This window comes from Rhodamnia argentea, chromosome 7 (genome assembly GCF_020921035.1).
Source record: "Rhodamnia argentea isolate NSW1041297 chromosome 7, ASM2092103v1, whole genome shotgun sequence".
NCBI lineage: Eukaryota > Viridiplantae > Streptophyta > Magnoliopsida > Myrtales > Myrtaceae > Rhodamnia > Rhodamnia argentea.
Window position 1 is genome coordinate 18,785,513 of NC_063156.1, and position 71,665 is coordinate 18,857,177.

The window sequence follows — 71,665 nt, forward strand, 5'->3', positions numbered from 1 at the left end:
AATTAATATTTTGTAAATGGGCTATCAAAGGGTTCAGAATGGAAAAACTCAAAAGTATACTGGTGTTAAATGGGTTCATAATTTACCCGTACTCAACCCATATTTATGACTTTTTTCTTGCTCTCTATGAGAGAATAATGGATTCCTCCGACATATCCAAGTTCGGAGAAGTCTTTGTGGGCCCGTAATATGGGCTTGACATTTTATTTATTAAAAATTTCAAGACAGCTACTTTTTTCCCTCAGTATTTTTTATTTATTTTAATCTTGTAAGTTCCGTCTATTATTTGTCGGAGTACATGTTTCCTTGGTTGCAGTTGGTATTAGGTAATATTCTAATTTTAGTTCTTGTTAGTGCAATCTATGATCAGCATAAATCAAATTCAATATCTTACATTTTGTTTTATTAAAATTTCAATTCATGCGCGTTATTTGTTGCAGTGATTTTATGAATTCACTACCAAGTACTAATTTTTTTTATCTCATTTTTATTGTAAATGGAGACAAATTGAAAATTCTATGTGATGTTGAAAGCCAATTCTTTAGCATTTTATGGTTAGCAATTTTATTTAAATAACATATACACATAAAGAGCTTAAGGTGGTTAACTAGGTGGATACGGATTTTTATAGGTTATAAATATGAAAATATTCTATTAATATGAGTTGAGTATATATAGGTCGCTAAATTTGTATTGCATATAAATAGGTTAAAATGAGTTAAATTGATCAATTTAGATCAAACCATTTTCTAACCAACTCAATCCACCCATTTGACAACTTTATTAACAGTAATTAATACAGATGGAATTTTTAGCCAAGTGGAGCCTGTAGAACTAATTGTTGTTGTAACCACTGAGTTCGACAAGGTGCCTGCTCAATCTCTTAACAAGCATGGATGGAATAGTAGTTTTGCTTATCTGTGGTAGAGGAGATTATGCTTGATTAACATGGTAGAGCGGCTAATGGACGGGTGGAGTTGGCAGTTTTTGTTGCGACTCTAGGGTGTGGCATACCCAAAGAAAGGCCAAAAGACTAAGTTCACGAATCCGAACACGTAAAACACGAATTTCCTAACCATGGTTGGAGCCGCTTCAAGAAAGGGTTCAAAGTTTAGGATTCTTCAAGGAAAAAATGGGGAAGTTATTCTCAGTCCCTTAATAGCTCATGAATTTTGAGGCGTTGTTGTTTCAATCCCTCAAAAGAGGTAAATCAGATATGCTAATTCATTTTCCTGTCAAACAACAGGTAAAAGAGTTGCAAAAGATCATATGAGCAAGAATGGAAGGAAAAATAAAAATAAAAAAGAACACCAGCACCGATATTTGCAATCAACCGTTTGAAATGGAAGCATCAGACTTCGTTCGACAAGATCCGGAGTCACTGCTTTCCTTATCTTTTCTCCAATGAGTGGTCATTTTCGAAAGAGCTTGACCACTTCAAGAAGCTCACCGTCGAGGATGGAAGGGTCGGCACATTATGCAGCATCATTATTGTACTCGTGTGACCTTTTGAGCTATCAATAAAAAGTTTGTAGGTTGGTCCATCTTTCCTATCCTCGCGAGGAAATTTCTCATAACGGAAGAAGAGTTCGACAAAATTAGTTGCAAAATAAACATAAAAGCACTTGAATTTTCGGTTTTAGTGATTAGAGTAAGCTTTAGCCCACCCCTTTCTTTTTTATTGTCTTCTTTCCCCTCTCATGTGTAGTGAACAAAAACAAACGTGGTCACATGTCTTGTCCAATTCTTCGTAGAAAAGCCCATTTCAGCACAATTGACCCACCCCACAAGCAAGAGACCGAATAGAAGTGACACCCTGCTATCAATGTCTCGTGTGTATTGTTTTTTTTTCGACCCATGTTTGCATCCATCCAAATCAGGACGGGACGGATTGTCTCCAATCCCTCGGCGGTCATTCGTGAGTTTCTCTCGTTGCCAATACATAACTTTGGGAAACGGATACTAATTATGTCGTAAGTTTTATCGAGCATTCACTTTGATGTTTTAACCCCCCGTGAATTTTGCATAGGGAGCTTCGTATCTTTCGGCTTTTTTGGAGAAAGCTGCATGTGGGTAGCATTAGTATGAAATGGGCTCGCCGGCTACATGACCACCACTCACTCACTCAGCCACCTTCATAGGTGGGTGGCTCAGAACGCGAGTACTATGAACCCACATTAGCCACATTAGAATTTGGCTTTGCGGGGGGTAGATGTGAGAAAGGTACTGTTCATATTAATGGAACTATAGTGCTGAGGAGGAAAATAATTGAGCTTCGGCCCCCAAAAAAAAAAGCAGTGAAAATGACAAAAAGGGGGTGGATCATGCGAACACATGACATGCATAATGATCGCTGAGAGGAACGCATGGGAACCAACTGCGCCACTAGAAAATTTGTAGCAATCCGTTCTTTCATCATTAAAGCACGAACCCCCCCACCCGGTCCTTTTTGTCATTTGGTACTGAAAAAGTCCACTCTTGTAAAGCATATAATCCAGTCCATTTACGCTAGCTATTTTTTTCCCTTTTTTTTTTCATTTTCAGAATATTTAGTTACTTTTATTTGAAAAAGACAAAAAAAAAAAAAACAACTGTAACTTGTCTATGGTTCGTTCGAGTTAACGTCTATTTTAACTTTGTTACCTTTCGCAAATCGTGCATTGGATATGTGTATTCCTTTCTATATCTAACGAAGCCACTTGATGGAAAGTATAACTTTTGATATGATGTAAGCAATCAATTAAGCTTGTTTTATGCTCCATTTATGTAGTTTGTATTTCTTCTTTTCTGTCCCTTTTTATTTTTATTTTGTTTTCTTATTTATTTGTTTTTTTTTAGCCTTTTTGTGTCCTTGAGAAGAGTAACCTCCACTTGACTTGGAAGACTCAAGCACTAACGCTATGTTCGTGAGGAGGGAAGAGAATGGGTTTTAGGAATTCAATCATGTTTGTATGGAGGGAAGAGAAGGAAGGAAAGGATTTAGAATGCTTAGGAGAGATTGATCCCGTCAAATTTTATGTACATTATAAAATATTCCCTCATGATTATTCGAATCCTTTTTTTTTTTTACTAATTACTTCATCCAATTTGAGTGTAAGGAAGTAAAGCATAATTTTGAGTTTTTTTTTTATTTGCATTTCTAATTTTCCCCCTAGAGGTCACTTTTGGTGGTTGAAAAGATACATGACCAGAAGTCAAAATGACATGCCAACTCCTTTCCTAGGGATTTTTCAAGCTGGACAGCACAACATGTGTACTACATTAGCATGACAACTTGTTGCTCGACCGGTAGGGAAACTAAAAATCTTGATTTTAACACTATCAAATCAATAATCAAGCAACAGGAGCATACTAACAAGATAGAAGTTTGAACTTTCAAAAGACGGGTCCACGACATAAAGATGAAGCATTCTTTTCGACCGAAGAAGACCAGACATGTGCTTAATGAGCGAGAAAGGCGGGACAAAACAGTGGAGTTAGTATAACTTTGAAAGTCGGTAAAGCCAACAAATAAGGAAGGCTAATTTTAAGAACATTAATATTGATGATTTTTTGTGCTAAAAAAAACCTATTTGGAAAATATGTTTCATAATTGTTCGCCTTTCGTGAGATAAATGGAACCTAAATCAAACATAAAAACAACTTCGCATTCATTAGAAACCACAAAAGGAAAATCACTCATGCAAAGTTAAGACAAGATGATGCCTAGGGCATGTGCCGAGTACTTAAATAGTTAAATATTCAAAAGCAACGCTCTAATGAAAAAAAAAAGTACGCTGCAGATAACGTGGAAACCGCATTGAAGGTGGGATATGCACCTCCCAAAACAAAAGAAGAAGAAAGAAAATGAAGCAGGGAGAGAAATAAATAATAGATTTCTCTATGTTTTGCTAATTATTATTGTGTCCGTTTGAAAAAATATTTTGGCTAGAAGTACTTACTTCAAAAGTTATCAAGCCGATGATAAAAATTGCTAAAATTAACGCTATTATTCATATCGAGAAAATTGCAATGGCATTGAGACTACAATTGCAACTAAATATGACCCCTCATTTTATTTTTGGATTGGACTTTACACGTTACCCATAAATCAATTATTGATACCATTGATCCAATATATTTAATCAGCTCCATGGGTGGCATATTTGCCACCGTTAAGGATACTTATGTTCTGTAAAAGAAGAACCTTTTCCACCTGAATCCCACTAAGCTAACTTAAGAGCTTGATTATGTCGAATAATTAGTGCGATGATCTCTAAAAAGAAAAAATCAATTTGTGGGCAGATTTCAACAACTACTCACAAGAAAGAAATAATCATTACGTGATTGATTAGGGTGGGGACACACGCAAGTTGTCCATTTGTGGTGACACTATACTTGATTTGTCATTAGCCACTTTTCAAGATCTTATCTCATTGATCTTGAAATGAGATGGCCATGTTTCGAACACCTTTTAGTTAATTGGAATTATGCTGCGATCAGAATGATTGTACGGTTCTTATATGTGTGATATAAAGCTGGTGAACCGACCACTTGGAAAGAAACCCTAGAAAATTCGAGTAAATGGAAGACACGAAATATGATGTTGTTGCCAGCCACTAGACTCTACATTCGAGCATGGCTCGTACTTAGGAACAAACAGATTACGGTTTTTTCTATGTAACATGAATCACGAGCAGTCTTCTACTTCCATGAGAATTAGAGGACCCACGATCTCCACTTCTTTGTAGCCAGTGAAAATTTTGAGCCCCCAGCAAAATAAATAAATGAAAAACCAAGGTATTGTTTTGTGCCAAAGTCGAAGGAAAAAAGATATTAGTTGTTTGGAAAAAAGGATTACTAGGTTATATTTTTTTATAAGGAAAATTATCAAAAAAAAATCATAAACCTATTGCAATTGTGTCAATTCGGTCCTAAACACTTTTTAGCCAATTCAGTCTCAAACTTTTTGCATTTGTGTCAATTTAATGTATCTAACCAATTTTGACCAACTAGTGTTGACATAGAAAATTTTAATAATATTTTAATATTTTTTTGAATTATTTTTTTTTTTTTTTTCCTTCTTCTTCCCCAAGCTGAGGAAGAAGTAGAAGAGAGGGTCGGCGAGGGCTAAGACCTCGCCCTAGCCATATCCGGCAAGACTCGGCCTCGCCCAATGCCAGCAAGGCGAGACCTCGCTAGCATCGGAAGTAGAAGAAAAAGAAAGAAAACAAGGGAAAAAATTGATTAAAAATAATGAATTTAGAATAATATTATTAAAAATTCACATCGGTCCCGGCAGGTCAAAGTTAGCTAGATGGACTAAATTGACACAAATGCAAAGGATTTATGACTGAATTGACACAAATACAAAAGGTTTAGAATTGAATAAGAGCAAAAAGAAAATGTTAAGGAATGAATTGGCATATTTCAATAGGTTTAGGGCTTTTTTGGTAATTTTTTATTTTTTTATAGTGTGCCAAAAATTTAAAAGAAAAGGATAGGATGTTCTTTGATCAAACAGAACCCAGGGAAAAGATCAGAGCTCCATCTTTGTATGTTTTGTACAGCTTACGGCGATTTCGATTAAACAAAGGGCAAATTGCAAGATCCGTAAGATTAATCAAAGTTAAAAAGTTTAAAAACAAAAGTCGCCACAAATAGATCCAACTTTCAGAACAAAGGCAAGTACAAAAACTGTTTAAGGTTACATGTTTGATTGAGCCACGCAACATAGAGTTTATGAGACACCCACATCAATAAGGTGAACATACACAGACCCCCACAAATTTTCATTTGATAAGAGAATTCCAATTTCATTTACTAGATATGGTATAAAATCAAAAAAGCTCAAACAATTTTGAGAAACCAAACGAGTCACTTGGCATATAATCTAGATCACATATCGAATTTCTATGAGATCGATGCAAGACAAGTGCTATAATTTTCGTACGGCGCTCACTTGAGTGTCTTAAATTTTTTTCGATCATTTTAGTGTCATAACTTATAAAAAAATAATTCATTTGAATGCCATAACTTTCAATCAATCACTATATTCACCCAAGTGCCGAAAATCCGACGTGACATAGCACTTATGGTAAACATTTTTAAAAGTTATGGCACTCAAGTGATTGATTAAAAAGTTTTGTATCACTTCGGTGATCGGAAAAAAAATTATGGCACTTAAATAAGCCGAACATAAATTATGTCACTCAAATAAACGAAAAATGGTTATGACACTCAAGTGAACGCTATACGAAAATTATGGCACTTGTGGCGCCTTATCCCGAATTTCTATTCATGCACATGAGAAAATTACTCAACAAATTCAAACCTTATAATACAAATATCAATTCGGTTCTAAATTTTTCATTTTTATCTGTCTTAAATTTTTGCACGAAATTTCAACGGTGCACTACCGATCAATTTTCGTCGTCCTACAAGCGAGGTTAAAACTAATTGATTAATTATATGGTTTGACTATTTTAATTGCAGTCAAATAAACCAAAAAAAAAAAAAAAACAGGGCATTTGACTATGAAAGTCCACACACTGGGAGTCTCACATTAAAATGTGTGCCCCTAAAGAAGGTGGTCCCGAGTCTAGTGGCCGAAGCCATGGCTTTTCATGCACATCATCCAATGAATTGCGAGAAACATAAACCTCCCTTCACACTTTTGGTATAACATTTTCACATGACTAATAAGTGCACTCCAATTTTAATTAAATTAGTCGAAATTTCCTGCTAATTAATTATAGCCACCACTGTGGAAGATTGTATTTCGGGTCAAGCGCAATCATGTGTAGCAAATATAATAATTCCTGCATGCTAACTGTAACTACAAAATGCAGGACCATCCTGGTCAGGCTTTTTGACTATAGAAAAAGAAAGAACGTTCCAATTAAAGAACGTGCCTAATATACTCTTAAATTCGACGTCCAATTTTTCAAACCATGAGACTAAGTTACTTCGTTTTATTGATTTTCTGTCTATTATTCTAATTATTGAATATGGTCCCCTCAAAACATCTTAGAAATCTGAATTTGGGCCTTTGGTTTTGCTTAACAAAAATGGGGGGGAGAGTGGAAGGAATGAAAATTTGGATAGAAATTTTAGAAACTTTCAAAATTTTCCCGGAAAGAAATAAAGGGGATAATTTGAGTTCGAGACATTTTCTTGTCCATTTTCCATTTCCTCTCTTCTTAACTAAGTGTGTTGCCCAATCAAGGGATTCTATAGTTTCTCGAGAGACCGTTCATTATTCAAAAGAAGGTGCATCTTGTCGCATGTTCTGCACAAAATGTCATAACTTACAAATACTTCAAAAGTCTTCCATAAACAACCGAGATTTATTCTCTTACAATCCAAGGATCGGATCCTCAGAGATTTGTACAAGTGCCCGACTGGCCCTTCCTGTATTAGATAGGAACATGCAAGAAAATTTTTGGTAAAAACTAACTACCTTTTTGCGTGAAGACTTGACGATTTTGAACTCTAAAGAGCACAGACCCACTTACAATATAATTTCCCGCTAAAATGGAGAAGACACTGTCTTTCACCTAATGCCTGAATCTTCCCTAGGAGACAAGGCTATGTCCACAGTGTTCTTGGTGATGGGCCCTCGAAATCATTTGGGCAATAGCCAAGATCCTAGGACGATGTTCAATAATCAAATGGGGGTTACCTTTATATTAAAAAGATGTGTATGTGAACATTAGAAAATTTAAACTTTGGGAGTGCTCAACCACTGTCACACGTGTCTATCTGTCAGGATGACAACTCAGCCATCTCAGCGGTGCGCTCAGCCATGCTCTCAGCGCCATCTTTACCCAAAATCTTACCTTATAATTAAAGATTGCATAATTGGGATTACTTTATAGCACAATAATGCACACTTCTCCACGAGAAAGACAATCGAATGGCATAATGAGTGTTAACGTGCTCCGCTTTTTCGACAAGTATTTGAGTGGCATTTGAGTGTTTGGCTTTGGATTTTCTACCCCCTTCCAATTGCCATTGATGACATGGGGAGATCCGATTAGCAACTATCATTGATAGCATTGTTAATCAGCATTGAGTTCCTTAATTAGTCACACTTGTCATCGAACTCCATGAAATACCACAGGCCGCAAAAAAGCATAAAACAAGAAAAACACAAACACTTGTTTCGGGTAGAAATTGGAACCTACCCGTCATAACCAATTTCTCAATTTTTGAAATTTGGAGCATACCCCACATATTTTGAAATCTAGAATCTACTCTGTTTCAACCGGTTCGGTCCTCCGGTTCCTGATTATATTTTAGAATCATGCTTACCCAAAGAGAGAGAATGAGAAATTGATTATTATCCTAAAATATGATTATTATCATTTTTGAATGTCGCGATGCGGTGTGAGAGAGACCCTTTTCTCGACCTCTTTAGAGGCGCTTTGGCTTCCCCACAAAATTTGGCAGACCACCTGCCGAGAACCAAACACATTGACTAGGGTTTCAATGTCCTTTCATAATTGGACCAATGCGACCTCTCACTTTAAACCTACTCTTCAACAAACTTTGCTTCATGTTTTGCTTCACTCGATTCATATTCCTTGGCTAAACTTTAAAATATATCAAGGGTTTCCTAGAGTTGTCAAAAATAGTACCATGTCCTCTATGATAGAGACCCACTTTTCGTATGTTGGGTTGATTGGTCCTCATTAAAAAATAAATTAGAAGGAAATAAATCTTTTATATCCTCAGGAAAAAAAAAAAAAAAAAAAAGAGGCGGGGGGGACTCCTTTATCATAAGTTCCATGCAAGCCCGGACCCATTTTAATTCTACTTTTTCTTTGTTGGGCAAATTGTCGCTTTGTTAAGGAATATTTATTCTTCTTTCAAAGTGGCATCCTTTGAGGAAGATAGATATGCTTATGTTAGTACAAGATAATTTAGTTTGAGCAATCGCTCAGTGATAAGCGTGTCCGTTTTACTCGTTTGAATTGTTATAGTCAGTAATCTCTAGAGGTTATTGGCCATAGCACAAACGCAAAAAATAACACGACAACCGGTTGGTGCATGTTACGAAGGTAAAAAGTGCATCAGAAGCCCTAAACTTTGTGCATGCAATGGCATCAAATCCTAAAACTTTTTAATTGTTTCAATGCTAAACTATTTTAATAAAATGCAGTCAAATTCTTTCAATGAACGATACCTAAAATGGCCTACATGCCCCTTGAAAAACAGCTTATATCACATCCTAAAATTGCACTTTTCAACATAAATTTTAATTGAACCAATTGAAAATTTTTAGGATATGATTGCACATTTGGACAAAAGGTTTATGATTTCATTAAACTAAATGAAAGGTGGGCGATTCGATCGCATTCCCTACGGTGCGTTGGAATACGAAGAAATCCAATACCATTTCGTGGTGCCTATTGCAAAATTTCTGGCTACGCTGACCCTACGCATTTGGAACTTTAAGATATTCTGTCTGTGTTTGAAAATCAAGTTCTCGCTTTCCAATGCGCTAGCGAGCACAGTGCCAAAATTTTAGTCAAGGAAGTGGGTGAATGTCCCCAACCCATGTTGCTCCCTGTCCTTGATTAGGTGAGTCGAGGCCAAGAGGGGAAAAAAAATGCAAGCTTAAAAATTAAACCATGTTATTTTCCTTCCCTTCTATTTGCTACCCTTGTAATCTACAAGATCATAGCCTAATCATCCGTTTGATAACTCAATTTCGTCCCTCGATCGAGGTTCGCAAGAACAGATCTTTGACATCGCTGATCGTACAGGATTCATACGCCCCCCCGCACATGAAACCACGCGAAAAATCAACGGCTACGATGAGCCTGATCCGCATCTGGACAAGAATTTCCTTGGGGGGCTAGTATCGGAAAAGAGGACCGTCCTACATTGGTTTTTACCATTAATAATCTTTTACGTATATGTACGGAACCAAACTAGCCCGAGTCAGAAATGGCTTTCTCCGTTGGTTTTTACCTATTCCCTCATTTGCAAGAGAAGTTAAAAAGCTTTGTCACCTTCATTATTGCATAGGTTTACCATTGGATCGTCCGGAGTCCGCACACGTGGTTTCCTTTCCTTCTCTGTTTCGCAACCTGCGTACTCATAATTATGCTCCAAATTCAGAGTACGCGTTCTTTTCTTCTTCTTTTTTTCGATTTATTCCATCTTGTTTTCCAATTAGAAATACTTCCACGTTAAGCGAAAATCTTCCCTCTTCATTAAGTGAAAATAACACTTTCGTTTATTTCATGAAAAATAAGTAATTTAACAGCTATTTTCTTAAAAATAATTGCTTATATCTTTTGAAATAATTAGTTCATGAAAATACTTTCATTATCAATAAATATTCATATCTACGTATTTTAATTGATGATGAATTTTTTTATTACGATGCAAGCGACCATGTTTAAAAAAATATTATTCAAAATTATTCATTTTTTTCGTGAAACAACACCCCCAATGAATGAACCCTTGTGCCTCATATATACTCGTGCTCTATTTTATATCCGAGCTTCTATACACTTGAGAATAAAATGATTTCTCGGGCCCGTAGATGGCCGATGAACTCTCAAATGCAAGGTTAATTGGGTACTATAGGCGGGTCAACCATCGACTCAGCATGAATCGAATGCAGACTGCTTTCTTTTTCAGAACAATCTTGGACTTTAAATCGTATGTTATTAAACAATCCACATATTGAGGCCGAGATATATATATATATATATATGCAATTTCCCTCACATCTTTCTTGAGGAAGTGAACAAAGTCCTTAGTCCATGACGACTCCATACTCTTTTGTTGGGGTTTTTCTTTAATACGGTCTTCCCTGTGCTGTGCGGATGCCCTGCCACTTCCCTATATGGCGTGAGCGAAGGCAGCTCTCTCTGTCCTCTCATTCAGATTTCAGAGTCTTGCTTTTATATTTTATATTTTATATTTTATATTTTATTTTTGCCTTACCTTTTATTTTGGTTTTTTCTAATAACCCCACCAACCCAAAACAAAAACAAAAAAATGTTTAAGTAGGATTAGTTAACTGGAGCTTTGGCAGTGAAGCACGCTGACTTGAATAGATCAAAAGACCTTTTTGTAATCAATGAAAGTAGAGGAGATTGGTTGCACCTAACTAAGAGTTACCTAATTTGCTGTCACTTTCGACGAGAGAATCTTAATTAGAGGAATCTCAAGATTTGTCGACGATTTGCTGACAATTTCCAGTTGAACGCATTCGGTCAAGACTTAATTTTTAATTATTTTCAGGTTAGATACCAGGGGTCCAATAAAGTCAAATTATGAAAGTTGCGAGAATTGGAAGAAAAGATTAGTGAGGAAATACCAAAAACTGGGCGTCGTTTTCATCTCATGAACCAAAAAAAAAAAAAAAAAACATGCATACATGCATTTTCCATATTGATATTTACATAACAAAGTCCAGCTAAAATGATGCAAAGATTTTTTAAAGACTCTCTGGCCTCACACCACCCGCGCAACCAAACTCTTAACATTGATTTGCCGCCACCCTCCCCTGTTGCCGGCCACCGCAATCGACATCTAGGATAGCCCATCCCCGTATTCTATGTGTCCTCTGCAACTTGAGTCTCTTTATATCTGTGGTCCGAAACACACACACACACTCTCTCTCTCTCTCTCACACACACCACCCCTCAAATCGAGGTTGCAATTCCATGCTTGGCCTCAACCCGAGGTCCCCCAAGCATTGCGACCTTTATCCAAGGTCACCTTGGCCATCGGTAGGATCGTCAATTGGGTAGATCGGGTCGGGTAAAATATGATTTAATCCCAATTGATTCATTTAACTCGTTTTGACACATTTATATGCAATGGATAAATTTAGTGACTCGTATCCCTATCCAACCCAACCCATCCCATATTATTAAATACTTCATATTCGATCCAATCTATAGAAATCTGTATCCACCTAGTTAATATATCTTAAGCTCTTCATTTGTATATGTTATTTAAACTAAATCGCTATCTCGACTATAAGATGGTAAAGAATTGGCTTTCGACATTGCATAGAATCTTCAACTTTTATATCGATTCACAATGAAGGATAAGATAAAGTTAGCAGTAGGCAATAAATTTGTAAAATCACAGCAACAACTAACGTGCGGGAATTGAAATTTTAATTCACTCGACGGATTCAAGCAGTCCGCCCACGGGGGGGTGGTGGGTGGGGCTGGGGGGTGGGGGTTTGTTTCAATAACTAAGATAATAATATTACCTAATAATAACTATATCAAATGCAACCAAGGAAATATATGTTCCAATAACTAATTGACGGAACTTACAAGATTAATAAATGAAAAACAATGGAGAAAAAAGAAGCCATCTTGATATTCCTAACAAGGTGAAATCATCCTTATATTGCGAGCCCAACAAGACTTCTATGTTAGAACAGTCCAGTTGTTATTTTTTCACAGAAGGTGAAGAAAGAGTTGCAAAGGTATGGTTTTTTTTTTGGTAAAGAGTTGTAAAGGTATGCTGTGTTTGGTTAAACTGTGAATTTATGTAATATCCATATATATTTTTAAATTTGTCATACTAAATTCATTTATGACTAATTTATTAAATATAACTAAGTCATATGATGACTCAATCCTTTAAACATGATTTTTTTTTAATCAAAGGTGCTTCGAATATAATTAAATAACCCATTTTGATATGTCTAGTCATTGACATTCTCAAACCGAGTTCCCAAGTGTGGCGGTGCTTCCATTCCATGTGCAAGACCGAGAGACGATTGAGGAGAAGATGGAGCTACAGCAACAAACTTGGATAGGGTGGCTTTGTGGTGGTGCCAGAGCAATTTGGGCAAGAAGAGAACTCACAGAATCGAAAAGTATGAAAATGCTCTTACTACTAAATCAATCTCAAAACAGGTAACACGAGACATCTTATGAAAGACATACGTATTAAGTCGAGTCACTGGAGGTTCATACAAGTCGAGATATTTTGCTTATGGAAAATTTAAACTTTCGTCATACAAGATGGGAGTTGAACAACTTGTGGAGCGACTCTAATGATGGTACGAACGCGGATCGCTCACCATTCCTTGAGCTTGTGACCCGTTTCTCTCCTATCGAAATAGTTGGAGTGCGGCTGCATATGTGTGCACTTATTTAGAAAGAAGTTCGTGTAACTGCCCGAACGGAAAATAGAAATTTAATGTGTCCGTGACACTTGTGGCGCACGATCGGATTCTTAAATTGTCTTAAAACTCGAACAGATCTCGATCTGTAGCTGTTAGCTTTTTCTCTTTGTCTTTTTTTTTTTTTTTTTTGTGTGGACAAATGTGCAAGATTTTGTGGAAATTAAGGTTGGAAAGTTGAACCGGCTAATGGACAGAGCTACAGCAGTTATTCAATGGACACAGGTTGTCCCCCTGGCGGTTTCTGACAACCCATTTACCGAAGCCACCGTTCACACCATTTTTCGAACGGGAGGAGTCAACGGTGTCACCGGTCAACGCCCACAATGAATGCATTGGGCTCTGATAAAATGAAAATGTTCGACGCGATTGCGAACGACGTGTGGTGAACGTCAAAACTGTCGCAGTTTCTGATCGAAATGTGCACGCATAATTTTGTTTTTTGGGAGCATTTATTAAGAAAATAATTAAAAACAGAATTTACAGCTCGTGTTCTTTACAGTAATTGCTTTGGAAGAAAAGAAATTATTCTTGATTAAGCATACTTGTTGATCCGTCCCTGTTGGAAACTTGCTGTGTGTATAATTACATTTTGCTTTTAAAAAGTTTTTGTTTAAGAGTGTCCTTAGGCATTTATTAAGTAACTGAATAAGAAAATTTATTTTGACTGAAACCCTTACTTAGACGCGTGACATCAACAAGAAAAATTATCCAAAAAATTGATTATGCAAATTGATAAAACGAAGATAGTACACTGAAAATTATGATTTTTCCTTATTTGAATACATAATGGGTGACCTAAAGCTACTCTTGAATAGAAGTGAGGCTTGTTAAGGAGCTTTTTGCGCACTCGCTAAGCTCAATTTGTTCTAATGATTCTAATTTTCAAAATGCTGATTACACTTTTCACAAGAATCTCAATATTAAATGCACAATTGTGATGTTTTCCTTTTTCTTTTTTGGTCAAATCTGTGATGTTTTCTTTATTAGCTACTTAACAAGTGTCCATGAGACACTCGCAAAAAACTCTTTGATGAAAATAATAAAAGAAAATCTAATCACTGAAGTACTAATCATAATGCGAGATAATTAGTGTTGTAGAATTAGCCGCAAGTGTGTGTGTATATATATATAAGGTTAGAACATATATCCTTTAATTTGTTTTTATTTTTTATTTTTCAAGAGATGCTACTAAAGTTCTTTTTAAAGATTGGTGATTCCGTGATTATCAGGAGGCACTATGCATTTATAAACTTTCAATGTCGAATTGAAATGTAACAATCTTAGCCACTCAGTAGACGTCAGTTTGAGATGGTTTTCATTTTTTACTGTTGATCCAGCGGTGAAAAACTCGGGATAGGGACGTAGTTTTACCCAATAAATTGATATTTTTATATTGAGAAAATGTAGAAGGTCAAGGGCCGCAAAGGTCCTCGCACTCAATCAATGAATCCTGCCAAACTCTAAGGTTCCAACAGTGGAAGCCAAAGGAAGGAAAAAAGAAAAAAAAAGAAAAAAAAAGAAAAAAAAAAAACAGCTCCAAAGTTCACACTGGGAGCTTAATGTATTCCCAATAATGAAAGAGAAAACTTAGATGTGCTGTGAGAAAGATATCAGTTAGTTACAAAAGCAATTGACACTTCATACATCCTATACACTTTCTTTTACCATGGATGGAAAGACTGAGTGCTTTTTACATTACACTTGTACAATTGACACTTAACCCACTTCACCTTAATATTGTTGGGACATCTCATCCAACATCAAGGTAACTTTAGTGGTGTGTCGATTGAGACGGGCAACACCATGTGAGAAACACCTCGGACCTCCAAAAGCTAAAATGAAAATAAGCAAATATTTTTGTTTATGCATACGTATATATGCATAAATATGCAATATTATTGGCATATTTTCATCGGCTTTAATTTGGGTTGACTAACGTCAAATTGGGTTGACCACAAGTTTTAACAAAAATGAATAGTACTTGATAAAAGCCTGTCGAATAGAGTCAATTAAACAATATATGCGACAAAAATGTTTTATTTATCTATTCTCTCATTTTTAGGGGTGAACGGTTTCAGATTCGGTACAGTTCCACTTGGAACCTAGATCCCATCCATGCATATTCTGAAACCAAGAACCGAGTTTTACTCAGGTTCCATTTATATTTTTAATTAAACGATTGTAGTAAATCATTACCTTTGATGATGATCATTTGTTGTTACAATCTACTAACCACAAATCATATTTAGTTATATGAATAAATATGAAACATTAACAAAGTAAAAGTCTTAGTCGTAAATATCGCTAGAAATGAAAATTCAAACTAGTGATTTCAAATTACACATTCATCATCGGACGACATGGAATACCGTAAGATCGCACGAAAACATATACAAAGAAAAATACAAAAACTTGTTATAGGTTCCAAGTTCTACGTTCCACTTATCCGGAACTTACTCGTCTGAGCGGGTTCTCCGGATTTTGGAATGTGGAACCTAACCCGCATACCTTAGATATTGGTAGATTAGGTTTATACTAAATGCATAATTGTCATTGTATTGTGTTAGTCCTAAACCTTATGTATATATTGTAAATTACTTCATCAATGCAACCTAAGTTTGCCCAAACTCTACATGGTATCATAGCGGTGATCCTTGGAGGCCGTCTCTCATGTCTTCTCTTTCTCTTTGGCCTTCTTGCTCGCACTCATCTACTCGCTGCGATATAGGAAAGAGGCCGCGATATTGATGCCCACCTACGTCGGAGCGGCTTCGATCGAGCACTAGGATTTCTTTCGGTTGCTAGCCCCGAATCCTCCGGATCTACGAAGTTTGCTCCGGATCCGCAAGTCACCATGGCAACCGGGACTCCAAACTCTTCAGCCATCGTTCTCGCACATGAGCGGCCGGATAGCCCTTATTTTATGCATCATTCTGATAACCCTGGATCTAATCTCGTCGGCATGCTCCTCACGGGTGAGAATTACAACAATTGGTGTTGTGCCATGGAGATTGCCCTTTCCGCCAAGAACAAGATGGTATTTGTTACTAGAGAATAAAAAAACCAGTTGCAATCGATCCCGCCTATGCATCCTGGATTTGTGCGAACAATATGGTTATATCCTGGATTCTTAATTCCATTCATACAGATTTGGTGCTAACGGTTCTCTACACGTAGTCGGTTATTGATGTTTGGGCCGATCTTCGCAAACGTTTTTCGCTATCGAATGGTCCTAGGATTTTTTATCTCGAGCAAATGATTTGTACCCTTGCTCAACGTGACGATGTTGTAACCAAGTACTACAACAACTTGCGAAGCTGCTGGGATGAATTGAATAATTTGGATCTATTACCACAATGCTCTTGTTTGGCTCATTCTACCATCACCACACAACAAGAGAATCGGCGCATGTTTCAATTTCTCATGGGTCTCAATTCGAGGTACGCTAATGTTGTCGATCGGATTTTACTAATGAATCTGTTCCCTAGTGTTGCACGTGCATATGCACTAGTTCTTCAAGATGAGTCGCATCACCACATCCAATCAGACCACCCATTGTTCGATTAGACCAGTACTTTGCTTAGCACTCACGGCAACCATGCTCCGCGGCCATATATGAATTTCTCATCCCATGGACTGCTTGACTCTCTTGGCACTCCCGCTCCGTCCGCTAACCTAGTTAAACAGACAAACATGTCTCGTGGCTAATAAAGATGCGCCAACTGTGGCATCCTCAAACATACACGAGATATGTGTTATCGACTTCATGGCTTTCCTCCCAATCAAAAGTAGCACCGTGGACATCCATCTACCTCGTTTCGGCCTGCGAACAATAAGTCTAGCCGGACTTCCAATGTGACACCTCCTCCGTTCACAAATGATCAATATAAGCAAGCGATGCGTTTGCTACTAGAGGTAAACATCCCGAAAGCCAACCTCTCGGGTAATGTTCTTGGCTTATCTTGGAATTCATTTAATTTCGATACTTGGGTTATTGACACTGGTGCTACAAACTATATCACATTTGAACCGCGTCACTTTACAAACCCGACACACTATCCCTCTCCACATCCCACCGTTAGAATTCCGAATGATGTTGATGTCCTCGTAACATCACATGGTTCGGCCTCCCTTACCCTAACTATCTCCCTTGATAATGTCCTTTACGCTCCCTCTTTCAAATACGACTTATTATCAATCTCCAAGCTCACTCAAACCTTAAACTGCTCGGTCACTTTTTTTCCTAACTATTGTCTTTTTCGGGACCTCTTGACGAAGAAGATCATTGGTCGGGGCCATGAGCGTGGTGGTCTTTATTACCTAGAGATTCCTACCGGATCTGCCGTTCTTTTCGCTGCAACCTCTTCACCTCATCTTTGGTATGCCCGCTTAGTACATCCATCTGAGTTAGTTTTATCTACTTTGCAACAAACTTTATGTTTTAGTCCAGCAAAACAATTAAACCTATGTGATGCTTGTCATTTATCCAAGCAAACGCGTCTGTCTTTTGAGTTTAGCACGATTACTTTTTTACATCCTTTTCAGCTTATTCATGTTGACATTTGGGGACCGTATTATCATTTTACACATAAGATGTGTCGTTATCTTTTATCTATTATTGATGACTATTCGCACTATACTTGAATTTTTTTGCTTACTTTTAAGTCTGATGCAATTGATTCTCTAATTCGCTTCTTTGCTTTTGTGGAAACTCAATTTCAAACTAAAGTACAAAATGTTCAATCTGATAACGGGACCGAATTCCTTTCCTCTCGCTTACAAGAGTTTTTTTGCGCCTACGGTGTTCACCACCAGTACGATTGCCCTCATACTCCTCAACGAAATAGAATTGTTAAGCGTAAGCATCGTCACTTGCTCAATGTTGCTCGAGCATTGCATTTTCATTCTGGCATGCCTCTTCATTTTTGGGGGGATTGTATCTTAAGCGCTACTCATCTCATTAATAGACTACCTAATCCTCTTCTGCACAATAAAACCCCGTATGACCTTCTCTATGGCAAACCACCTTCCTATTCTCATCTTCGTGTCTCTAGCTCATTATGTTACGCTTCTACCGGTCATCTTCACTTCGAGAAATTTGGCCCTCGATCTCGCCGATGTGTTCTAATCGGTTATCCCACAAACCACAAAGGTTACCGTCTCTTTGACCTCCAAGACCAAACAACTTTTACCGGTCGCAACGTCATTTTCTATGGATAAGATTTTCCTTTCCGTCAAACCATGGAACATACCATAATAAAAAAGACTCCGGTAATTCCATTACCCATACCTGACCTTGGTGGAACATCCATCCCGGTACTTATATTGACCTCACCTTCTCGGCCTCCTGCGCCCACGGCCGCACCATTACCCACCGAACCCGAAACCGTGCCTTGGCCATCTCGGTAACGCCATCCACCCGGATATCTTCGAGACTACCACCACATTATTGTGGCCTCCGATCAATCCTCTTCGAACTCTAAGATAACTAAATCAGGTACTCTTTATCCCTTATCCAAAGGTTTATCATACTCGCGATTTTCACCCACTCACCGCACTTTTTTAGCCTCCATATCCTCCGAGCGGGAGGAACCCGAAACTTATGACGCTGCGTGTCAATCTCCCAAGTGGCGGGAGGCAATGTCTTTTGAGATACAGGCCCTTGAACATAATGATACTTGGGAAATTGTTTCTCTTCCTCCTGGAAAACACCCCATCGGATGTAAATGGGTTTACCGAATCAAATATAGCTCTAATGGCACCATCGAGCGCTACAAGGCTCGGCTCGTTGCAAAGGGTTATACTCAAACAGAGGGCATTGATTACCATGGCACCTTTGCGCCCGTTGCTAAAATGGTAACTGTTTGCACTTTATTAGCTCTTGCTTCAATTCGTCATTGGCCTCTTTACCAATTAGATGTGAACAATGCTTTTCTGCATGGTGATCTTGACGAAGAGGTTTACATGGGGTTTCCACCGGGTTTTCATACTAAGGGGGAGAATTTAGTCTGTCGTCTCAAGAAATCACTCTATGGCCTTAAACAAGCATCAAGGCAATGGTTTGCTAAATTCTCTTATGTGCTGCTTGATGTTGGTTTTCAACGGTCCAAGGCGGACTATTCACTTTTTACATTGGTTCGTGGCTCTCTCTTGACCATTGTCCTTGTTTATGTTGATGATTTGGTGATTACATGTGATGATGAAGTTATGATTCAACTTCTCGGGTGATTTCTTGACACACAATTTCGCATTAAGGACTTAGGTACTCTCAACTACTTCTTGGGCATTTGAAGTTTCTCGTTTCAAGTCTGGGATTTTCTTGTCACAAAGGAAATACGCTCTTGACATTTTGTCTAAAGTTGGTCTTCTTGGAGGACATCCCGTTGATACTCCGATGGAACCCAATATACAATTTTCGGACTCCTCTCCAGCGCTTAAGGATCCAGGTTCATATCGATGACTTATTGGTAGATTATTATATCTTACAGTAACTCGTCCAAATTTACTCTTTGCGGTGCTACATCTTAGTTAATTTATGCACTCTCCTCATGAAGACCATTGGAATGCGGCCCTTCGCATTGTGCAGTATCTCAAGCATGATCCTAACACTAGTTTTTTCTTCCCTTCTGATTCTACTCTCAAATTTAATGGTTATATAGATTCTGATTGGGCATCTTGTTCTACATCCCGATAATATGTTTCTAGCTACCGCATGTTTCTTGGTTCTTGTCCCATTTCATAGTGTTCTAAGAAACAAACCACTGTTGCCCGTTCCTCGGCAGAAGCTGAATATTGTGCTATGACGTCTCCCGCATGCGAAATCACATGGCTTTACATGCTTTTCTCGGATCGCCACGTCAACACCGCTCACGCCGATCTTTTATGTGATAATAAAGCGGCCATCCATATCGCCACTAATCTTGTCTTCCACGAACGCACCAAACACATCGAGATTGATTGTCACTTGGTTCGTGAAAAAATTCAAGATAGTACTTTGCATACTCTTCATGTTCCTGGTCACTTCCAACTCGCGGACTTGTTTACGAAACCGCTCACATGTGATTTATTTTGTACTTTTAAGAACAAGTTGTTGACATGTTTACATTCACCAACTTGAGTGAGAGTATTGGTAGATTAGGTTTATACTAAAGGGCGTAATTGTCATTGTATTGTGTTAGCCCTAAACCCTATGCATATATTGTAAATTACTTTAGCAATACAAGTTAAGTTTGCCCAAACTCTACATTAGAACCTAGAATTGGATCTGTTCTCAATTGTTCTAATTTCGGGTTTCAGGTTCTATCTTGAACCATGCTCATCCCTACTCATTATTGTAATGACTGCATTTTTCTGTTAGTTAGTGTTAAATAAGACATGTAACGTGGGTTGACATGGCTTATGTAAGTATGGGTGACGTGACATATTGGATGAACATTCTATGGTATTAACTTTTTTTTTTCTCAACACGTTACTTTATTCTTACGTTTTACCTACCCTAATGTAACTATTTTGCTATTTCTTAAAGGAAAACATATTTGTTTATGACGATGATCTAAATAGTAAAAAGGCTATGTCTTGCCTTTAGAGGACTTTAGGAAGTTTCGACTATTTTCCTAATTATACTCTGTAATAAATGTCTCTATACTATTATCATTTCTAACCTAAAACTTCTATTCGAACACATATTGCAATAAAATTATCGTTATAAAATAATTCCACACCACATTCATCTTATAATATTTGTGGTATCTAACCAAACCTAAGCCCAACAACTAATCATGTTCTATGATGAGATTTGTTCATTTTTACGGTCATATATATTTTGGGGTAAGTATTACTGCAATTTTAAAAAATACTTTAAATTATGAATATTGGTACGAGGTACGATTAACTTGGGTTATTGAGATTATCAACGGCGAGCACAAATTTCGTTTCATTGCCTCATTCTCACTTTCTTTCGATAAAAAGACAAAATTCGAAGGACATAAGATGAATTTATCGTTATACAGACATGATAAATTATTATTCTTAGCAGTCAAACTCACTTGCAATCATATTGTTTGTTCATAATACTTGAGAAGCATATTAACTGTTTTATATTTCGGATGAAAATACCAGCACAGTGCTGATAGAACTAGAAACAGGTCGGCAATAAACTGCTCCACCTGCCAATCCCCAAAAGTCAAGAACAACGGTGGAAAAAAAGGGCTGTTTAGGGATTTTCTTTTTCCTTTTTCTTTTCCTCCACAGAGCAACTGATTGAGTGAAGGTCGCCGGATTTGACGGAGACAGACAGACAGAAAGACGACTATCCATGTATGTGCACGCAGCCAGCCAAGAATTTTCATCAGCAAGCCTTAACTCCCCAACCAAACCACAGCTGATTGATCATTTATCAACTTCTGTCCCGAACCCACAAATTGAAAAGAAGAAGAAGAAGATGAGATCATCAAAAAAAATTTTTTTTCCTTTTTCTGGAAAACCCAGTAAGGAAAAATCATTTTGTTTTCCTATTTTTGGGTTTTTTTTTTTCCCACTTCGAATTTGTAGCCAGTTAATGAAAAAAGAGTCTGCCAACTGCCATAGTCAAAAACCCATCTCCAAGTTTTCAGACACAGGATTGCTTGTCGGGGTCTCTCTCTTCCTCGGCTCCTGCTCATCTCACCACCCGTCACTTTCTGTGTTTTTTTTTTTTACGGAAGAAGCAAAAGACCTCGGAGTGAAAATTAAAGAAACCCCAGAGAGCAAAAAGGAGAGGGGGAGAGAGAGAGAGAGGAGGCAGAAAAAAACAAGCACACCTGATCTAAAATAAAAAAGAAAGCCAGGTCGATCGAGCGGAGTCGCCAGTCAATAAACAAAAGAAGAGGAGAAGGAGGAGGAGGAGAAGGGGGAGTGTTTGCTTTGTCTGTTCAGAAAAGAAGCGATTTTTTCTTTCTTTTTTTTTTCTTTCCTTATTGGGTTTTGCAAATGTCACAAGATTCTTCTCCTCAGGAGGAGATAAAGGCCGCGATTGAGCAGTGGCGATGGTCAGAAATGCAAGGCCTTGAGCTCCTCTCTGCCTCCTCTCCTTCTCACTCTCCCCTCTCCCAACACCCTCCGACAGACCCCAGTTCGACACTCGAATCGGCTTCCACCCGACAGGGCGTGCCTAAGAAGGCCGAAGAAATGGATGCCGCCGATACGACTACTAGCAGTACCGGCGATGGTGCTGGTGCTAGCGCTAGCGCTAGTGCCGCCACTGTTACTGCTTCTTCTGCGTCGTTATCATCTGAGCACAGAAAGGGTGGCGGCGGCAGCAGTATCGGCGGTGGGAACAGCGAGGAGAAGCCGAAAGATGTTCCTGCAGTTGGGTTCGGCGAGCTGTTCAGATTCGCGGATGGGTTGGATTATGTGCTGATGGGGATTGGGTCTCTGGGTGCGCTCGTACATGGGTGTTCTCTGCCTCTCTTCTTGAGGTTCTTCGCCGATCTCGTCAATTCCTTCGGGTCCAATGCCCACGACATGGATAAGATGATGCAGGAAGTCTTGAAGGTAATGCCCTCAAAACGAAATATAAAAAAATAAAAAAGAAACATAGGACTTTCAGTTTCACACCTATTATCTGCAAATCGTCACAGTCACTGATCTTCTTGTGCTTGTGAAAACACTCGGCAGTACGCATTTTACTTTCTGGTGGTGGGTGCTGCAATATGGGCTTCTTCATGGGCAGGTTTTGACTCTCTCTCTCTCTCTCTCTCTCTCCACCGTTATGGTTTCTTCTCTTACATGGGCTTTCTTGAAATGGGATTCTTGAACTGGAGATGATGTAATTTATGGTTGCAGAGATATCATGCTGGATGTGGACAGGGGAGAGGCAATCGACGAAGATGAGGATCAAGTATCTGGAAGCTGCCCTCAACCAGGACATACCGTACTTCGACACGGAGGTTCGCACCTCCGACGTCGTCTATGCCATCAACACCGATGCCGTCCTCGTCCAGGACGCCATTAGCGAGAAGGTCTGAGGCCCACAACAGCAACACGTTCTCCATTCTTCTTGTTGCGCATGAAATTCATTCCCTCATCTTCTTGTTTCGGTATCTTGTGCTGCAGCTGGGGAATTTCCTACATTACATGGGGACGTTCGCGTCCGGCTTTGTGGTGGGATTCACGGCCGTGTGGCAGCTGGCCCTGGTCACTCTCGCCGTGGTCCCTCTAATCGCCATCATTGGCGGGATCCACGCCACTACTCTGGCCAAGCTCTCCGCCAAGAGCCAAGATGCTCTCTCGCAAGCTGGGAATACTGTCGAACAGGTAGAGATCATTCCTTCTCCCCCCCTCTCCCTCCTGTTTGGTTTTTGGTTCTTAAGCCTCGCTGATTTTGATGGTGGCTGAGGATGTTAACAGACGGTGGTACAAATACGAGTCGTTTCGGCTTTCGTGGGGGAGTCGAGAGCACTCCAAGCGTATTCCTCTGCTCTGAGGATAGCGCAGAGGATCGGCTATCGAACCGGGTTTGCCAAAGGAATGGGTTTGGGCGCCACCTACTTCGTCGTCTTCTGCTGCTACGCCCTCCTTCTCTGGTACGGTGGTTACCTCGTCCGCCACCACTTCACCAACGGCGGCCTTGCCATATCCACCATGTTCGCTGTCATGATCGGCGGCCTGTAAGTGTCCCTGGCTCTGTTATCTAGGAAGAAATGTCTTTCGGGTCTCTTGCTGATTCTTTGTTTATTTGGGCAGTGCATTGGGGCAATCGTTGCCAAGCATGGGGGCATTTGCGAAGGCTAGGGTTGCTGCTGCAAAGATTTTCCAAATAATCGACCACAAGCCGAGCATCGACAGGAATGGTGAGTCGGGTTTGGAGCTTGACTCGGTGACGGGACTGGTAGAGCTGAAGAAGGTGGATTTCTCATACCCTTCGAGAGCTGATGTTCGGATCCTCAATGACTTCTCTCTCACCGTGCCTGCTGGGAAGACAATAGCTTTGGTTGGCAGCAGCGGGTCTGGGAAAAGCACAGTTGTTTCACTGATTGAGAGATTTTATGATCCCACTTCCGGTAATTTCTTGAAAACCTTAACGGATTGCATTTCTAGTGAAAAAATTTAATCACTGAAGATGTTTGATGGTTGATGTGTAATCCCATTGAAGATGGTTTCTGTTCTCAGCGTGAGTTGATTTATGCATGGTTAAAGAGAGTAATGTCAAGGTGTTATGCTCTGTCGAAAAGAAAAGAAACTGTTTTGGTGTTAATCAAGGTGAGTGAATGTGTTTCAGGGCAAGTAATGCTAGATGGGCATGACATAAAGACACTGAAGTTGAGATGGCTGAGGGAGCAAATAGGGCTTGTGAGCCAAGAACCGGCTCTTTTCGCGACCACCATCAAAGAGAACATCTTGTTAGGCCGGCCCAACGCAAGCCTGGTCGAGATCGAAGAAGCGGCCAGAGTTGCCAATGCGCATTCTTTCATCGTCAAGCTCCCAGATGGCTTCGATACACAGGTTAGCAAATTATGCAGTATATCAATTGGTTCTGTTGCACTCTCTTTCTATGCTGTATTGGGAAGCCTTTGCTTTCCTCTTTCCTGTTTGAAAGTTTAGTGTGCAAATTGCTTTATAAGATCATGATTTCTTTAATTAATCTGCCTCTTAATCAAGAGACTGTGGGGGTCGTCATATTGATGATGTTGGTGATTTATAGGCATTTGATAATCTGTCTTCATGTCAGTTTAGGGAGGTGGAGGAGCTGGTGAAGTTGATCATTCCTAAAGCAAGCACTTAATCATGGATTTTGACTGGGAAGGGTCCACTTTCTTTGGTGGACTTCTTAGAGAGAACTCATAATTGCTCAATTTTAAATTTACCCATTCATTTGGTCAACATCCAGGACCCATGATTTCATTTCATTTTAAAATAGAGGTCGGTCTTGTTATGCAATTATAAAGAAGGTAACATGCTTCAGTCAACAGTGCATGTGCAGATATAGACAAAAGGTCTTTATAGATTAGGCAGGAACTGAGTATTAAAGAAACGATTGAGGATGGAAAACAATGAGAATAGAAGAGATAATTCCAGGAAGAGTGCAGTGGGAAACCAGGACAAAAAGCACATGAAGGGCACGTACAAAGATGAACAACTTCACATGAATTGGTGCATAGCGAGGTGTATTCGTTCTATAAGGACGGTTACGTTTTGAGAGGGGGAAAAAGAGGAGAATTTTGCCCTACCAGCAGGGATAAAATATTGAATGACCTTGGTAGTGAAGATGAAGTAATTTTTTTGGACGAAAAAAGGGAGCAATAAAGCAGAGAGAAATAGGGGTCAAAGTGTAGAGTCAAGCGAAGTAAAATGCGGAATAGGTTTCGACTATAGAAATGGGCTGAATGATGCTAAATTACTCTCAATGGAATTGCAATAGCAAAGCATTCTAGGACTGATTGCAAAGTATGGAGTATCGCGAATTATACAACCAAGTCCGAGAGGAAAAAGATAAAATGATAAGTTAAGAGGGGGGTTGCCATAAACTGTAACATAAAGACTGAATGTTAGTTGATATCGCATATCTTATCTGGTTGGTTCCAGATGGACACATTATCACTTGAATGTGGTTTCTGTACTTCCTGTTCTTAGGAATTTTGTTCTGAAAATAAAGAGACAAGATTACCAAAAACTGAGTAGTAATCTCTTAAATGACAGGTTGGGGAGAGAGGGCTACAGCTCTCAGGAGGGCAGAAGCAGAGGATAGCCATAGCAAGAGCGATGCTGAAAAACCCAGCAATATTACTCCTAGATGAGGCTACAAGTGCATTGGACTCGGAGTCAGAGAAGCTTGTGCAGGAAGCCCTTGATAGGTTCATGATTGGAAGGACGACCCTTGTGATTGCCCATCGCCTCTCCACCATTCGCAAGGCTGACCTTGTAGCTGTACTTCAGCAAGGAAGTGTCACTGAACTCGGAACCCATGATGAGCTCTTTGCGAAAGGAGAAAACGGAGTTTATGCCAAACTTATCCGAATGCAGGAGATGGCACATGAAACCGCCCTCAACAATGCAAGAAAGAGCAGTGCAAGGTAAATTTCACTTCTAGTAGTTGTAGTAGTCCTCCAATCATTCCCTTAAAACTTCTGTTCTTAGAGTGTTGCCTCTTGAGAACTTAAAGATGTCTTTTCAGACCATCAAACATAATTTTTCTGTTGCAGGCCCTCCAGTGCAAGAAACTCCGTGAGCTCCCCCATTATTGCACGGAATTCATCATATGGAAGATCACCATATTCTCGTCGCCTATCGGACTTCTCAACCTCTGATTTCAGTCTTTCTCTTGATGCGTCTTACCCAAATTATAGGCTTGAGAAGCTTGCTTTTAAGGAGCAAGCCAGTTCCTTTTGGCGTCTTGCTAAAATGAATTCCCCTGAATGGGTTTATGCTTTAGTTGGGTCCATAGGCTCTGTCGTCTGCGGCTCTCTCAGTGCCTTCTTTGCTTATGTTCTAAGTGCTGTCATGAGTGTCTACTACAACCCGGACCATGCTTATATGATTAGGGAGATCGCAAAGTACTGCTATCTACTGATTGGTCTTTCATCGGCTGCGCTTCTCTTCAACACCCTGCAACATTTCTTTTGGGATATTGTTGGGGAGAACCTCACTAAACGGGTGAGGGAGAAAATGCTGGCAGCGGTGCTAAAGAATGAAATGGCATGGTTTGATCAGGAGGAAAATGAGAGTGCAAGGATTGCAGCAAGGCTTTCTCTTGATGCCAATAATGTCAGGTCGGCGATTGGAGACCGTATATCAGTGATTGTGCAGAACACAGCCCTCATGCTTGTTGCCTGCACTGCAGGATTTGTCCTGCAGTGGCGCCTTGCACTCGTCCTCATTGCTGTCTTTCCAGTGGTCGTTGCAGCTACTGTTTTGCAGGTTAGTGTTTTCCTAATCGATGTCATTAGTGAATTTTGGTATGTCTAGTGGCATGCTCTGAGAATGTGCCTCAGTACCCTTAAATTTTTGCAATTATTCCCCCTTATTTTTTCCTGTTTCTTCACTTCTGACAGAAAATGTTCATGAACGGCTTTTCCGGAGACCTTGAAGCTTCCCATGCTAAGGCCACACAACTAGCTGGCGAAGCCATAGCCAATGTAAGGACAGTCGCGGCCTTCAATTCTGAAGCGCAAATTGTGGGTCTTTTCTCCTTCAACCTTCAAACTCCGCTTCGGCGCTGTTTCTGGAAGGGACAGATCGCTGGAAGTGGATATGGGGTGGCCCAGTTTGCACTCTATGCTTCATATGCTCTTGGCCTTTGGTATGCTTCATGGCTTGTGAAACATGGGATCTCTGATTTTTCCAAGACGATCCGTGTCTTCATGGTCCTTATGGTCTCTGCCAATGGAGCTGCAGAAACATTAACTCTTGCTCCTGACTTCATCAAGGGTGGTCGAGCCATGAGATCGGTATTTGAACTGCTTGACCGGAAAACTGAGATTGAACCTGATGATCCAGATGCCACGCCAGTCCCGGATCATCTCCGCGGGGAAGTCGAGTTCAAGCATGTGGATTTCTCCTATCCATCCCGTCCTGATGTGCCTATCTTCCGTGACTTGACTTTCCGGGCCCGTGCGGGAAAGACCCTTGCGCTCGTAGGCCCTAGTGGATGTGGCAAGAGCTCGGTCATTGCACTGATCGAGAGGTTCTATGAGCCAAGCTCTGGGCGGGTCATGATTGATGGCAAGGACATTCGGAAGTACAATCTCAAGTCCCTAAGGCGGCACATTGCGATGGTTCCTCAGGAGCCATGCCTATTTGCTACCACCATATACGAGAACATTGCATATGGGCATGAATCAGCCAATGAGGCCGAGATTGTGGAGGCTGCGACCCTAGCCAATGCCCACAAGTTCATATCAGGGCTTCCTGAAGGGTACAAGACGTTCGTCGGTGAGAGAGGAGTCCAACTCTCCGGAGGACAGAAGCAGAGGATAGCCATTGCTCGAGCGCTCGTGGGAAAAGCGGACATATTGCTGCTCGATGAGGCGACCAGCGCGCTTGATGCCGAGTCAGAGAGATCTGTCCAGGAGGCTTTGGACCGTGCTTGTGCTGGGAGGACGACCATCGTGGTGGCCCACCGGCTGTCGACCATCAGGAACGCCCATGTCATTGCGGTGATCGATGATGGGAAAGTGGCAGAGCAAGGTTCGCATTCGCATCTTCTGAAAAACTATCCGGATGGGTGCTATGCAAGGATGATACAGCTACAGAGATTCACTCACAGTGAGGTGATTGGAATGACGTCTGGCTCGAACTCTTCGAGGCCGAAGGAAGACGGGGAAAGAGAGGGCTGATGAGTTTTGATACCCAAGGGGAATTTCTTTATACCCCACCATATGTTTTTGGAACTCTTTTTTGTTTTTTGGGGTTGATCACGTATAGTATAGGGATGTGTATTATTATCTAGTTGTTCTCAGCTATATAATGTTTTCTCACCAAAATCTGAAACATGCTCTCTATAAATGACCATGTGTGAGCTTCTTCAAGCTTCTTTGGATCAAAAGTAGCCAAACTTGCAATTTGCACAACAAGAAGGAAGTCAATGGACACATTAAGATAATCTGAGAACGGGAAGTCGCCATTTTTCTTGATTCTCGGCATGACCTTGCTCTAGTTTTATCGTTGAAGGCGGTTCCCTTTGGCCCAATCGTGCAAATTCTTTCCTGTGAACAGAATGACACAAACACATTGCGATCTGCACATATGGAAGATCGAAGTAGGTGTAAATTCCGGATCCTATCTGAACAAGATCGCCCAGCATGCAATTACCGACGACGAACTCGAATGATGGGGCCTCGTGGGGAGCAGAATAATTGAGGTGGTTGCACATGTGTGTCCGTGGATAGTCTTGACGACAAAGATGGCGACACTGAAAGTGAGAGGGAACAACAAAGGAATGAGGACAAGGAAGGGGCTCACACAAAGGGAGAGTCCATGCACACTACACATCACAACACGGCCAGTGGCATTGTGTTTAAGCCTGTGGTGGACAAAGCGTGAGAGAGAGATGGAGAAAAGAACCAAGAGAAAATGACAGGTTAAGAAGAACTTAAGATGATGGCATTGCTGTGGTCCCTTTATTGTTTTCTTGCTCTTTTCTTCTTTTCCTTTATGATTCACTTGGCTTTCTGAGAGCTGAGAATTATGAGGTTTCAGTTGGGGGAGGGGGGGGAGGGGAAATTTCTTGCCCGAACCGGGGTTTCATCAGCTAAAATTGTCGCATGGACCTTAATCCGATGTGACTAAATGCATTGCAACCGTTGATTTTGTGGAACTCACTTGTGCAGCCGAAAAAACCCAATGATTGAGAGTTATTTGGTCCGTTCGATTGAACGTGGCATCATAATAAAAACAGCGGTATAGACAAAGAATGTATGAAACAATATAAATCGATTGTCATCCTCGTAACATTTTCTTTTTTGGCTACTCACTGAGATTATGTGATTTGTGGTAGGGAAAAGAGTATCATTTTCCCTTTTTGCGGGTGCGATCCAGGACCCGCAATGTAAAGCTGCTAAGGAAGCAATGCTCTTTTTTTTTTTAACTATGTTCCACCACGCCTGTTGTGACATTCATCAGGCGTGGTCGGACCAGTCCTTTCGTTTTCAATGAGCAACTGAGAAGAAAAAGCAAAAATTCCTACTGACGATGGAAGGATGGCATTTATTGTTTGGCCCATATGTCTTGTGATCCAATACCATCTGAAATAATCATTATATGAAACCGTCATGCGGCCCACGTGATCAACGGTCTAGATAACTCTGTAATATTTTTTTTTTTATACCAACATTATGCGATTAACGGGTTGTGATGGTTGGTAAAATCCTATGTAGGGAAGCCCGGTCGTGGCAGGAATATATGCACGTAGACTATGATGTTCCATTAATAATGGTTTGGATAGATTGCGGATCTACGGGCGCTGGATGAAAGCCGCATATCTAAATCCCGTATCACGTGCTTTGAACGTGACGGTTACTTTTCCTTTTCCATTTTAATGACCATCTTGTCCAAGGGTAAGGACCATTTGTCCCCCACAATAGCTAAAAACCACATCTTTTGTTGTGCAGTAGCCAATGCACCGTCCAATCCTTTCTCTCTTCTTTTTTCAGACATGGTTCGACTCTCTCTTCTTGTCGATGATGAGTCGTTGATGGTGCAGAGCTCGCTCTGAAACATGGTCTTGAGCTCCATCGGAGTCGAGCTCGTGCATGAAGGAAATAAATAGGCGGGAGAGGATATGGATCCGAGTGGAAATGACTTGCCCGTAGCAATGGAGTGGAGGAGGTCGCAGTGTTCGGCGGCATTGACTTCGATGCAACGAAGAAGACCGAGGGAGGGGGAGAAAGAAATTAGGATTTAGTACATATCTTTTGGAGTTCTTGTGGTACTAGAAAATAAAGATTTCTGACTAAATGACGGGCGTAATACGACCTAATTATTAGAAAATTTTGGAAGTGACGGATACTAAAGATTACAAAGAGATCATTCCAATTCAGATTGTATACGTTTCCTGACTAGCTAGCGGGAGCACTAAGATATCCTAATGGTGCTTTCATTCTACCTCTACTAGTCATTTGCATCATCAAATTCTTTTAATAAGGACCAAATAAGATGCCGATTGTGACAAATATAAAAGAGGAGGTGGCTTATGTACTGCAAAACACGAAAGGATGAGAAATTCGAATAGAAGAGCAAAGATCGAATCGAGCGATCTCACTGCGTTAAAAATTAGAGGAGCCGCTATATTAATTTAGAGATGTTCTAGCTGATCACAAAAGGATGTAAAGCAGAATAGAAATCGAATATCAATACCACCACATAAAAATATCGAATCAGAACTTTCTGTTAAATCAGCACTTCCTATCTCTCCCCGGCAAGCCCAATAAATGATTAAGATCGACACTGATAGAATCAAGAAGGCTCAGAGAGTTAAAAAATTTTCGGACTTAAAAGAATTGTGGACAGCCCTCGAACCTAATCCCAGCAAGAATAGGTTCTGATTTATCTGGCTGAAAGCAACCGACAGAGAATTTATGATTTGTATGTGCCTCAAAATGGGTATTGAAATACAAAATAATACACTGCAAAATTGACTGGCCGTCTCTGTTCTAAACCATCTTAAGTTTACAAAGAACAAAAATTTCAGGGAGATAAATAAATGGACAAAGGTTGAAACCTACAACTGACTGGCTACAAAAAACCCTGAATAGGAAATCAGATTAATGTTTACTCCAGCTCAACCAACTTGACTTCATATTGCTCACCGGACGAGAGGATTTTCACACTAACCATACCCTTTTGCCACTCGTCGAGCCCCACCAATATCAACCGCTGCGCATTTATTCGAGCTGCCCGCTTGAACACCCTTCACCGACACAAGGAATGATCAGAAGCAACAAACAATAACCTGTACATTTGTTAGAAAACTGGAAATTACATACCATTTAAGGGGTTTGCCCTCCAAAACCAAGTCAACACTTTGACCTTTCTCCCTGAGTTTGGTGGCAACAGCAGCAGCAGCTCCTTGAAGATCACTGTCCAGGGCACATACTATGTTCTCTACTTGATGGTCTAGCTTCGGCAGGAGTCCTTTCTCCTTTAACAACTGCCAAAGATGGGGAAGCTCTTCATGAATCATGCAAAATTGGAGAATAACATTTCAAAGATTACCTAGGCGGACTACTCTAGCACCTTTTTCTTTCCTTTCATGGGACATTTAAGCATGTAGACACCAGCAAAGCACATAAAATCATGTCCATATGTATATATCAGCAAACCACATAAATTTTTATGCACGTGCGTACCCGATTAACCCAGTCATGAGACTCACCACATGAAGCTCAAACAGCTTGACTGATGTAATTAGCTTATACTTGACAGGGAGAAAGCTGAAAGTCCATATAAGTAACGGCACAGATAAACGAATACCTACAACTAGAATATACGCCGCACAAAGCTGGAAGATGGTAAGCAAACGGATTACTAGCTGCGCAAAGCTAAAAACAGAACCACCAGTTACGAAGCCTTGTTATCGACAGGAAAATGCACTAAGAAAATAAACTTCTTTGATGATCAATCGATTATGCTCTATGTTACACCGACATGGGACACGACACGCGACACGACACGACACGCCGACACGTGAATTCTCAAAAACTAGAGAATTCCGACACGCTGGGACACGTTGTATATTATATGTATATTTATATATATATACACAATAAATTATTATTTTTATGATTTCAATAATAATAATATCATGATGCCGAAACTGTTATTAATCTCCTTCCTAGAAATGCATGTGAAAAATTCAACTACATTTCATTCCAATAATACACGGCCATCAATGTTGAATAAGCGTACCGGTCAAAAAACTGATTATAGTGTTCATTCATGTCCTTGGAATGTATTCCAAGGACATGAATGAAACTGATCAATCTCTATATAAGCAAAGGGACTGAAAGAGACAAAAAGTGTCATCAATAGGACGAGCATTTAGAGTAAATGCATCCACGCCACAAACTATTTCAAAGTAAGAAAAAAAATGTATTTTGCACTTTACATGCCTCTGGTCACTACTAAGAAGCAGTAAGTGGAAACGGAAGAAGGGGAGGGATATGGTAGCTTCAATCATTAGACAAACTTTCCATGAACTATGGAAATTAATTCAATTACATAAGCTTGTTTCAATAACAAACAGAACAGCAAATCATAGAAACCGTTAACGAACAGCATAAGCTTGACAAAATCAGCAGAATCGAGATCACCAAATCAGCATAAGCTTGACGAAATGTCAACAAATCAGCAGAATCGCAACAAGAATCACAACAATAAAGGAAACACAGCAAGTTCAGAGGCATCGGCCTTTCTTCTTCGTGTACAGAGCAACAGAGACAGCATCGGTGATACCTAGACGAGGATGGGATGCGAGCCGAGGCGAGACGAAGCGGCGACCTGAGGGCTTGAGGTGAGCGAGAACTAAAAGGCGAGCTAAGGCTGGCGAGAGGAGGGGGAGTTGAGGTGAGGCGTCGAGAGGCGAGTCGCGAGGGCCACGAGAGGCGAGTCGCGAGCTGAGGTGGGGTGGCAAGAGGCGAGTCGCGAGCTGAGGTGGGGGGCGGGAGGCGAGTCGCGGGAGGAGGCGAGTCGCAATACAGTCTACAGAACCGAGAAATGAGAATGCAAGGGAGAGGAGAGAAAGCGACACTCAGAAGTAGGAAAGAAATTAGGTCAAAAATGAAAGTCTTCGTCTGACTTTACCGCTTTACCCCTTTACCCCTCGCGTGTCTGGCGGTGTCCCGCTGTGTCGGACACGTGTCCGTGTCCGACACGGCAAATTTTTTTAAATTTGCGTGTCCATGTAACGTAGATTATGCTTCCATGCATATAAGAACTTGCACGTAAATAAACCATTATCGATGGAAGTTTCAAAGTATCCAGGAACATACTTCCACTATGACAGCATCACCAAATCCAAAGCCACAAGCTGGAAGATCATCACCACCAAAAGTAGAGAGTAATTTGTCATATCGCCCGCCGCCGCATATGGCTCGCAACTTTCCTTCTCGATCGAAACCCTGGGAAAGATTGTCCGTTAAAAAAATGAAAGAGACGCCTGATTATTAACATCAAACTTATCATTGATTTGGCAAGGAATGAAGTATTCTACAAGCATGCTTTACATGGGTATTAACCCCAGGTACATAAATTATCTGCACACCAACTGCATATTTGCCTTGTTTTTCCCAGGTAAGTTTCACATGATCTAACCATATATGCACTAAATGAGCAGCATTTGCAATAGCAGCACTAATGAATTCATATAGCTAACCTTAGAACAGTGCATTTCCTATCATGGATATGGTGACGATAGGACACTCATGCACAAATCCCACAAGGCAAGTACAGCATGACCTTTAAAACATCATGAGGGGAAAAACATAGACCACAAATGGAACAGGTATGTGAAACTACAATTGTCCCCAAATTCTCCTTTTCATGTCATGTTAAAAGGTATCACGAATAGTCCTCACCTCAAATACGATGCCAGTGTAGTAGGCAAGCCCTCGAACAACAGATGCATCAAACTGAATCCACTCTGAATAACCAAACTTTTCAGCAAGGGAGAATAATTGTCTCAGATCGGAAATTGCTTCCCCTGAATCTCCGAGAATCTCTACATCCAGAGAAACATAGTGTTCCGAATCCGATTTAGACAATGCTTCAATGATGATTAATGATATCGTCATCGAGTTTCCTTGGAAACAAGGCATATGGATCTCACAAACCTTGCGCAAAGAGATTTGAGTAGCATGTAGAATTCTTAAATTGTTAAGATCTTCAATGAGGCTGTCCTACTAGATAAATGATAGAAAATGGGTAGGAAAAGCTTCAAAAGGACAGGTTCTAAGAAAACATGCCCTCATGTATGAAAACTTAACCTCATCACAAACTATTACAGGAATTATTTTGCAAATGCTAGTTATTTGGTTATAGCTATGTGAACATCTAAAAACTTCCCAGGGGAAACTGACCTTCCAACTTTTCCAGTGACTTTATGGAGAGCACCTGGAGAAGGTCCTCAACTGCTACCTCAGACATCCCAGCGTGCTTCAAATCTTTCTTGATCTCCTCTACTGGAATTTTACCAATCTGCTTCCATGGCAATAATGCCCAAGAGGAAGATAATGAAATAAATTGTTCAGTCAAATTTTATAATGTATTAAAGAATAATGCATCTAATGTTCGCCAGTGATCTTTGCTTTTCCTATCATATAATGCAAAATCATAAATCACACCAGACAATGTAGTATGAACTCTTTTCCATTTTTCCATCCATGATCCTGTTGCTTCTATATCTGGTATCCAGATTCATTCTCTATACATGAGGACAGAATGAAGACTACCACATTGAAGCACGTAAAAGTAAAGGAACCAGAAGAAACTTGTTAGCATATCAAGTTCTAACACAAGGAGTAAATAGGACTAACCTTGTCTATGATTACACAAACCCTTCCAAATGAATCTTCTGGAACAGAATAGGACATCAAAACTTCTTGTAGAACCTGATCAAACCACCGAAAATTATGGAAGTATTAAGACCCATTCACAATTCCTCGAATCATGGGCATGCAACAAATTGACCATGCAATGGCTGAAATAAGCTTCCACAGAGAACCTCGTATTATAGGGTCATACAAAAGTAGAAATACAGAAGTGTGGCCTCAACAACCAATCACAATAGCACAAAGCTCCACCAAAACGGCGATGGTGATAACCACGAGAACAATGACCAAAGTCAACCAGATAGGAATATGATCCCAACATCTAAATCTAACAAAATCAAAACTGACCATATTCCATCAACTGATTATGAAGTCATATTTCAGATTACTGAAGAGGGCAGCACTATCAGAGTCAAATGAATAGCAACGTACTGAATCTAGTGTGGGTTCCATTGTGTCCATGGTTACATCTTAAAGGATGAGGTCCTCTCTATGCACCGAAGCCCCTTACTCCATTTAATCAATGCTTTTAGCAATTTGTACAAATCACATTCTTTGGCTCTACACATGAATTATCTAGTAAAAGGTCTTTCACAATGGGATCTACCTATCCACTTCAGGGATTCATCACTTCTCCTAGAATTTCCACGCTTCAAATAACCCTCTGAGGTAAAGTTCTACAACCATGTTTGAAGGAAAAGTAGAAGTCTAATGCACTTAAAATTAAGAAACAGTCTTGCAATTGGTTGACCCAGATAAACTAAGAACCGAGAAAAATTAAACCATGCCAGAACAAGTGCATCAAGGTAAGCTCAAAGAGTCTTTATGGATAAAACAAATATGCATACCTTTCGACTGGAGACCTTAAATCCAACGTCAGATGCAGTAACTCCAATTCGCTTAAAGAAGGAGATAGTTGAAGATATAAGTTCTGCTTCAGCCTAGTGAACAAAGATCATAAGGAAAAGTTTCAAGAAAAGTTAATTGAGATACAACTGCATCCAACGTATTGAAATAAAGTAGATAATGGTGATTTTATTAGAACAATCACTAATCAATCTACAAGAAACAAAGAGAAGAAAAAGAAGAAAGTTGTCTGTCACAGACAACGGGGGAAGACAGTTTCTTTCATTAGAGCCAAGGGAATGTTTACCCCCTCATTTCTTTCTTTCTATGCTGTTCCTTATATTGAATATCATTATGGGAGGCTTTGAGTCTTCTGTGTTACATATATCTTGGGATATTCTTCTAGTGGGGGCGAGGAAGATGATAGGAAAAGAAGCGAAGCCATGAGGAGGTTCTTAGTTATTATTATGGAATGAAATCACTACTTGGGACCAAAGTTTCCCTTCTCAAGAAGCAAATTAACAGTTGAATTGTTGAAGAGACTTCAAACCCCAAATTTTCTTTTTTTGTGCTAAACTAAAAGGACGGGGGGAAGGGCGACCAAAGTGGCTACTCCTGCATGTTCCCACGACATTCCCACATCCACTATTCAATTTTCAAATTTAAAACTGCGGAGAGGTCGCCACTCACAACCTTTGATATGATGCAGGCGATTCTCAACATCATAGTCCCTTTGAGGTCGTAGAGACCCTAAACCCATTTACCAAAGTGAGATGCACACACTACTACCGTAAGCAAATTTGAACTCGTCATCTAGCATTGGAGAATATACATAATTAGATTTATGTTTCCCTAATCACTATTTGGACTTCATATAGAAAGTAAAAATAGAGAAAAAGCAAGAGATTATATGAAGTTAGAGCAAAAGGAGTATATAGCAAAACAAAAGGTCCATTTCATCTACAGAAAAGAGCCGTTGGAAGACATTCTTCCTTCTGTTGTTTGGCATCACTAAGGAAAATAAGTGCATACAAAATGTTCTCATGTCAACAAAGTTCACAATTAAATTCTGAAAACTGATTTATTCTTCTAAAAGGAGGAGATCGTTCACCACATTCACTTTGGCCTCTACTGACATCATCTACGTTCTCGGCTGTCTGGACTTGGATCTCAATTCTGAGTTCTGGTCTTTTGAGATCCAAGTCCTCAAGTCGAACCAAAATCCTCAAAGCCCACCTAGAACCCAAAGCCTAGGCCCAGCTCTCTTGCCAGAACCTTGATAGTGGGAGTCCAAACCCAGCTACAGGGAGCTCTCACCTGGGTTCCCCTCCTGTAGACCAAGGTTCTAGACACACAGACCAAGTTGTGGTCCTAGTTTTGGTGGCTGATGGTTGCAGGTGCAGAAGCTATGGAGCTCAGGCTGAGCTCCACGGAGCCTAGACTTCCCCCCTTTGTAAAAAGATTGTGTATGGGCTTCCCATTAGTAAGTGCTGGAAAATTATTCACATCATGTTTAACAGTACATCCAAACACAAGTTCAATTTTCTTGAAAACAACTTGTCTAGAAAGTATCTTCCAACCTCAAATTTTCCATGAAAAGAACAAAGCCTAAACCAACAGCCTATCACTGTACAAGTAAGCTACAGTTCTTCTCCAAAATCATTGCCAAAATTATAACCGTAAAAAGATTAATACCAATATCACCAATCAACGCTATCCAACTCTATATCTTTTGAAGCATGTGGTAGACATGGATCACCTTCCTCATCCTACACAACAAACATTGAATGAAATCCTCTGTTCTAATTTGGTGTGGTCTAGATAAATAACTAGGTTATGGAAAGAGCCATATTGTTGTCTAAGTTTGGACAGGCTTTCTTTCGCCTCACTATTGTGGGTTTGTCTTCCTTTTAGTAGTTATTCTTGCATTTGCTTTGAAAACCAACTTTTACTATTTCACATGATCTTCAGCGATACCATGATCTGGATAAGAGATTTTACTATTGCTTGCAATTTTACCAACCATGTCCAGAACAGTAAGGTAGATGGTCAAGTTGATACAGAGGTTAGCAGGACTTACTGTAACCTCAGGTACTCCGATGATGTCCATATTCCATTGATAATGCTCACGACGGCGACCCCTAGTCATTCTCTCATATCGCCAACACTGCCCTATGGCAAACCATTTTAGCGGAAGAGGTGCAGATTTTCTGGACAGAGAAAAACATGGAGATCAAATTCTGGCATCTGTACCTGGATACAAAAATCATAACTAGAATAAATGAGCAATGACAGAGGTCCGTGCACTGGTCTGAATAAGATCAAGAATACATAAAATATTTCTCTTTAAATCATGAAGTACCCTTTCTGTATCACCAGCCTCGCAAGAGAAGGGGTGAGCTCGGGCCTCAAGGCGACACGGCGATTCCCTCGATCCTCAAAACAGTATAGCTGCATTAGACACGATTCTTCATTTTCAAAGAGCCATAGTTTAAATATGAAGCTGAATCAGTAGGAAAAACAGAAACTATAAGAAGGGTAGTCCACTTTCAATCCAAACACAGAGTATTAACGAAAACATTATATATTTTTCTTGCAGGGGGGATAAATTCGATCAAGCACAGAACATTTCATCAAAGCAACAACAAAAATACTAACTTGGTCCCTTATCTCCTCCCCAGCTTTTCTGATGAATAACGCTTCCGACTCCAGCACCGGAAAGTCGACCTCCTCGAACCCAAACAGCCGCGAAACCTAATAAACCTCGACAGCATAAAAAAAACAGACATTGACACAGTCTGTCGATTATGCTCAGAGGAAGATTAGAACGCTAACCTCTCTGAAGTTGTGGAAGAGCCAGCTTCGGAGGCGCATGTCCTCAGGAGGGAAGTCCCTGGTACCTTTCGGAGGATTGGCATCGATCTTCTGAACTTCGTCGGCGAACGGCGGAGGAGTCAGGGCACCGGTTCTGCCACCGCGGCTGCTGCCGGGGTCTATCTGGGACGACCCGGTGGAGGGGAGAGAAGAATGGGGTCTAGGGTTGGCGGAGAAGAGGGAGGCATTGAGAGTAGGGCGAGGAGAGAAATGGCGGAAAGATGAGAAATTGATGGGGAAGTATGGTTTGAAGTAGCAATTGAAGCGTGGTTGGACGATGAGGAGTGAGCATGGCTTCGCAGGCATTCTTGGTTCTCTCTGTCTCTGTGAGAAAGAGAGAGGGGATAGAATTGCAGTCAGCTCAGTTTCCTCCCAATTTTTTTTTTTTTTTAAACAAGGAACACGAAGGTAGACCTTTTTTTTTTATTCCAAAACTTTATAAAAGCTTCTCTCCAAATAATTTTCCACGCACCCTAAAAATTTAGATATGTACAAAAAATTATTCTACCTAATAATACTGTTGTTTCTGTTCTTATTCAAGTAAAAAACTTTTAGGGTATGTATGGTAGCACTCCAGAAACATGTATGGTAAAATATTGTTCCAAAAATGTTTCGAAAACACTTTTCAGAAGCAAAATTACTTTTGGGACAAAAATGAGAAAAAAAAAACTTATTTATGGGTTTTGGAACATTTTTTAGAAACAACTCGAGGGCGAGCTTGTGCAAGCTACCACCGCCCACCATCGTCGGCGAGGAGTTGAAGCGGCCGTCGTCGCCTGCTTCTGCTGGCCTTCGCCGCTCACCGCTTGCCGTCGTTGGCCGCCAATTGCAAATCCTTCCTTTTGGTGGAAAAAGTATTTTTTTTTTTGTACTTGCCAAACGCGTTTTTATTCTCGAAAATCGTAACCAGGAACAGAAACACAAAAGAATATTTATGTTCCAAATATATTCCCAGGAACAGAAACGTTACCATACACAGCCTTATATGTTGGTTGTTTATTCACGAGAATCATTTGAGATTCGAGTATTTCAATAAATTTATTTGTCGGGATTCTAATTCGAAAGAATTTTGATAAAGTCCATTTATTTACAATGTCTGTGTAAAGTTTAATAGCTAAACTCCATCTAATATACATCTTTTCAAGTTCATGTCTTTCTTAGGGAGATTCTTTGGTTAAGATTATAAACTCTTTACGGTAATAATTTATGCTTAAGATATGTCAATTAACAAAGATTACTTATAAGGATTAAACTCATTATAAATATCCTATTATGAAAATCAGCTGAGTACAATACTAAGTAAAAGAGAGGAAATGAAATGTGCATAAAAATCGACGTCAGACAACAATTTCTTTTCAATTAATACGGATAATACTGTATCTTCGTGGGAATATGCAGCTTTTGTATTTCGATAACATGGATTTTCACCTTTAGATTTGTGATTTTGATTAATTAGTTTTTTTTGGAGATTATTTCACCAAGTCAATAAATTAGGAGGTGTAATAACCGTTCAAACTTCAAAGTATGAAAATTGTGCGAGCCTAGAACAAATATTAAAATGCATATTGCCAATACCATCTTTTCTATAAGTAAAAACCTTTGGACCTTACTGTAAGGATTTTACCCTTGCCATAAGATCATGGATTATTTCTATTTAGTCCATCCGAAACATGAAATTTTGAAGTTAACCAGCCTATTACCATGACAGAAAAAATACCAAAAAAGTCATATATTGTATTTGTGCCAATTGAGTCTTAAATCTTTTAATTGTGTCAATTGAGTCTTAAACTTTTTAATTGTGCCAATTAAATCTTAAATCGTATCAAATCATTTTTTTTTCTCATGTCAGCAAAAATATTTTTCAAATTAAATGAACAGACCGAGACAGTTTCAAATTTTAAATAAGAGTACAGGACCATCAATCTCGTTATTTCGTAGAAAATTCAAAATATTACTTAATTATTTGCTCATCGATTGGAGTTTGGACGCCGAAATTGTCGGCTCGTGAACTTTAGAGAACACACGAAAGTGCACCCACTAAATGTCCTTTTCAATATTTTACCTCAGTCACGAGGAAATTTTATTTTGGTCCGTTGGAAAAACTTCGAGAAGAAAGAAGCGGTACTTGATTGTAGGGGTGGCAAAACTGAACCAAAAAGCGAACCTAAAAATGGCCCGAATCGAACCGAACTAAAATTTCTTATATTTTTAGTTCGGTTCAATTTTCACTCCAGATAGTATAAAGAACTGCAATTTTTTTCTTGGTTCAGTTTTTTTTGGATTCGGTTCGATTAAGCGAACCGAACCATTTAAAATATGAAGTCAGAGCGCGACATTAATCACCTTCCTCGCTTTTGCTCTTTCGGCTTGCCGGGTGTGTTCTAGGTTTCGTCATCTCCATCACATCTCACTTTGAAGCTTTTTTGCTTCGAGAGGCACTTTCTCGATCCTCTCTCTCTCCTCATTGGCTTCTTACCGTTCGGCGTTGGCCGGTTGAAGGGCGTAGAAGAGAGAAAGAAAGGGGCCTTGTGTCTACCACCAAACGCCACTCATGCTTTGCCCTCTTGCTGGAGCCTCGCTTTCGAGCCTCTCGATCGTCCCGTCCACAAGAGCCGATTCGTGGTTCCGGAGGTTCTTGTTTTCTTTCGTGGCTCGACGTTGGTTCGTCGTGCTCGTCTGCGATTGTCTTGAGGGAAGCTTTTTTGCTTCGAGAGGAACTTTCTTGATACTCTGTCTCAATGGACGAAATTGATGATTACGAACAGTTGAGAATTAGGGATTTTGTGAAAAAGAAGAAGAAGAAGAAGAAGAAGAAGATGGACCAAATTGATTATTACGATTTGTTGAGAATTAGGGGTTTTGTGAAGAAGAAGAAGGTGGGTTTCGGGTGGGGGAGAGGGAAACTAGAGAAGAGAGTGAAGAGAAGGGGGCGGCTTGGGATACAACCGTCCGAGGTGGGGGCTGGTTTCCGCTTGGGATACTTTTGAGCTGCACTGATTTACCGAAAACCGAAGGCCGAACCGAACCAAACCGAACCGAATTGAAAAATTAAGTTCGGTTTAGTTTGGTTCGGAATGTGTTTTGGTTCGGTTTAAGTATATTCTCTAGTGATTTAGTTCGGTTCGATTTTTTAGAAAACCGAATCGAACCGCACTATTGACACCCCTACTTGATTGACCTCGTCCTTCAAGCCTAGTAACCAAAAACGAAGCTCGGATCAAAAGAAAATGCGCCTTCATGACCGATCCTGGGAGTTTTGACACGGAAAATCTCTTTATCGAGAAGAGAATAGGCAAAATAGGACTTTTGATTGAAGAACCATTAAAGAAGATAACAAAGAAGAAGGTACTACCCACTACGGGCATGGCGTGTTTGGTGAGAATCAAACTCTTTGGCGCCGGCGTAAGCCACGATCAGGGGTTCGAAACTCTCCCAACGCGTTTCTCGGACTTAAGTGAGGGCCTCCCTCCAAGTATAGTCATTGTCGGAAAAGGCGAAATTATCAAAAGAAGAAGAAGAAGGTGCTTATGTTGAACGAAATCATGAAATGCAAATATGAAATATTACGGATAAAGTAGAGACTCGTTGGTTGGATACATCCGCATCTATGACAGCACATGGTGGTGAAACCGAATTAAACTATTCTTAACCTACCGTGAGTCGCTTATGCTAGACTTGAGGGTTACGCGAGATCGACTTAAGCAATTACCGTGCTTAACCTTAAGTTACCCAAGGGCATTTACGAGTCGAGTTTGATCTTGTTGGTACTCGGCTCAACTTGCAGACAGGCCTTTTGAGCTTTTCTTTTTTCCTGGGTCATACTTTCGAGCTTCTTTAATGGTGGTAATAGTTGACGCAAAATTCTTATATATAATATTCAAGCTTATTGAACTCGAGTTCGACCCCGTTTATAAATTAATTATATTCAAGACAAATTAAATTGAACTCGGGTATCTCGGCCGTCTAGCATGGTCCATGTTGAGAAAAAAAAAGGTTGTTCCATCGAGAAATCGAGTCAGACCTTGGACTTGGCCGTGTATTGACCCAACTTAGATCAACTATAGCCCATGCTGCACATAAACGATTAACAAATCCGAAACACAAAATTTGAGACGGAACCAGATCTGAACCCTTTGGCGTCCGTACTCGAAATCTGAATAGGCAAATTATTTTACAAAATTGAACTTCAAAATGATTTCAAAGTCATTAGCTGCAAATGCGTCCAATTAAATATAAAAGAAATCAAAAGTAAGCTTCAAGAATAACATGCCTAAAAAAAAAAGTATTCTTATCATTAAATTCCAAGTTAAATAACTTGGAGCCTCTATAGGGAATTTCATGAACCGTAGAAAAGCGGATTCCTCTCAATCTCATAACGCGTCATATGAAGTCATGATTTTTCATAAATTTTCGTAGCACTCATATAATCAAAATAATCCCAAGGAAAGACAAAAAATTTATTTACTCGTGTGAGACGACAATTCGCATAAAAATTAGAGATATGCTTATGAAAAGTTCTAAAACTTGTCACACTAGTGCAATTGAGTTCTAAAATTCGCAAAGAGTACAATCAAGTTCTAAAACTTATCAAATTGATCCAATCGAGTTCTTCCGTTAACTCAGTCCACTTTAGTTGGAAAAATGTTGACGTGGATTTTTTAAAAATATTTTTCCTCTCTTACTTGACTAAAATGATATCGTTTTAGTCAAAATATTTTTTAAATATAATTTAGGTTTAAATTAATTTAAAAAAAAGCAAAATTTATAATAAAATAATTATAAAAAGAAGAAGAAGAACCTCGGGAGCAGAAGCTGCAGAACCAACGACGGTTTCCCCAGCTACCATGGCCCCACCATAGTCGGAAAGGGCCGGCGCTCCATTTTCAGCGTGTCCAGCAGCCCGAGGGATTGCTTGTCGAAGCCCATGCTCAGGACCTTCGGGTGCGTTGCTTCACTCGACTCGACGGGCCAATCTTCATCCACCAGCGATCATGACTCAACGCAATGCGCTCCCAATCGCATCTTGATTGGCACAGAAACGGCGATCGACAATCATAGGATAAGAGGACGCACCTCCGATTTTGCATTTCCCTGAGCTAGCGAGCTGAGAGTGATTGGGGGTGGATGTAGGGACGGAACCTTGGCAACCCACCACGACCACTACGGCCACAACTCACAGCTCCGACCTGAATTCGGACGAGAATCCGCGACCCTGCCGACCACTTCCCCACCATCGCCAGCCCTTTCGGGCGATGGTGGGGCGGTGGCGGCGAGGGTCCTCGCCTCCGGTTCTGCAGCCTTCGCTCCGAGATTCTTTTTTATATATTGTTTTTGCTTATTTTTAATAGTAATTCAAATTAAAATTATATTAAAAATAGATTTTGACCAAAACGATGTCATTTTAATCACGTATGCGAGAGAAAATAATAAGAAAAGTTATGTCAGAATATTCGAATAATTAAATTGGACGGAGTTAACGGAAGAATTCGATTGTACAAATTTGATAAATTTTAAGGCTCGGTAGAACTTTTTTTATGACTCAATTGCAGCTTTGTGAAAAGTTTTAGGATTACTAGATATCCCTAAAAATTAGTTTCGAGGAATATATGTGATAAAGGAAATCGATTTCTCGAAGATCATAGTAAATCCCAAGACTTAACACCAATATACTTGGGTCCTTAATAATTTTTCCTTTATTTACTTGGAAAAATAAGGCGAGCTCTTACTTTTTTTTCTTTGTGAGAAAGAGTGGGAAAAATTGTGCAAAAGTTTATTCGTCGATCCTTTCCGTGTTTTGTTTAATTAGTACTTTGAAATTTGAATTATCCAAAATTAAGCGTGCTTAGTAAATTCTGGCTCAACGCAAAAAAAAAAAAAAAAAAACACACAAAGGAGGGCAGACATGGTATTAACCTCGGCTCCGACCAATAACGGCGAGGAAGAAGATAAGAAGCTCCTCTCGATCACCATGCAAAGTCATCTTCATCATAGCCGTCGTCGTCATCAAGGCCCTGTACACGAATTTCGCCATTGAAGGGGTAAAGCGGAAGTAAGAAGATGTGCGACTCCATCGACCTCCCTCAAGAGATCCTGATCCATATCCTCGCGAAATTGCCCGTCAAATCGCTCGTCAGGTTCCGGTGCGTCTCCAAATCATGGGACGCCCTCGTCACGGACCCTTCTTTCGTCTCCCTCCATCTCCGCCACGCGATGGCGAGCCACGACCACTCCGTCGTCCTCCTCCGGCACTACTCGCTCACCGAGCGCAAGGAGCGCAACACGCTCTACCGCGACGGGGAGTCTTTCTTGGAGCATCAGGAGCTCGAATTCCCCTTGATGACCTACGACACTTACTACCTCGCCGGTTATTGTAATGGGTTGCTCTGCTTTTCCGACTATATCATCAACCACCTCCAGGTAATCCTCTGGAACCCGTCTCTCCGAAAGTGCGTGCGGTTGCCGATCCCGCGGTTTGTCGATACTGATATCACGCACACGTATGTTCTCGGCTTCGGATTTGATTCGCGGCGCGTCGATTACAAGGTCGTGAGGTTGATTTACATGCTGGGGAGGAATTGGTCTGTCATAGTGCCACCGGAGGTCGAGGTCTATGAGCTTAAAACTAATGCTTGGCGAGGTATCCAGGCGGCCGTTCCTTATGTCATACCGGAATCTTCGTCTCAGGCCTTTGTGAATGGGGCTATCCATTGGATTGGGTATAACCCGGATGATAAGGTGGCTTCTTATCCTAGGTCGATTGTGGTGTTATTCGATATGAACGATGAGGTGTTTGGGGAAATGGAGTTGCCGAAAGGCGGGGATTATGCAAACAGGCTGAATTTGTCGCTGGCCGTGCATCAAGATTCGATTTGCTTGTTGCATTGCCATCCGATGGAAGAAGATGGGCATCAGTTGTATGGGGTTTGTTGGGTCTGGGTCATGAAAGAATACGGCGCGTCGGACTCCTGGTCTAAGCTGCTCACCATTAACATCGGGGAGCACGGCGGGATCGGGAGGGTGTTAGGTTTTAGGAAACAGGGGGACGTTCTGCTCGTGACTCACAATGACGAGCTGGTTTCATATGACTCGAGGAGTCAGAGTATTAGTCGGCTTGGATTGTATGGTGTGGCGAGATCCTTCGAAGTCATCCCGTACATGGATTGCCTAGTTTTATTGTAAGGAGAGGATACACACTCTTCAGACAACCAATTATTTCCAGCAGAACATGGTTTGATGAGAAAACATGTTCTTATTTCATGGCTGGTTAGGTTGTAGGTAGCTTACGTTGGATTTCTCTCTACTGAACCAGAGTGATTAGAGATACTTAGACTTTAGTTGTTTTATAGGGTCGATTACTGGACTGATGGAGTGTCTCCTTTTACTTGTCTGTATGATGTTTTATTTTTTGGGAGTTTCAGATGGTTGATTGGATGTATGCTACTGTTAGTTGGGGCTCCTATTGCTACTGTTAGTTGTCCTAGCAAAAGAATGATAATAATCTCTTTGTTCCTGGTTTGTTCATTTATTCATCAGACTAGATCAATCTACGGTATCTCCAGGTTCAGTTCTTTTACACTTTCATGGAAGTTCATGTTGTTTTGTTTCGGTTGAGTGCTCTTAGTGGGCGTTAGCGCTGCTAATGGGTTCCCTCTGAAAAGCTTCAAAACTTAAATCGGTTTAAAATTATTAAGAATCTATTTTTGCAATTTGAACTCATCCTTATATGTATGCTAACTGTTAGAGGTTGATCCATACATATGTACTCACATTGGGTTTAATTCTGATGTAGTTGTAATTTGATCTTGTTATCTTGTTAGCTTGTTTGACCAACAACCCTGTTGATGAGTTTTGGTCATTATGGTTGCTGAAGCAACTCTGCTGCTGATATATGACCCAACAAAAAATCTGCTGCTAATAGAAGAAGGTTACTCTCTCTTACTATTGGAGGCAGGAAGATAATATCGTTTTTCCTTGAGTTCACCAGATTGTGCATTAGTTACTAACGTTCGTCAGGATCATTAACCAATTCGTGCATAAAATACTGTCAGTACTTTTTAGCAACTTAAGGATTTTTAAGGGCTTGGAAATAGTGCAAAGATTGAGAAACTTCTTTTTTTGAAACTGATTTTTAGACTCTGTTGCTAGCGAACTGCTGTTTGAGTTCCTTTGATGTAGATGGAGTTATTAGCTGCTCAAATTTCAAATGGTTTCTCAAGATTCAAACTCTATTGGCCATTGACATTTCGTGTGATTCATGCTGCTTTTTGCTCAGTGTTTTGTGGCCTGTAAACGTAACAGATCCTAATTGGCAGTTCGGCATGTTACTCACAGGATAATACGTTTGAGAATTTGTCTGGTTCTCTTGGTCATTATTCAAATGTGGATGTTTAAAAAACCTTCTGCACAGATTGAATTATGTGGATATAGTAGCCTAATGTGAGAGTTCGAAGTTCCAACTTTTAGATTGGCCTGATCCAGTGATACAACAGTATGCTTGTCCTAAAACTCCTAAGTCAATGAGACTCGAAAGTATTCTGTGGTCGACAAATACCGGACGAGCCTTGTTTTTATCAACTGCTGGACGAGCCTAAAATGCAGTTGCTGGGCACGTTGCCTGTGGTCGACGAATACCGGATCTTCCGCGAAGCCAAGCTGTTATTTGGCGATAGTGTATAACATGCAAGGAGCTGTTGATTCCTTACCTCATTGTACACTGTCTGCCAAGCAACGATTTGATTTAACGAAACTTCAAAGGCTGTTGTTCCTCCTTTTGTTGAGCTTTGGACCCTAAATGGAGGTTTTGAAGTTTTTGATCAACAAGGTTAGCATAGGTGGTAATAACGATAATCGGCATGGATGCTCTATCGTGTGACTTCTACATATGCTCTCTTCTTGTAGTTGTTGAACTGAATTCAATCTAATGTAGAATTCGTAACTGATCAACTACAAAGCAACGAATTTAATCTACATGTAGGCATCAGAGAAAGCACGTAACCATATACTTGTTGAAAAAATAGCTTTGAAATCAAATGTATTTGGATTTTTCCTGTCTAGACTAAGGAATGACAGTGTGTTTTTACCAACTACAACAGCCGAAATAAGAAAATCTCTACTAAAGACTGGAGAACATGATGTTTGGTAAAACAGATCATGATGATTCAGAAACTAAACCAAAATGGAACCGTCAACATCATTCCTCTTCTTGTTTTCAGCTGCTTTAGGGTGATGAGAACATTAACCAGCTCGACCTAGTCACACAACCTATGATGATCGTCCCGTGCACAGCTTGGTTCCTATCAGCAATAATCATTTCCGTGTTCCATTCCTAGCTTGTGACTCACGAACATTGCATGGGGGTGGAGTACTTCCGGTTCCAAGAAGCGGCGTAGGTATAAAGGTTGTCACAAACATCTACAGTGCCTTAAAACTGAAGCCCATCCAAGCTGCTGCCGCTTCGAACCCATTGTCTACCAGCCACGGCAATGTCAAACCGTGCCTGATCCCATCCAAGGCACGCGGCTTCTTGGGCGCCCACAGCAAGGTTAGGGCCGGTATTGGCGAGCCACCCTAGCAGTGGGACGGCAACTTGACCAAGTGCACCCGACGCTATGTCAGCCAGCGCGTAGCCGACTGCAGGATGCGCCACTCGGATGGGGAGCACTGTGAGAACGCCTTCTGGGGGGCACTTTCTGAACCTATAGTCTGGCGGGATATTACATAAATGATTACCCGTTTCGAGCACCAAGTCCATAATTAGCTCACATTGGAATTGTCGTACGTAATTAGTACGGATAGAAGCTACCTCTTCCCCAACATGTCGTATTTTGTATCAATTTCATGGAACTCTTGTATGTAATGAAAATATTCTCACCATGCGGAAGATTAAGTTCCACTTAAGTTTAATCAAATCATGGGCATCTTCTAAGCACTTCATTGACTGAAATTCTTGAGTGTGTTTTTGTTTTTCATTTTTCCTGGACTAGATCTGCATCGACAGTTCTCAGTTCATAGGAATCTCAGCCTCCTCTTGTTAATAATAATAAGTAAAGCAATTACAAATTGGTATCAGGGAGAAAATGACCATTCGATCTTCGATTTGATTTTTGCACCAACGATCATATTCTCACCATAAATGATGCAATCTCAATCCGAAGAGAAGACAGAGACTCGTAATTGGTGAGCATAGGTGAAGAAACCAGGCTGGGTGAGGTAAGTCGAGGTGATGCTGCTAAGCGTGGAAGCGCCGACAAGCATGTTCATCACCACGATCTGAATCTGAATGGCCTGGAGGGGCGAAGCACCTCCCATTATAAGCCCACTCATTGCTCCTGGAAGCGTGATCAGACCCACCGTTTTGGCATTGTCCAACACCGGCGAGAGTCCAATCACCAGCGCACTCTTCACCTGTTGCATTATGGCCTGTTCAGGGGTCGCACCGAGAGCCAATGCCGTCTCCACCTATCAAAAAGTTCATGAATAATTAGTTAAAGAGTGCACTGCTGGGGAATGTAACCTGCATTTGTTCCCTTATGTTGAGGCTCAAATCTATCTGAAGATGGTTTGATAAGGTTATTTGGAAGAGTTGCCCTTATTCAATTCATCAATGAGAACTTTCTTTATCATCTTCTGAACAAGTTTTAGTCCACACTTTCCAAGAGAAGAAAAAAAATCATTAGGTAATATGATTTGTGGTGGCAAACCCGATTAATTTGTGACTTGATGTCGTCTCGAAGTCGTTTCATGGCGACTCCAGTTACTGTCATCGAATTTCCAATCATCATCCCAGCAACTGGTATAATATAACGAGGAGTGAAAGGAAATACGTGCAACAGCACCAATGCCAACATAGTCACTGAAGTTCCGGCAAAAATCGAGGCTCCAGCGATGTACTTGCCGTTGGGCACGTGCTTAGCTCGTTGTCCTGCTGTGTGACCGGCAATACAAACCTGCACTCAACGGAAAAGGAAAAGGGAAGGTAAAAAATTTGATCTCCATGCCATTGCCATTGAAAAGTTCCAAAAAAAAATTTACTCAACAAGGAGAACGCCAACGTAAATTGCTTCCAGTTTGTACTCGTGTGAGGAGATGATCAAAAACTTGATATCAATCACTCCATTGCCATTAAAAAGCTGACACTGAAATCTTTCGATGAAGTTCCTTCGAATGACTTCATATCTAAGGTATATAAGAAGCAAATTGTAGCGTGGGCATGTACAGATTGATTAAAATTTTCCGTTCAACTTGTCGCCTTTTCGGAAAAAAAACCCTAACCAATTCTGTACCTGTTTAGCTTACATTACATCTATGCGAACACATCATACCATATCCATTACAGAGTATTCCAATCGGTGGCCTTAACTTTCACATAATTTTCATCAGACTCGGAAAGCAAAACAGGAGGGAGATTCCGTAATTAGGGTTCCGACAACATTTTCCACCTATGTTTGCAAACCCAAGCTCTTGGAATCTTCAGGTACTTGAATGGAGTGGTATTATCCATGCTTGTGCTTGAGTTAAATGTTATATCTTGTCTCAAACTTCTACCCGCTAGGAATGGTGAAATCCGATCGAAAACAAGTATTATTCCTGGGGGACATCAACTTTTCGAGACTCCATAGAATTCGGCTGGATCAACACTCATAGATAAGAGAACTTTCCTACAACCTTTTGATAAGCACAGGACAACACAGAGGCTCGAGTCTCAAGATACGCAGAAGTTTCTATAACTGGGGGAAAAGAAAGAGCCTTGCTTTCGAGTGTCGAATGTTTGAAAAACTCCCACATCAATAACCAACTAAAACAAAACCGACCGACCTTGCGAAATCGAAAGGAAAAAAGACTGAAACTTTATAAACGAAAAAAAAAAATATATAGAGAGTTAATCAGAGGAGGAAGAGATAGCAAACCATGAAAATGTAAGCCAGGAAGATCCAAGCAACGCTTTGGCGGCTGAAAATGAACTGCAGAACGAAACCGATCACGGAGAGCTGAAGGAAAGCTCTGAAGATGGAGTAAACCATCTCCCTCTCCAAGCCCAACTTCTGCAAGTAGGACAGTCCCACCGCCATGGCCACCACGGCGAGTGCGGCCACCGGCTTAATCATGCCCTTTGCAAAGTGATACTCAGCAGCCATCATTGCTCAGCCAGAGAAGAAAGATATACCAATTTGGACGTGTTACTAGAGAAAAGAGTGAGTAATTGTGAAGGTAACGCACACTGATTGAAAAGTCTTTGGTAGGTTGTATTTTATGTGGCTGTCGTTTCTTGTGGTAATGATGGAGTATGGCGGCTGCCAAGAGGAAGCTCCCGATGAGGAAAGAGTCTATTTTACAGATTCAGCTCAACATATCCCACTCTTCCTTTTGGATACTATTTGACGTGGAGGAACAAAATTTGGACTGGACCACAGTCGCTCAACATCACGACTCGAAAATCCTAGATGAGCTGAAAATGGCTCCTCAATGTTTGGATCTTTTTTTAAAACAAGTTATACTGATGACAACCAAAAACGTGGACCGTAAAAGTTTAATTTAAGCTAGTTTTGGCATTTTGGCAAACACCTATTGCGCTCTACTTGACTGAATGTTGTAGAATGCCATGAACACAGATCTCTATCGCATGCTACCAAACACAAAAAGGAAAAGAAAAAAGAAAACTCTTCTTTACTTGTTCAAAATTTTAAGCTAGTTTTGGCATTTTAGCGAACACCTATTCCCAACTTTTGGAGTGTGCGTTTTCTTTAACTATAAATGATTTTCCATTTTTTGGTAACCAAACATGTGAAATATGAAAAAGGGATTTTCAGACATCATTTTCAGCCAAATCGTGTTAATCCAAGATTATGCGATATTCGGATTACCCAATATAATAACTACAGATTGGTGCAGGTGTCCCAACGTAAAAACCGATTAGTACAAAGTTTGCATTGATGCCAGGAAAAACAGAAGAGAATGGGACTGAGTAGTTTAGTCAGCTCTTTCCCAATCTCGACAATAAAAACAATGCTGGGCTGGGATTTAGACTTGAATGACGGAGAGAAGGCGATTCTGCGAGGGACAAGAACAGAGAACAGCAATCACTTGGGGAATTACATGGGCAACTTGGTTTTGTGAACTTGAGGCAGTCAGAACCGACAGGCGAGTTAAGCTTTTTTATTAGTATGACACGTCAAACGGGTGTGTCGGATCAGATTTGGGTCGGATCATAAGTGGTCTGATCCAAATAAACATAATTGACCCGTATTTATAGCCCATTTATTGCAATACAAATCTATTGATTTATACCCAACTTGATCCATATATCTAAAATAATTTAATCAAATCTTGAAAAACTCATACCCAAACTAAGATGGGAGTGCGGAGTGAGTGAGCTTGAGTGAGGGCAAAGGAGAATGGAGAGCGAATTATAGAGGTAGGTTGGGTGTAAGAAAGTTGTAAATCCTTTTACTACCCATTTATGTTTATAACTTTTTGGGAAAAATCCAAAAAAGGGCCTGAAGTCCTCTTATTTTTTCAATTAAGGGCCCAAAGTGAACTATGTTTCAAAAAAGGGTCCAAAGTGACATAGTATGTTTCAATTAAGGGCCCTAAGTATTCATAATGTTTCAAAAAAGGGTCCGGCCTAGAGGGCATTTGCGTCATTTCACATTTTAATTTTTTTATTCATTTTTCTTGTTTTTCCCGATTAAAAAAAAAAAAAAACTCTCGCACAGGCGGGAGGGGCAGCCCTCCCGCTTGTGAATGTCCAATTTTCCCTTTTTTTTGTGTGTGTGAGAAAACAGAAAACAAAAGGAATAATAAAAAAGGAAAAAATTAAATAAGTGAAAAGACTAAAATACCCTTAAATCATGCCCTTTTTTGAAATTTTATGATCATTTCAAGTCCTTATTTGAAACAGTATTCACTTGAGGCCCTTATTTGAAAAAAAATGAAGACTTCGGGCCCTTTTTTGAAACAACATTCACTTGGGATCCTTATTTGAGAAAACATGAGGACTTCGAGCCCTTTTTTGGATTTTTCCCTAACTTTTTTATAATCGGTTTATTTATTATTATTATTTTTGGTCAATAATCCGTTTATTGAATATAACTAATTCGAATAACAAATCAAGCCACCGTATGTGCTAAGAAAGGAATTTACAGTACACTCTTTGTTCAAGGATGAAGTTACAAAGATCCATATGAGCAATTAACAAGTAAAACTGCTGATTCTAAGCTTGAAGAAAAACTACCAGCTTAATGCTGCCGCCCACTTCACTCAGTAGGGTCAGCACATTTTCAGTTACTTGCGCCTGCAAGCGGATCACTCTCTGTTTCTAGTACTTGTTCAAGTCGTCAATTGTGATATTTTACTTGGTTAAATAAAGAGATAAATTGTTTCGACCAAAAAAAAAAAAAAAAAAAAGAGATAAATTTAGGGCGGCGCTATTTCTACTCTCATTTTGGCTAAGACATTCTTTTTTGCTAGTCAACTTACTAAAATACCCTCCTCTTTCTTCAATTAAATGTTTCTTTTTGTATTGGGTTAATCCACAAATCTACCTTTATTTTTAGTTGATGTTAATAAAAACGGAAAAGAAAAATTGATCACAAAATGGAATTGATTAATTTGTTAAATGCGTAATAAAATGTCAAACATATTTGTAGATATGTATTAATAAAGGATAAACACATAAAGGAAAAACATGAAATTTCATGTTGTTCAACTCTTGATGTAAAGAAAGGAATTAATATCGATTGTAATTCAATCTCATAGCAAATGGATCAACTTACTCGAGTTTGAAAGTGCAGAATGTGTAAACAAATTTTCAACCACATTTTGCAATTCATATTAAAATGTGAAAAGATAAAAAAAAAAGCATAAATAAGCAATTTGTAACTTTAGAAACCTATAAGTCTATTTGAAAATTACCCATAGATCAATATCCGCTTGATAATTATATTGGATTTTAAATTTTATCTTTGTAATAAAATTTCCTTCAAACTATTTCCTAAAAAAATAGATAGTTAATGTATGTTCATAAGCCGTTATAACTGGAAATTTCTAACATTTTATATAGTTTTCTAATTAAAAGTGTGAAATCATAAATTAAGAATAACGAACTTCTCTAGGAAAAGTGATAACATAATGCATTATAGAATGATATTTTATTGGGTGTAATTTGACATTTATATTGTGAATTTGATATTTAAAAGGAAAAATAGAAATAAAGGCAGCTATGTTGGTTAGATTGATAAAAAAAGAAACAATAACTTAAAGGAGGAGAAGTAGGGGTAAGCATGGGTCGGGTGGGTAGGATCCGGACCTAGACCCTAAAACCAACTCTATTATAACCGGTTTCTAATTTTTGGAATCGAGAACCAAGTCTATTTATCCTAGAACCTGTTTTGAACCCGACCTTGTTTTTTGATCCGGTTCCAAGGTCTACCCGAGAACATGTTTTCCTTTTTTTTATTTATTTCATTTTTTTTATCAAAATAATATGAGTATCTATGAAATAATCTAAAGTAAAAGATGAATAATAAAACTTATTATCCACCAAAAGTAGCAATCCCCGATATGAGCAATAAAAATGACAATCTATCAAAAGCAACAATTCAAAATATAATAATAGAAGTTACAACTACCAAAAGCAATAATGATCTTACAAAATGCTGAATTAACAAGTGTAATTCTTCCTATCGCACTACCATCAAAATCCGCTAATAATCTCTCCTTTTTGTCTTGCAAGTCAAAAGACTCGAAGCCCACTTTGAAACTTACAAAGGTTGGCAAAAGAAGAGAGATAAAGGGGGGGGTTTAAATAGTAGCTAAAACCGGTTCTAAAATCGGTCCAGGTGGGTCTTCACCTGAACCGCCAACCGGACTGGTTTCAATCGGTTCCCCAAAATTGGAATCGATTCCGGGACCGGTTTGAGCAAGAACCGATTCCTAACCCTATTTTTCGGATGATCCGATTCGGGTTCTTGGTAAACCCGGTCCGGTTGCATACCCCTAGGGGAAGGGTATTTAGGTCTATTGATTGAAAAGAAGAGTATCTTAGCCAAGATGGGAGTGGAAATAGCGCTGCCCTAAATTTAAGGAAAATTGACATGGTCAAGAAGGGATTGGCAGCAATATAAAGGGGAGAAAAAAATGAATGGCACATGCAAAGAGGGAAAAGACAAAGAAGGAAAAAGACTGCACCTCTCAAGACCTCCTTAAATTGTTTGGCGCTAATGTGAAATATTCTTAATTTTTTTTTTATCTTTCATTTTTTTTCTTCTTTTATGTTTTCTTTCCTTTTTTTCTAAACCTTGGGCCGGGGAAGGTTGGCAGCCACAACCGAAGGCATCATGGCCCTCACCGACCACGAGTAAAGGCCTCCTTGCCCTTGCCTACCACGGTTGAGGTCTACGACCCTCGTCCGTTGGCCAACAAGGGCATCATAACCCTTGCTTGTAGCCGACAAGGATCAGTTGGTGACCTCGCTATCCTAGGGTTAGGGGAACATAGAAAATAATAAAAGAATAAAAAAAATCTTAAATTTTAAAAAAAATGTCAACATAAGCTATTTTTGGCTAAATTGGCCGAGATGACTTAATTGGCAAATAGTCAAAAGGTTTAGTACTAATTGGCACAAGTAACAAGCTTATGACTGAATTGGTAAATTTTTATAAGGTTTAGGACTAAATTGCCCAAGTTAAAAAGTTTAGGAATGAACTGGTAAAAGTAAAATAGATTTAAGACTTTTTTTTGATAATTTTCCCTGTGATTTCTTGTCATCAAAATTGGACAAGCAATAATCAATAGACTCCAACCGACTTGGAAGGCTTTGGTTGTTTGTAGCCAGGTGGTCATACTCTAGGAGTAGGCCTTTGGATTGTTTCTTTAGAGCTTCGGCTTCGCTTCGAGTTGTCTTTAGCGCCCATGGCAACACTTTTGCTCTAGAAATCAATGCTGGTCAGAAATTGATTTTTTTACTTTTGTTTACGAGTAGAAGTTGATTTTTGTACTTACGGAGAGAAATAAATTTTTTTCTTTTTCAAGTGGCTCCAAAACTATTTTTGGAGTAAAAACATGCTCCATAGTAGAAAAATGAAGTCATGTAATCAAATAGATTTTTGCTCCAAATGTTGCGTCACCAAATAGATTTCTACTCCGGAAGTACTTTTGGAACATAAATTGTACTCCATAAGTGCTATCATGCCTACCCGAACTTCCTCGTCTTTTGTCTCATATCCATTCCTTGGCTTTTTCTTTTTTGTCCTTTAGGATGGCAATCTCGCCCGTCAAACCTTTGACCTCCTCTGCACTACCGTTTTTTCCCTCGTCAATATCTCAACTCTGCTTCTTGGTGGGATAATAGTATAAATAGTCCCCGTACTTTTAATTTATTCGATGTGATCTTTAAAATTTTGATACATGTTCAATTTAATCCCCTAAACTGTATGAAAATGTTCAATATTGTCCTAGTTTGAACAAATTTAAAGTTCATGGACCACATTGCATATTGATCAAAGTTTAGGACCATTTATGTTATTCACCCTTTCTTGGCTGCCTCCATGGTCTTTCCGAGCAATAGAGTTCTCGTGTGCAATGGTGCAATCTATCAATCCTCTATGAAGTAAACCACACTGCTATCAAACAATGATGATAGAGGAGAGATCAAGGGTAACTGTAAGAGTTTTTTATTTTTATTTTTATGTGGACTATATTAATAGATATTGTAATTACCATTTTATGAGATTGGTCTAATAAATAAAGATTACAAAGATTCTTAATTAGTTTAATATGGGGCTGACTAGTGTGGGTCGAGTTGAACCCGATCTGTGATGAGAGGGTCTATCTGAAAACTTTAAAAATAGAGCTCAAGTCCCTCCTCTAACTTTAATGCACAAAATCCTTACATAAGAAGTAGTTATAGAACATTATTAGTAAGAGGCAACCTCACCGAGTCAACGATTCATAGGGTAATAGAGGAAAAGCGCTTGAGCCTTGGATTGTACTATTCCCCGTCAATAACGATGGATTTAACAGGTGCATAAATTCCTTTTCTCTATTACTATGTTTCGAGATTCTAGTTATGGTGATCTTGGGGTGCCGTTTTAAGGTTTTTCATGGCTTACCTGTTGTATTAGAGCCTCCATAATCTAGAACTCGAAATCGTAAACTTGGCCTATTTTCAGAATTTTTGTCCAGTAAAAATTGATTTTTATCACATGCTCGGATTGTGCTCATCGAGATGAGAAAAACCATGGGTGGATCGCCACCGAGGAACGCTGCACACGTGATCATACGCAGCCATGCATCTATGGGGCATCAGGTGTGTGAATGCCATGCGTATGCGCGTGTTAGGGCTGACATTGTCCATTGATGACCCCATCGTGATATCAGCGACCTGTGACCCGACTTGACTCAGTTGACTATTGACCCGACTCGACTTGTTGACCGTTGAATTAGCCCCTTCGATCATTGACTGTTGACTGGTTCAGTCGTACCAGTTGGACTGGTCTAGTGGTCGGATTAGTTGAAGGGCGCCACATGTGTTTCATGCATCGCGCATTCTAGAGGTGCGTGGAAGCTCTAATTGGAGCGTTCTTGATATCGACGTGCTTGTATCTCGCTCTACATGTGGTATATTTATTTACATGTTTGATGCCTTTAAGGATGTGAGAATGCATACAGGACCCTAAATGTGTGTTTTTTTAGGGTATTTTTTGCATTTTTTCTTGTATTTATCTACGATTTTGGGAATACAGATGCAAGCTCACATGTTTATGATCACATACATGTAGTGTAAAGTATGATCCATTAATAGCATATATAAGTGTTAACATTTATAAATGAATTGAATAATGTAATTAGCATCGCATGCGATTTTAGTGACTCATTGCCGATGTTTTCAAGTACAAAATTACGGGTGTATAATAAAAGTGAGACATAATATATATATATATATATATATATATATATCCATGGTATGAGAGAGTTTCATAGATTCAATTGGGTTGAGACTGCCAAAGTGGCACATTTGATTGCGTTCAAGAGATATCGGGTTTATATTGTGGTCGGATTTCTCCTATTCTTATATGCGGTTGCACTCTCAAATGAGGTAATTGTGTATTGGTTCGGAGAGGGTCACATGAACAACATATGATTGAGAAGTAACCAATCATAGTGGTTCATACACCCAAATGTGGTGAATTAATGAAGGTTGGAATATATTCTCATGGCCGCTGTCATGTGGAGAGTATACAACCGCATGTCACGTACTCTGTCCAAAGGTGATTATAAGATGATATATGTAAGTCTCAAGATAAATGCTCACATGATGCTAATCGTATACAATGTTTTTTTTTTTTTTTTTTTCAGTCACTTTCTCTGTAAACGGCAACTCCATTACGATAGAGGTTATTACTGGTTCAAATTTTAAGAAGTCGAGAGAGAATTTTCTATTTGTATGGATTTTGACGTGGTGGAAGAAGTTTAGACTGGACCATGGATGAGCTGAAAATGGTTTTTCAATGTTTGGATATTATTTATTGAGGTAGTTCATTTTCCATACATAACATTAGATCATAGATTGCTAATAAATTGAAAACATTTATTTATCAAAAGTTGGACTAATTTAAAAAACTAAAAAAAGTTAACTGATGACAACGAAAAATATGGACCGTAAAATTTTAAGCTAGTTTTGGCATTTTGGCAAACACCTATTGTGCTCTGTTTGACTGAATGTTATAGAATGCTATGAACTCAAATCTCTATAACATGCTACCAAACACAAAAAGGAAAAAGAAAAAGGAAAACTCTTCTCTACCCGTTGCTCAGAAATCCAGTAATTCAGTTGGGCCCCTTATTTCCGTTAGAATATGAAGTTGGTTTCTGATATTGGTTTGCAAAAAGACGAAACGGCACTAAAGTTCGAAATCTGCTGTGAAGAGAAGAAACAGTAGAGAAGAAGAAAATCTTGATGACGGGTTCTTCGTGCGAGCATCCGCACGGACGAGATGAGTTGTTTTCTATAGGATGCTTGGGGCAAATGATTTCCTATCTCCACGAAAGCGAGCATTTTTCTTACTTTTAGTGTGTGTTTCCTTTATTGTAAACGATTTTCCGTTTTTCGGTAACTAAACATGTGAAAATATGAAAAACGGATTTTCAGAAATTATTTTCAGCTAAACAAACACAACCTTAACGGGAATTTAGCCTGGACTTCCATTTGGAGAAGAGGACAGGAGATTTATCCAAGACTATGCGATATTTGGATTAGCCAATATAAGCACAGATTGGTGCAGGTCTCCTAACATACCCACCGGTACAAAGTCATGGAGGCTCCCTTTATTTCATTATCTCATTCCTCATACAGCTCTGAAAGATATCCAAACAGGGCACTCAGAGCACTTGCTAAGACTCATCGAACACACTCTGTAGTGATATGAGAGGATGTTGTTGTCTGCTTAGCAGCCACTAAGAAAAGTATACCAGGAAAAAGAGAATCGAAGTGAATCCCAGAGTCATGAAACTGGAATTTTCTAATCCCGAACACGGATAATTAGGTGGCACCTACACCGTATAACGACAACAACATTATGGTAGCAGCCACGAATATGATGAAGTGCCTCATAAGAAGTACAGTCCTGAGATGACCTGCTTTCTAGTGCATTCACAACTCAGAATGGTCATATATTGAGCACAGTCGACATTAGATTAGCTAAAGAGATATGGTCCTAAGATGTGACCCGCTTCTTAGTGCATGATCGGATGATTTGAATGATAGATGCACCTAAAGACGACCCGCAGGAAGACCATAACAAAGTATACCTACATAAAGAGACAGACATATCCAGAAGTCGGTAAATTTTTTTAGGCACCTTTTTTCTTTGATGATCCTCAGCAAAGAGAAGAAGTACAAGCAGATACCTTTCTGGTTGAGATCAAATGTAGTATCTTTTCAGATCAATTTAACGAAGACAAGATTTGAAGCAAAATGACACCTAAGATAGGGAGCGAAATAGTCGGGGCACAAAATCATTTACTGTTCATTCATATTCCTAGGGTACTTTTTACCATCCTTTGGCTGATCCGCGGTGCTCAGCGTCTGCATTCAGGAGGTATGAATCCAGTGACCAGCTTCCTCAAACCACCCTCGCTTATCTTCACCTTGTTCCCGAATTAGAGGCCTTACCTTTTCAATATGGCATCAAGCTCCTTCAACTTCTGTTAATGGATTTTAGGCCTTTCCTGATGACCTTTAGTGCCAGCGATTTCAGAGGCACCGTGATGTCCAAAGGAGGTAGAATATCTTCCAGCTCATGCCACTCAAAATCTTCAGAGTCACTTTCTTCGTAGGCCACCCTGTACCAGCTAGTTTCCCTATCAAACTGCACGACAGTACCGGAAAAATATTGCCCGTCAAACAGTTTCCAAACTTCTCTCCCTTCCATCCATTCACCAAAACCTTGTAATCCGGGTGACTTCGCCTCATGCTTGAAATCAGAATATGCAGGAGGGCCGTTGCTGGAGTTCAACTTTGGCACCCCATTGATTACTATAGGTGGTTCTTCAGGCAAGACATACACCCCTGCCGACAGTGAGTCTAATTCCAGTTCTTTGCACGTTTCTTCCATCTACAGTTGTCTTCATATATCCTCAGACACTGAACAGAGCAATCTATTCAGATGCAGATCACACTGCAGGGTTTTGTATATTCCTTCTTTCAAATCAAGTTTGTTCAATTAAACCCATGCCACAATGATTATTTCTAACATAACAGAGCCCACACTAATAAACATTTGACTTAGAAGCAGTAGACTACAAAGTTCAGCTGAAAATAAAACTCGTAGCATATATATGACGGCAGAAGACCAATGCATTCACTGAATTATAACCAAAACAAGTGTGTCAGAAAGTCAAAAGACATCTTGGAAGAAAGATGCTTCATAGGAGTGCAATACAAAGTTTCCGTGGTCCAACATCATTAGGCAGAGCAAATTGGCATAACAAGCCCCCTGAGATCATCGGTTGAAGAAACAAGAGTGCTGATGTTCTAAGCAACAAGCAACAGCCCAAGTCATACATAAAAAGAGGAAAGCGAGAGATCTCCTTGAGCTTCCAGGTAAGGATTTCATAATCATCTGTCAAGAGTATAAAAAACATAAAGTATATTATTACGTCCCAAGGACTGCAAGTATATTCATGGCGCAAAAACATGCCTAAACAAGGCTAAGGAGAATCGCATTCCATTTATGACAAGGATAGTAACCAGCATTAATAAGGATAGCTATCAATTAGTTTATCTATAAGGGTAGCCATCAATTAGTTTCCATTTATCAATTAGTTTCTATCTATAATTGATATCCATATGTGTACTCGGCTATTTAAGAGGCCATTAGGTTACACTGAAGAATCAAGCAATTACAATTCTATTCCTATCTCTCTTCCTTCTTTCTCCTTATCTCTCTTTTATTCCTACTATATCAATTATTCTCTTAACAATTGGTCCTCTCGTCGACTCACACCTTCACCATGCCTACAACACGTTCTCAAGAACAAGAGCCCCAATAGCAATTGCAAGCGGTGCAACAACTAGGCAATGATACTGCTGCAGCTGTTGAACAATTGCGACAAGATCTCATTACCTCTTAAGCCAATCAATTGGTTGCTGAGAACCTCATGACTCTCCCGGACAAATGTGACCAGCGTCTCAAGGCTATCACCCGAGCAGAACCATCACCACTGCCCTCCTCATCCAATCCTACGGCATCTGGAATTCTCGAGAGTGGCCCATCGAAACCCATCCATACGGATGAGAGGTCAAGTAGGGCCCGACACCACGCCTCATATTTCCACGTTGCTCTTCGGGTGATCCGTCTGTTTGGCTTTTCAACATAAGCCACTTTTTTCAATATTATCATACTCACCCCGAGGATCGCCTCTTGCTAGCGGCAATGCACCTTGATGCTCCCGCCGCCACTTGGTATCAAGGATTGGTGGCTGAAAATCTTCTTCCGGATTGGGATGCATTTACCCGTGCTATCCGTCATCGCTTTGGCCCCTTCGAATACGAAGATGCAACCGCCCTTCTTGCCAAGTTATCTCAAACGGGTTCCGTCCTTGATTACCGGGCCGCCTTCGAAAATCTTGCCAGCAAGGTACGTGGACTTACTCCGGCACACTTACGTAGCCTACTTATTTTAGGCCAGCAGCTTCGGGTGCGCATGGCCGTCCAAGCTCACCGCCCGGTGGACTTGCTTGATGCCTTCGCATTAGCACGCATGTATGAGGCCGGTTCGGCGAGCCGCGCAACCGGCCGTTTCCACCGCACCCTTCCACATCTGTACCTGCACAACCACCGCTTCCACGGCTTCCCGTTAAACGTCCGTCCACCGAAGAGATGCAAGTACGACGTGACAAAGGTCTATGCTTCAACCGTGACGAAAAATTCGTTTACGGGCATCATTGTAAGGGGCGTTCGACCCTTTTATATTTGGAGGGTTTCGACGACTCGGATGACGTCTTGTTGCCAACCGAAATTGAGGCCACCGAAACCACTCCACCCGAACCCGAAATCAACCTCCATGATCTCTTGGGTCAACGCTCGGCCAAATCCATGGGCATGACGAGAACGGTGCGAGGTTAGTCGGTTCAAGTGCTGGTGGATGGAGGAAGCACACATAACTTCCTCTCTAAGCGCATGTCCAAGTTCCTTGCCTTGTCGCTGTCGCTAATCACTCCCTTCCGGGTGTTGGTAGGCAATGGTGATGCCCTACAATGCACGGCCGTATGTCGCGATGTGCCCGTACTCCTTCGGACCCATTTATTTACCATGGACCAGTTTGTTCTTGACTTGCAAGGCACCGATATTGTTCTAGGCGTCCAATGGCTAGAAACTTTGGGGCCAATCCTAACAATCCACGCAAACATGACAATGGAATTCCAGCACTATGACCAACCGGTGCGACCGCAAGGTAACCCCTCTTTGCACACGCAATCGATCTCCTCTTCGGGCCTTTTCAAACTCATGGCGGCTGATGGCGTAAGCGCATGCTACATGTACTTATCCGCCTCTTCATCAGACCAACCTCCAGCGGACGTGGATGCCGACATCCGCTATCGGTACAAACACTTCTTGCGGAGTACGACGACTTATTTGCCCAGCCAACCGACCTTCCACCAGCATGTGATGTCGACCATCGCATTCTCCTCAAAGTTGGCATCGAGGCGGTCAATGTCGGGCCTTACTGTTATCCACACTACCAAACATGAGATTGAACGCCTAGTCACGGAACTCCTCCGGGACGGAACCATTCGCTCAAATTGCTCGGCCTTCGGTTCGTTGGTCCTCCTGGTAAAAAAGAAGGACATCTCTTGGCGCTTCTGTATCGATTATAGGGAGCTTAATGCCGCCACTATTCGAGATCAATTCTCCATTCCAACGGTTGATGAGCTATTGGACGAGTTGCATGGCACTGTCATTTTCTTCAAATTGGATTTGCGCTCCGGATATCATTAGATTCGGATGGACACCTCGGACATTCACAAAACAGCCTTCCGGACACACCATGACCACTTCGAGTTCCGGGTAATACCCTTCGGACTCACCAACGCACCATCCACCTTTCAAGTGTTAATGAATGAGGTATTCTGGCCGTTCCTTCGTCGGTTTGTTATTATATTCTTGGACGATATTCTTCTTTATTGTAACGGCCTGGGCCCCACGCGCTTCTGCTACGCCACTTTGCAAGATATTGTCCGCTTTGGACACACAGTCCTCACGGTTTTGTTCCTCCGAGCGTCGCCCATACAACGCTCGGAAAAGGCTTTTTGCAAGTCTAAGGGGCACCCAAGTCCTTATAAACCTACCCAAGGCTCCCCTCCTAGGCGATGTGGAATGAGGATGTCACATAATCCCCCCCTTAGCGGCACAACATCCCTGTTGTGCCCTCGGCGGCACTAGCAAGCGCCTGTTGCGGCCTTACATGAGGTCGGAGGTCGGCTCTGATACCAATTGTAACGGCTTGGGCCCCATGCGCTTCCGTTGCGCCACTTTGTAAGATATTGTCCGCTTTGGATACACAGTCCTCACGGTTTTGTTCCTCCGAGCGTCGCCCATACAACGCTCGGAAAAGGCCTCTTGCAAGTCTAAGGGGCACCCAAGTCCTTATAAACCAACCTAAGGCTCTCCTCCTAGGTGATGTGGGACGGGGATGTCACATTTATAGCAAGGATTTGGCCCTTCATCTTGATCATCTCTGCTAAGTATTTGCCACCCTGCGTCAACACCACCCGGCGGTCAAACACTCGAAGTACGGTTTCGCCGCACCCACTATCGAATTCCTTGGATATATTATTTCAGCACATAGTGTCTCCGTTGATCCCGCAAAGCTTGAAGCTATTCGAGACCGGCCAATCCCATCTACGCTCAAGCGGGTTCGTGGCTTCTTGGGGTTGACTAGCTATTATAGTCGTTTCATCCACCATTACGCGACTATAGCTCCAACCTTCACAGACCTCCTCATTTGAGTCATACCCCGGTATGGACACCGCCTTATTTTGCCATTCCCTTTATTGTGGAGACCACGCTAGCGGCGTAGGAATTAGTGTAGTATTGATGCAGACCGAGCATCCGGTGGCCTTCTACAGCCGCAAACTTTCTCCCCTCATGCGTAACAAGTCAACTTATGTACGTGAGTTGTTCGCAATACGATCGACCATCCAAAAGTGGTGTCAATATCTGCTCGGGGGTCACTTAATTATCGGGACAGTTCATAGGCCGCTACACCATCTTCTTAAGCAAACTATCCGGACACCGAATAAAAAGTAGTTCCTCTCGAAATTGGTCGGCTTTGACTACTCTATCGAATATAAGCCAAGCAAGAAAAATGCAGCGGTAGATGCCTTGTCAAGGGTTTACGACGACATCAACCAGGAAAGCGCACTTTTAACATTATCCCGTCCCCGTGAATACTGATCTCGACACCCTTCGTGCCGAGCTACTGCTAGACCGCAGTACAAAGAGCATCATCGACGGCCTCCAGCGCGCACTTGACTCCCACCCGGGTGGTCTTACTCATCAGGTCCGCTCCACCACCGTGGCTGCTTGTTCTTGCCGGCGGGCTCCTCCCTCGTGCCTTTCCTTCCGTCGGATTATCATTCAAGCTTACAAGGTGGTCACTTTGGGGTACAACGGACTTTATAGTGCATCTCCACGCATTTTCAATGGGACAGCATGCGCATGGGCATCACCAAGTTCGTCCAAGCATGCGATGTTTGCCAAAAGTGCAAACCAACCAACCATCACCCCTATGGGTTACTTTAGCCCATTGCTCCACCTGACTCATTATGGACCAATCCCTCTATGGACTTCATCACACATTTACCACCATTTGCCGGATATACGGCCATATTAGTGGTCGTTGATCGTTTTTCCAAGGGGACTCACCTCGTTTTATTGCCGCCACGCTACACTGCCATCAAGGTGGCCCAAGTTTTCTAGACTATAGTAGGAAAACCACACGGCATACCTCACTCCATTATTTCCGACCGTGACCTAATTTTTTAGAGTGCTTTTTGGAAGTAGTTGTTTAAACTCCAGGGAACAAAGCTACACTTCTCATTCGCTTACCACCCGTAATCGGACGGACAAACGGAGTGTGTCAATCGCTGCATTGAACAATTTCTTCAATCATTTGTTCATGATCAACCCTCCAAATGGTCCAAGATACATAGCTAGGCGGAGTATCACTACAACACCACGTTCCAGGCTTCTACGGGTATAACGCCCTTCGAGGTGACATTTGGCGAGAAACCTCCCTCCCTCTTGGCCTATTGTGCGGGCACCAATGCCGTTGAAGCGGTCGATTATGACTTGCACTCACGTGATATAATCTTGTCTTAGTTACGTGCCGGTTTATCCAAAGCTCAGGTGGGCATGAAAACCCGGGCAGATAAGCACCACACCGATATTTCTTTCAAACCGGGCGACATGGTGTTTTTTGCCTTCATCCTTATCGCTACCTGTCGGTTTGCAAAGACTCAGCCCACAAGCTTGGGGTTCGCTACTATGGTCCGTTCCCCGTGGAGGAACGCATGGGACAAGTGACTTATCGACTTTCCCCGCCAACTTCCGATCGCATACACTCAGTTTTTCATTGTTCACTACTCAAACCATATCTCGCTTCACAATCCACTAGGGTGCACCCACTCCCGGATGCAACTGTTGATCACCAACCCATTCACAAGCCACTAGCAATTTTGGCTCAAAGAGTTATTATGAAGGACTCTAAGCCGGTCTCACAGGTGCTAGTTCAATGGCGGGACCTCATGGCCGAAGACTCAAGTTGGGAGGATGAGCACCTCTCGGACAATACTCGACTTGAGGACAAGTCGTCTCTCTATGGGGGAAGGAATGTTATGTCCCAAGGATTGCAAGTATATTTATGGCGCAAAAACATGCCTAAACAAGGCTAAGGAGAATCACATTCCATTTATGACGAAGATAGTAATCAGCATTAATAAGGATAGTTATCAATTAATTTATCTATAAGGATAGCCATCAATTAGTTTCTATCTATAATTGATATCCATATGTGTACTCGGCTATTTAAGAGGACATTAGGTTACACTGAAGAATCATGCAATTACAATTCTATTCCTACCTCTCTTCCTTCTTTCTCCTTATCTCTCTTTTATTCCTGCTATATCAACTATTCTCTTAACATATATGCAGCTGAAGTGATGAAGATAATTTAGGTCATTTTAAAGTGACACAAACCTCTCCATTTTGAGCAAAATTTGGATTGTTGTCACTAGTTCTGTTTCCCATTGATTCTTCTAGTTTTTTGCCCTTCTGGGTATAAAAGAGGGCGAAAGCCCAGATTAGTTATAAAGTAGCAATCGTAACTGCACTGGCTTCATTCCCCGACAACAAATAAAGTGTATCCCTTGGATGATAAACTGAGACAAAAAATCTTTGAACTGGTAAGGCCAGTCAAACAAGTGGGTTGGGTCGGGGTCGGGTTTGGATTTGATCATCAATGGTCCGACCCAAATTGACTCTTTTAACCAGTTATGACCCATTTCTTTGCAATGCAAAGAACCCATTTTATCTGAAAATCACCATGCTCTAATGAAATTTCCGTATCTGTATAAACCGTTTTAGTAGAAAGGGACACTTTCAAGTAATAGTTCTCCTCCAGGCTATGTGCATTTTATTAACGTTTAGACTGTTAAATCATTTTCATATAGTATTTACACCAGTACCTCAATCAATGCTGAATCCTCAGGACAAACTAACAATCTCTTGTAAAGTGCATTCTTTCCGGTCAGAAACGAGAGACAAAAGCATGAAAGTGCTTGCAGGTAGAGTCGCCGTCGTAGAGCTTGCGACGCGACCGAAGTTCCAAGCGACCGGACAGTGGTCGGCATCAAGCTCACAGAGCAGGGAGCTGCTGACATGTGCTTTGGTGACGGTCGCCAAGCCTGGCGATGGCCTCGTCGCGCTTCTTGTTCTCGGGAATGAAAGGAAGGTTCGGGCTTTGGTTTCTATGAGGTTTGTGTTTTCCGAGTTTGGGTGTGAGTTTATCTGATTCATGGTGTGGTGCGGAAGGAAAGTAACGGAGGGGAGAGGGAGGGTAACCGAGCGGGAATGAGAGAGGCGAGGGGACCAAAAAGTCTGAAAGGTGGGCCCAATTCGGACAGATGGCAATCAATGAATGGAGTGGTAATTTGCTTACGTGGACTATTAAACTCACCCAATATTTTCTCGTGTGGAGTGATGGGTTGCCAGGCGAGGAGGGACAAAAGGAGAAAGGAGGAAAGGCCAAAAACAGAAAGAAAGAAAGAATATGGGGTAATTTTGAAGTCATTCATCTGTTTATGCATCTATCAGCAAAGGTGAGGTAGGAAAAACAAAGGGGGACAATAACAGCACAAGTGATGTAATTTTTGTACAGCGCTCATGGGCTATTTGTTAGGCCGAAAAATTTGATATGGACATTTTTTTTGTAATTTTTTGTAATTTTTTTGTTAATTTTCTATTAATATTTCTTTTCTTTTTTGTTTGTTTTTCTGTGTTGAAGACCCTCGGCAGCTGCAAAGGCTTGTGTAGACTTGGTGAGGGCTGCCTCGCCTTGGGCCTTCGCGACCCCGCTGGCCGAGGGTGAGGCCTTAGCGACCGGCAAGGGTCGGCAGTGACCCTCGGCCCGCATAGAAAATAAAAAGCAAGAAAAAAGGAAAATAAAATTAACAGTTAAAAAATAGCAAAAAAAATCCATGTGGAAAAGGAAAATTAAACACAAAAATTCATGTAGAATAATTTGTTGGAAATGGCATTCAAATAATCGATTTTACTCCGATGTGACACTTAATTGGGCAAAAAAAAAAAAATTATGATACTTAAATGAGCGCCTTACGAAAATTATGATGCTCATGCTGTTTTCACTCCCATCATTGGTATGCCTACATGATAAAGATTTTGTACTACATCACTGCTGAGCCTACATGTGATTTTAACTACATCAACCCAAGGGGGGGAAAACTATTTTTTTTTTTTTTGCTCTGTTTTTCTTCTAGTGTGGTGTTCAAGTTCAGACGTGTTTTCATCCTGGATCGGGCATTTTGCCTTTTTTCGGCGCGACTGGATAAGCCCAGTGACCCCCTAATTTGAGAGCATGAAATACGCTGCTTTTAACCTCTCTTTTTTTCCTAAGAACTTTCTTATATTTCAAAATGCGGTCTTAATCTATTTGAGTACTTCAGTGTGGGTCGTTGGATTGTAGGCTCAGTATTATTACTTTAGAACATAAATAAAGCGAAAATCAGAGAAAAATCGAGAACAATTCACTTCGGTTCTCACTTCAAATCAAAATAGAAACAAATGGATCAATACGGCACACCCTTCTCTCCGACACTCGGAGGATCTAAATTCCAATTCGCCAAATGAGATGTCTTAGCGGAAAGCACGTAAAAATTTCTGGTTTGGGCCATTTGTTGTTGAGATGAAGAGGGGATTCCTTTTGCTTGGGGATCGTAAGGGACAAAACTCACGCACACGAGTTTCGCCGGAAATGGTCTGCGACGAAAGATCTCACCAACGGTTTGATCATCTGTCTTTAGAATGAATCGGGTTCTATAACTATTTGGATAGGGAGCAATTGATATGATGAAATAAACAAACAAAGATTGCAAAGTTCGTTAAATGAAAGTAAAAGGCCCACAACGTAAATTGCGGGATGAATTGATAAGTGTTATTGCTTGTGGATCCATTACAAAGGTTTCTCTCCGACCATTTATACTCGAATACAACGAATAATTGATGATAGCAGTTATCTCTTTTAATATATCAACTCCTTCCTAGATTACCGGAAGTGATTCGATAACCGTATCTTCTTATCCACTAGCAGTTGATCTTTGGCTTCTTCTTCCTTGCTTACATGTTGGTGTGATATGCCGACCATTCAACGTTGCCGATGTTTTCCTTACCAGATCATCGACAACAATCAACATTTTAGATGCCGGCATGCTTCAAACATATTGGGTTCTTATGTCAGCGACGTCCTATGCGCCTTCATGCCTGTTAATGCCCAGTTCAATTTTGAGTGTCGACAGCACGAGTCCTTCAAAGATCGTTAGATTCACTTCTTACCAAAAATAAAATAAAATTGCTGGTCTGGCTCATCACTTGTGGACAAACCATTGATTAAAATGTAAATTTTCAAAACTCTATATTTGACCCAAGACTTACCTCTGCTCCGGTTTTCACTTTCGAATTCCCAATAAGCATCCGTAATTGCCTTGCCCAAGTGTGGGGCTGGTAACTTGACTAGGTTAAACTGAAATGGAAATAGAATGCTCAAACCGACTAAGCAAAGGGTCACTCGTGTTTAGATTTCCAATCGGATTGTAGTTTGTCATTTCAAGAACGCTACTTTGATCAAACAGGTTTCTCTTCTTAATCGATTTTTCATAACACCTTATAACTCCCTGCCCCAATGTGTGGTGTGACCACTACTAGTCGGGTTAATTTTGAGAAATCCTTCACGATGATTTTGTAAACGAGAGCTCAAATTGCATAAATTAGGAATTTTCCCGCGCTCGGAAAACGAAATAAATTGTTGTTCTTCGTCTTGACAATAATTGCATGGCAAATTAATCATGATGTTATATAGTTATATTCTTCTTCTTTTTCCCAAAGTTGTCTGACCGTTCATTAATCCTTTTTAATGAACACCCTGGCGGAAGGCGGTGATTCGTGGTAAGGTTTGAAATTCAAAAAATCACATCAGCTGAGCTTGATAATTGAAAAATAAGTGCGTTGGAAGTCCTAAAATTTATTGCGAAAGTGCAATCGAGTCCTAGAAAATTTAAAAATTGCAATTACATCCTAAAATTTGTCGGATTGTGCAATTGACTCCTAAAACTTTCAAAAAGTGCAATCAAGACCTAAAACTTGTCAAATTGAGAAAATCAAGTCTTTTTGTTTTCCGACAAAAAAAGAAGTCCTTTTGTTGATGCACTTTCTGAAAGTTTTAGGGCTCGATTGCACTTTGTGACAAGTATTAAGACTTAATTGCACATTTTAAAGTTTTAAGACTCGATTGTACTTTCATAATAAATTTTAGGAGTTGATGGCATTTTTAAAAGTTTTAGGACTCAAGCACTTTCGTGACAAGTTTTACAATTTCCATTACACTTATCTCATAATTGAACGGTTATCCGTAATAAAGAAATGAAATATATCTCATCGGCTATGTAGCACCGACACGACACGTTACACGTTACGGGACATAACACGCCGATACGTGATTTCTAAAAAAAAAGGAATTCCGGCATGTTAGGATACGTTGTATATAAATATATATTTTTACATGTACATGATAAGTTATTATGTATATATAAATATATCGGCGGTGAGTTTCTTTTTCTTCTTCTGTTAGGAATTCGTGATTAGTTTTTTTTTTTAAGATTGGTTGGGTGTATTAATTTTGAGGTGGCTAAGCATATGGCTTAAGTATGTATATTTTAATAAATTTACATCTTGACCTATAATTTATTGAAAATGCTTAAAATTGACATTGTGTCTGTCGAAATAGCGTGTTGGGATGCTGAACTCGCGTGTCGCTAGCATGTTTAGAGTGCTAATCACTTGTCAGCCGATACTCGACATGTAGGCCCTCGGAGAGTGTCGGTGCTACATAGCTCATCAATCTAGTCATGATCAAGCAATTCTAGAAGGTTTTTGCCTTCGAGAAAATATCAAAGAAAAGTCCTTCTCAAATTTGATTGATTGAATTTGTTTTAAATCATTTCCCAAGTCGTCTTAGAAAATTTTCTTTTTCCCGATAAGCGCACTTTTTATAATATGATTCTCAAATCTTTTCAAAACTGTCGGGAGAATTTCAAATAAGAGCCTAAAGTATCCTTATTGTAACAATATGTCTAGGAAGAGGGGTGTTTGATATGTATATGAAGAGGTGTGTTTGAGAGGACCCCACGAAAAGATGCTTTTCGAATGACAACTTTTCTTATCTATAATAGGATAGATAATTTTGAAAGGGTATGAAAGAGAATGAATGTTCGTGCAAAAAACTAACGTACGCTCTTCCCATTGCACTCTCAAAAACAAACACTCCCACCAAAAGCAAAAACAGTTACTTTGAGAATCGATTTACATTTACGTTGTGAATCAAGAATACTTTCTGCACGTGATTGTATTCGAACTGTCGTGAGTTTGAAGATTCGTGGAGGACATGTCGGAGATTCAACAAAGTTGTTGGACAAA

The 71,665-nt window shown here is 40.4% G+C and overlaps 5 protein-coding genes across 5 annotated transcripts; 2 read left to right on the forward strand and 3 right to left on the reverse strand.

Annotated features, from left to right (window-relative positions):
• Positions 1-21,924: 21,924 nt before the first annotated feature.
• LOC115745861 (ABC transporter B family member 1) lies at positions 21,925-28,665 on the forward strand. Its single transcript, XM_030681475.2, has 10 exons — positions 21,925-22,693; positions 22,817-22,871; positions 22,985-23,160; positions 23,255-23,455; positions 23,549-23,808; positions 23,885-24,201; positions 24,420-24,643; positions 25,838-26,211; positions 26,341-27,055; positions 27,190-28,665. Exons 1-10 carry the CDS (start codon positions 22,130-22,132, stop codon positions 28,471-28,473), a joined length of 4,170 nt encoding a protein of 1,389 aa, XP_030537335.1. The 5' UTR covers positions 21,925-22,129; the 3' UTR covers positions 28,474-28,665.
• Positions 28,666-31,189: 2,524 nt separating this feature from the next.
• On the reverse strand, positions 31,190-39,262 carry LOC115745862 (histidine--tRNA ligase, chloroplastic/mitochondrial). Its single transcript, XM_030681476.2, has 11 exons — positions 38,863-39,262; positions 38,686-38,781; positions 38,390-38,478; positions 38,108-38,237; positions 36,030-36,122; positions 35,167-35,241; positions 34,711-34,828; positions 34,210-34,352; positions 33,625-33,753; positions 31,621-31,784; positions 31,190-31,544 (listed from the first exon to the last, which is right to left on the reverse strand). Exons 1-11 carry the CDS (start codon positions 39,205-39,207, stop codon positions 31,406-31,408), a joined length of 1,521 nt encoding a protein of 506 aa, XP_030537336.1. The 5' UTR covers positions 39,208-39,262; the 3' UTR covers positions 31,190-31,405.
• Positions 39,263-44,796: 5,534 nt separating this feature from the next.
• LOC115745863 (F-box/kelch-repeat protein At3g06240-like) lies at positions 44,797-46,487 on the forward strand. Its single transcript, XM_048282842.1, has one exon. The coding sequence runs from the start codon at positions 44,959-44,961 to the stop codon at positions 46,078-46,080; it is 1,122 nt and encodes a 373-aa protein (XP_048138799.1). The 5' UTR covers positions 44,797-44,958; the 3' UTR covers positions 46,081-46,487.
• Positions 46,488-48,969: 2,482 nt separating this feature from the next.
• Positions 48,970-51,206, reverse strand: LOC115745874 (protein ALUMINUM SENSITIVE 3-like). The gene is made up of 3 exons (XM_030681489.2): positions 50,808-51,206; positions 49,602-49,847; positions 48,970-49,359 (listed from the first exon to the last, which is right to left on the reverse strand). Exons 1-3 carry the CDS (start codon positions 51,036-51,038, stop codon positions 49,045-49,047), a joined length of 792 nt encoding a protein of 263 aa, XP_030537349.1. The 5' UTR covers positions 51,039-51,206; the 3' UTR covers positions 48,970-49,044.
• Positions 51,207-60,095: 8,889 nt separating this feature from the next.
• LOC115745858 (dirigent protein 17-like) lies at positions 60,096-60,512 on the reverse strand. Its single transcript, XM_030681471.2, has one exon. It carries the CDS (start codon positions 60,510-60,512, stop codon positions 60,096-60,098), a length of 417 nt encoding a protein of 138 aa, XP_030537331.2.
• Positions 60,513-71,665: the final 11,153 nt, after the last annotated feature.

Excerpts from the sequence above, each read along its gene's own strand:
- LOC115745863 (XM_048282842.1), top strand. The coding sequence starts at position 44,959 with ATGTGCGACTCCATCGACCTCCCTCAAGAGATCCTGATCCATATCCTC.
- LOC115745861 (XM_030681475.2), top strand. The coding sequence starts at position 22,130 with ATGTCACAAGATTCTTCTCCTCAGGAGGAGATAAAGGCCGCGATTGAG. Across the intron at positions 24,202-24,419 it reads ATTTTATGATCCCACTTCCG|GGCAAGTAATGCTAGATGGG; the intron begins GTAATTTCTTGA and ends AATGTGTTTCAG. Across the intron at positions 24,644-25,837 it reads CAGATGGCTTCGATACACAG|GTTGGGGAGAGAGGGCTACA; the intron begins GTTAGCAAATTA and ends CTTAAATGACAG.
- LOC115745874 (XM_030681489.2), bottom strand. The coding sequence starts at position 51,038 with ATGATGGCTGCTGAGTATCACTTTGCAAAGGGCATGATTAAGCCGGTG. Across the intron at positions 49,848-50,807 it reads TCCTGGCTTACATTTTCATG|GTTTGTATTGCCGGTCACAC; the intron begins GTTTGCTATCTC and ends CGTTGAGTGCAG. Across the intron at positions 49,360-49,601 it reads TCAAGTCACAAATTAATCGG|GTGGAGACGGCATTGGCTCT; the intron begins GTTTGCCACCAC and ends ACTTTTTGATAG.
- LOC115745858 (XM_030681471.2), bottom strand. The coding sequence starts at position 60,512 with ATGGAAGAAACGTGCAAAGAACTGGAATTAGACTCACTGTCGGCAGGG.
- LOC115745862 (XM_030681476.2), bottom strand. The coding sequence starts at position 39,207 with ATGCCTGCGAAGCCATGCTCACTCCTCATCGTCCAACCACGCTTCAAT. Across the intron at positions 38,782-38,862 it reads TCTTCCACAACTTCAGAGAG|GTTTCGCGGCTGTTTGGGTT; the intron begins GTTAGCGTTCTA and ends GAGGTTTATTAG. Across the intron at positions 38,479-38,685 it reads GGGAGGAGATAAGGGACCAA|CTATACTGTTTTGAGGATCG; the intron begins GTTAGTATTTTT and ends TGTCTAATGCAG.